This window comes from Notolepis coatsorum (assembly GCF_963971535.1).
Source record: "Notolepis coatsorum genome assembly, chromosome: 12".
Taxonomy (NCBI): Eukaryota; Metazoa; Chordata; class Actinopteri; order Aulopiformes; family Paralepididae; genus Notolepis; species Notolepis coatsorum.
Window position 1 is genome coordinate 13,309,347 of NC_140176.1, and position 72,089 is coordinate 13,381,435.

Sequence of the window (72,089 nt, forward strand, 5' to 3'; positions counted from 1 at the left end):
CGGCTACCATGTGTTGTCAAGTTATTGTTATAAGGAGCCCAGTCCAAGCTACAACAGTCTGCATTCCCTTAACAATTGTTTGTATTGAGCCGTATTGTATTGTACCCATTCTGCAATCTGTTAAATAAAGTTTACATCCATTCATTCTGCTAGCATTAACGTTACCAAGCTGCTAGCCACAATGCTATACTGTTATAATGGCATATCCCAATCACGTTAGCACGTAAGCTAACAAACTTCGCTGCTAGCCACAATGCTATACTGTTATACTGGCATATCCCAATCACGTTAGCACGTAAGCTAACAAAATCTGCGACGATCTTTTTGTGAGACTAAACTCCGCTCTTGGTGGTCAATTGTGTTGATGTTAGTTTTGTTTCATCAACAAATGAGAGGCAGAACACACAGTGAATGTATCCGTTTTGTTTATTGCACTTTTATTGCACTTTCTTTGCTGAAAAATAAATGCTACGTTGGCTAAATGGCTCACGCGAGGCATTTAAAGATGGTGGATTGTTGATTTTTAGCAGGAAGTGTATTGGCACATTCAACTTTTCTGATTGGTTGAAAATTGCCTTCATGTTTGAACTACATCGCCACCTACTGCCACCTACTGCTTTGGCATTGTAGTCCATGTATATACATCACTGTGCTCAGGAGGCAAAAACGATGTCTAACTTGCCTGCCATTACGTTGCGTTCTGAAAAGCGAAACTGACCCTGAAAACTAGGGATGTCCCGATCAAATTGTTTTGCTCCCGATCCGATCCCGATCATGTGATTTTGAGTATCTACCGATACCGATCTTTCCCGATCCGATCAAAAAAAATATATTAAAAAAAAAATAATAATAATTTTTCCTCCCATCCCAATTTCTCACATTACATTCACCCTGAATGTTGACATTATCCAGGTGAAAAGTTAACTTCATTCAAGCGAGGCATTGCAACCGGAGTAATCTAAAAACTCTGCCTCTAACCTGCTGCTTCATGAGAGCAATGGCGCCATCGTCTGTAAAAATCAGGTGACTGCAAGTTCTGCAACTAGTGGATGTCCCTCATCCTTGACATAAATCATTTGATGTATAATTAAATCAAAGGAAATGCGTTTGTTTTGGCAAAATTCTTCTGCTCTGTGTGACAATAAATAAATGAATGATGATATGCAATTTAAAACCAAAACTAAGGCCTCAATATGAGTTTAAGATGTGAACATGACAACACCAGTCAAAGGTTGTTACTCCTACCAAAAACACACAAGGAGGGGAGGGGCTTAGCTTTTACTTCTGGTTACTCCGTTACCTAGTGATAGAGAGAGTGGGAAGCTGATCAAGAGACAATGGAGGTATCAGGAAATTCAAATGACCTGCCCATTGTAGTTCTTTGAAATTTAGTGAAGGTAGAGCAGCGTCTCATTATGACATAATTTTCTCCCATCCCCCAATTTAGTCGTTATGCCAATTCCCTCCTGGTCGTTTTGCTGCCCTATACTGTCGGTCTGGGGAGGGTCTCTAGACTAACACATGCCTCCTCTGATACATGTGGACTCATGTAACAGGTACAACCTAGTACCTGCCACGACTACTTCGACCGTGCCTTGAGTGGGAGTCGAACCCCGGGCGTCCGCACCGGGGGAAGCAACACAAACCGCTACACCAAGAGAGGAACTCCTCTCTAAGCGCTGAGTTTGGATGCCTCTGGGGAGTGAGTTTTACTTCCATGTACCGTAGACACAATGTCGCGGTACATATCCGTTACACTCATACATAACTTAAACAATATAAACTATTTACAACACAATACACTAGGGGTGGACGGTATGGTCTAAAATTTATATCGCGGTATAATTTGAAGCATAGACGGTAACGGTATATATCACGGTATCGTTTTTGATAAAAAAAAATTTTTATTTTATATAATTTTCTTTTTTTATAAAATATATATATTATATAATTAGACTTGTACTGGTATTATCTGCGAGACATCGCCACCACGCAACAAGCTCCACTGTCTGTGTGTACTCTAGTAGCCTCGAGCTACGGCCAGGATTCTCCGGAGCTGCACCTGGACCTATACTCTAGTAGCCTCGAGCAGAGCTACGGCCAGGATTCTCCGGCGCTGCACCTGGACCCTATTGTATTGGTATTATAACGTTAGCAAGCCCTCAGCTCGAATACGCATCGAATCAGTGTTATAAGACATTGATATCATGAGCTATCTGTAGCTACTGCATATATAACGTTAATACAACGCCTCAGTGAATTATTTAGTTCAATGGGACATTTCGTTTTGAACGGTGAACGAACTTGCGTTAACGTGAGCTAACAGGTAGCATACACGTCTCTAGTACTAGACTTTGTGGAGCGTGTGTTGATGTCAGGAGCTATCGGTAGCTGGCCGACTAGATACCGTTCGGTTAGACAATGCCCCATCATGTATTAAACTAAAAGTGAATAGTTGACTGGGTCATTTTGTAACGGTAGCTAAGCTAACGTTAGCTCAGGGAGACGCCGACAGCTCCCGTGTCCCGTCCCACTAGACTACTAGACCCGTGTTTACATGCGTGCGGTAGGGGCTGGCACGCCCACTGCGCGAAGCCTCCTAAATAACTTTGTCCAGTTCGCACATATCTATTATCTATGACTAATTCTATCTATTTTTAGGGGCAAATGCGAGTGAAATAGTCGCGCTGTGGTTACATGACGTCATTGCTATTTTAGAGCTGCACTACCGGTTACACGGTATACTCAAAATCCATACCGTAGAGCAAATTCATACCGTTTATACCGTATACCGTTTATACCGTCCACCCCTACTAGGGGTGGACGGTATGGTCTAAAATTTATATCGCGGTATAATTTGAAGCATAGACGGTAACGGTATATATCACGGTATCGTTTTTGATAAAAAAAAATTTTTTATTTTATATAATTTTTTTTTTTTTTATAAAATATATATATTATATAATTAGACTTGTACTGGTATTATCTGCGAGACATCGCCACCACGCAACAAGCTCCACTGTCTGTGTGTACTCTAGTAGCCTCGAGCTACGGCCAGGATTCTCCGGAGCTGCACCTGGACCTATACTCTAGTAGCCTCGAGCAGAGCTACGGCCAGGATTCTCCGGCGCTGCACCTGGACCCTATTGTATTGGTATTATAACGTTAGCAAGCCCTCAGCTCGAATACGCATCGAATCAGTGTTATAAGACATTGATATCATGAGCTATCTGTAGCTACTGCATATATAACGTTAATACAACGCCTCAGTGAATTATTTAGTTCAATGGGACATTTCGTTTTGAACGGTGAACGAACTTGCGTTAACGTGAGCTAACAGGTAGCATACACGTCTCTAGTACTAGACTTTGTGGAGCGTGTGTTGATGTCAGGAGCTATCGGTAGCTGGCCGACTAGATACCGTTCGGTTAGACAATGCCCCATCATGTATTAAACTAAAAGTGAATAGTTGACTGGGTCATTTTGTAACGGTAGCTAAGCTAACGTTAGCTCAGGGAGACGCCGACAGCTCCCGTGTCCCGTCCCACTAGACTACTAGACCCGTGTTTACATGCGTGCGGTAGGGGCTGGCACGCCCACTGCGCGAAGCCTCCTAAATAACTTTGTCCAGTTCGCACATATCTATTATCTATGACTAATTCTATCTATTTTTAGGGGCAAATGCGAGTGAAATAGTCGCGCTGTGGTTACATGACGTCATTGCTATTTTAGAGCTGCACTACCGGTTACACGGTATACTCAAAATCCATACCGTAGAGCAAATTCATACCGTTTATACCGTATACCGTTTATACCGTCCACCCCTACAATACACCATACATACATTTATTAATTTATTCATTCATACACTTATTCAGCCACGCGGGGTATGGGAGGAGGTTGTGGGAGTCTGAGATCTTGAGTTTTCAGCCCGCTGTCGGTCAGCCCTGGCCAGAGCTCCGGCCTCGGCACGAGCGGCACGGTCCTCTGCCTCTGTTCTATGACATCTGTCATCCCCTGGGCGGTGAGCAGGCGGGCCTTGGTGGTGTTCCTCCTGACCTTTCCAGATCTTCACGTGAATTCAATCTGGGAAAGGAGTTGTCCCAGGTCCGCCGTGATCCTCCCTGCTGTTACAAGGGGGTGGGGGGTTGGGGGGTGAGTCCTGGACTGGAGCACGGGGGCTGGGTGGGGGGCTAGGAGCACGGGTGCTAGGAGCACAGGGCTGGGTGGGGGGCTAGGAGCACAGGGCTGGGTGGGCGGCTAGGAGCACGGGGCTTGGTGGGCGGCTAGGAGCACGGGGCTTGGTGGGGGGCTAGGAGCACGGGGCTGGGTGGGGGGCTAGGAGCACAGGGCTGGGTGGGGGGCTAGGAGCACAGGGCTGGTTGGGGGGCTAGGAGCACGGGGGCTGGGAGCACGGGGCTGGGTGGGGGGCTAGATCTGCTGTTCTGGTACCCTGAAGGACTTGTGCTTTTTCGGGGGGAAAATGCCGGGTTGGCCCGGGCGTTGCAGGGGTTGATGTTATGGAGGTGTTCGTGGTTATGTCACTGCGTATTATCCTTCACTGTTGCTTGGTCCATATTGTGTTGTACCTTGCGCTGTGCTAAAGGAGCCTGGTCCTTCTCCATTCTTTTTTCGCCCCTCTCTTCTCCTGCTTGGTGGGGCTGAGAGGGGGCTGTCGAGGTGGTTCTTGTACCCCTCTGGCATCCCTGTGTATGTCCCGGTCCGCCGGGCCCAGGTCCGGACTCGTTCTCATCAACCTGTTGGCCTGGGTTAACCCCTTCTTGAGAACTGAAACCCTTGTACTGCTGTATAGCCGGTGTATGCCCGCAGTTGTGTTTGAGTTTTTTCTTGGGGGGGTTATAGGAACAACCGCCTCCTGTTAAACTAAACATAGGGTGGTGGTTGGTTTCCAGGTGTGTTGGTAGCGGAGTCGACTCTCGGGTTAGGCCGGGCTTGACCCCGTCTGCCTGCGAGTGTGCCCCCGCACCTTTCATGACGTCTGCCAATCGTGTCAGCCTTCTCTGCCTCGGCCTCTCTAGAGGGTTGGTTTTTTTTTGTGGAGGCTGCGACATGGTGCACAGCATACCGAACGCCCCTTCCGCCGGGGTGCTGTTTTCAGCAGACCCCTTAGGCACCTGTCTAGTCCACAGTGCTCCAGGCACAGGTTGAGTCCTTTTGACCTGTTGCCTGGATTGAGGGATCAACCTCTTTGGGGGTTGTCTCCCCGGTGCGCTGCCTGGTCCCGCTGTGGGGGTGTAGCCTCTTTGAGTGCTTCAGGGCGGCGTGCTGTAGAGGGGAAGGGCCTGCTTTTGGATGGGCCCTGTCCGATACGCTGGCGATGTGGGGGGTGGTGTCACTAGTGACCGCCTGGTGGGGTCTCGATGCTGCGGCGTCGTTGGCCTCACCAGGCCCCCTTTTTCCGGGGGGTCCTGGCCCTTCCTGGGGCTGGGTCCTCCTTCGCGCTCCGCTCCTACGGCCTTGCCACGGGGTTGGGTTCTTGACCTTGACCCCGTGATATTAGGGATTGTAACAGGTTTTTTTCCCCTTCCCGTTCGTTCCCTAGTGGCATGTGGGTTGCGCGCCTGTGTATTCGTGGGTTCTTCTGTGGGAAGGTAAGTCCCATGATCTGCTCACCCTGTGTGTTTGAGTTGCTAAACCCTCTTCGCACAGTTGGATCCGATTCCCCCCCGTCCTCCACTAGGGGGGTCCGGGGGCTTGGGTCCTCCCCGGTTCTGATGGTTGTGGAGGGCCTCAGCGGGTACATTTGTCGAGCTTCCGCTCTGCTCAGCTCCTGTGTTCCACTACGAGCAGAGCGCAAGCTATTGCGATATATAACATACGGTTATCCTTATATGAGTAGCGAGCGCTCTGCTCGGACTCACTGAGGACCCCGTGGTCTTCGCCTTCGGTGGTGAAAGACTTGGGAAGGAGCTGTTAGTGTGGCCACATCCCCGCTTATGTAGAGGAGCGGATGGGGGTGTGGCCAGGCGGATGGGTGTGTACATGTGAAGAAATGTATTCAGTATTAGACTGATATGGGATAATGTTCCACTACGAGCAGAGCGCTCGCTATACTCATATAACTATGGTTATAGGATAACCGTATGTTACCATGGCAAGTATGTGAATAAACTAATAAAGCTACTTTTTAATTTACATGCACCCAGCCATATTTATTTTCACAAAAAAAAAGGGTTGGCGATGAGCGGGAAAGGTGGGTGTGGATGTTTTTTCTACCAAGGAGTGCTTTTAGTGCAAAAAATATGTTTGCAGTCGATTCAGAAACATGAAAAAAAAACAGTTTGACACCTCACAAGGTGCTTAAGGCAAACATTTACATTTAAAAATTTGTACAGATAAGGTTCCGGGTACTCCAACTTTCAGCAGCTGTCACAGGTTTTCCTATGGGAGTTGAATTAAAATATTTTTATATGTGTTATTAGACACCTTTACAAACACATTGGTGAAGACATTTCTTGGTAGGGAATTTATTCCAAGATTGGCCAAATATCTGATAATATTCCCTGACTAATAGGAATGAATGGTGGAATGTTGAAATTTTTTCAAAACTAGAGCGTAGCAGCTGCATCTTTTAGTTTTGGCTTCACTTTTTGTAAATGGCAACAGTGGCCTCAATTTTGAACGTAGATATAAAAATAAGTCATTTCTATCTCAACTTATGGTCATTTATTTGACAGTCACGCTCCACATACACACTGGACTCTCCATGCTTTTGCATGTTTCCAATTGCCACAGAGGCCACAATTGTCGACTGAATTACAGATAATAGCACATAACCCTTCAAGTACTCATATATCTAATAAATAATATACAAATATCTAAGCTTTATCTCTTATGGTTTTGCTTGTATTGTCCATTGAAATCCATTGAGGAAGGATGTGTTAGGATTTGGATAAATTAAGGTTGGCAGTGGGGTCAAATGCACATAAAAAAAAATACAAAAGAAATGAAAGGTAGAATCCATCTTTCAGAGGTTTATTCAAAAGTGAACAAGCAAAGCAACAAACAGGAAAAAGAATACATCGCAAGGAAAAAGTACATTGCAACGGGCAGAATCTACATTCTGCCAAGAACAGAAAGAAACAAGCTACTTATATACGTCACTGGTCAATTCTAAGCCAATGATATAGCTTCTTCAGAAAATGTAATCAGAGGAACAAGACTAATACAAGTCTAAACATGGTTATAGATTTAGAATAGCAGACATAAGAAACTGGGGAAAAACCTCCTCTCCTTCCCCTTCCTCCTCTTCATCTTCCTCCCCCTCCTCCTCCTCAGGTCTCTCCATCTACTCCCCGCGAAATAGCCACTGGTGGAAAAACCTCCTCCCCTTCTTCCTCCTCCTCCTCTTCCATTTCATCTTCCTCCTCCACCAGACTCAGCCACTGCCTCTTCGGAGGGGGCTCCGACCCCACATCTATCTCCTCTTGCTCCTCCTCTTCCTTCTCCTCTTCCTCCTCCTCCTCCTCCTCCTCCTCCTCCTCCTCCTCCTCCTCCTCCTCCTCCTCCTCTTCCTGCTCCATTGTCTCCTCCTGATCTGGCCACCCTGCCAGGAATCTCAACCATTACCTGAACCGGGCCGGGGCCATGAATTCCAAGTAGATGGAGACCAGACCTCACCTCTCCGGCCTGTCAGCCAGGGAAGGGTCGTCCTGGTGAGCATCGGAGATCAGCTCCAGGAGACCGCCTATGTCCAAGGGGTAGGACTGCACCACGTCCTACATCTCGGGGGTGGGGGGGATGATAGCCAGGTTTAGCTGGAAGACACACAACAGAGTGGACATCGTCTTACGTCTCTATTTTCCCACTACAGTGGGGTTGGACGGAACTCATCTTTGAGTGTCCCGATGGGCAGAGAGCACTCGGTTGGGGTTGTGTCTCTGAAAATGTCTCTGTGACTCTGATGGTCCAATGCGCCGCCACACAGCATCAACAACTAACTGTGTTTTTCAGGTCCAGTGTGCATGGAGCCACAATGAATACCACAAGGTCACGTCTGTCCCCTTTCCCCCCAAAGGGAGGCGTCCAAACTATGCCGACGGAGGCAAAAGGAGTTGCTGAAGCTGCTGGAGACCTAGAGGATGAGAGGAGAGCAGACTCCGCACGCAACCTGCATGGATGAATACATGTACATAGCACTATAAACTAGGGCCCCAAAGGACCCTCATAAGCAGAACAATTGCCTTAGTTTGTCCAGAGTTGGGTTTGAGGTGTGGGGAGAGGGGCGGGCAAGAATAAAAACATGTTTTTTTTTTTTACTGTGTTAGGGTAACTACCATGTTGGAAGAAAGATAATTCATAAACATTCCATGCAGGGCCTCTACTAATCTCCCGTTCCAAGCTAAGCCTAACTCATCAAAGACTCAGTCGCTTTACCTTCGCAATAGTCATGCACTATCCCTCTCTGCAACGGTTTATTTAGTTTGTAATCAATCAGTCTTACTCAGTCTCATTTTAACTACCATGCGAATGCTGACCTTGAAATTGACATCTAAAGTGAATGAAGTAAAAAGAAAAGAAAAAAAATACATTGTTCTTCCCTTTAAATTAGTGTGTAACTATTCCTTCTTCTTAGCATTCATCTTTGTCGGGAGATAGAGGGCGAGAGTCTGGGAGGGCTCTGGGGAGATTTGTTCCCAGGCCAGCAGGGCTCAGTGTGTGGAGGCAGAGGCAAGGGTCATGATCTCTGGACATTATTAGCCTACAATGCAGCCATATGTCTTGACTATGTGAAGCAACTGGCAGCTGCATCTGTGTGTTTCTCTTCAAGTTCATTGGTTTTGCACAGTTCCAGGCTGCTTCATTACTTAAGGCAACCATCTTGCGCCTAGCACCTTATCTCTTCCCTCCCTTTGATCCCTTTCGTCCCCCTCAAGACTCAAGAGCCAATGGCCACTACAACAGAGCCTTCGACAACCGAGGAGACAACCCCTGAACTGACTGCAACGCAACCTCCAGTACCATCTCACTTGCATCCCCACTTCCACCCACATGCCTATGCCTGGAATCCTTAGCTCTATTAATCCCTTTCGTCCCCCTCAGAGCCAATGACTACCACAACAGAGCCTTAAACCAGACAACCCCCAAAGAGGGCACATGGCACCCCCCAGTACAGTAGCTTTAATCCCCACTTCCACCCACATGGCCATGTCCACCCAACAACCACTACTAGTGGTTTCTGCAATTTGTTATGGAGAGAAATAAAAAGTGAAGACAGAAATTATGTTGTGTCTTGTAATTAATTTGGTGCTTTAAAGTTTAAACAAGTAGAGAAACAAGCGTTTGTGGCTTTACATTTACAAGTTAAAGGATATTTCACATTTGTAGAAATTACTATCTGCAATCTTGCAGTCATCTGTTCCACTTCCAGGTTTCAGGCTCCTTCACTTCCATGTCATACTTCTGAAGTAAACTATACTGCTGTAAAGATTTTTAATTCTGAGTCAAAGGTATTGGGTTTGTTTCATGTCTTTACAGATGTATGACCAGATTCCCGTGCATCTTTGCCTTACATAGAATGATGGTGTTTCTTGCTATCTTGCTGGAGGAACCATTGAAGAATGGTTGCCTGGGACGGTAGTGGTTGCTAGCTTATTTGTAGATGGAGTTTTGACTATTTCTAAAGTAACTTCTCTACTGAACTGTAGGACAATAGGAGCAGATTTTTTTTAACTAACATTACTTTACCAACTCAAGAACCAGTGGTGAAAATTATTCTAGGTGGGGCGGTGCCATATTCAATCAGTTTCAGTAACTACAGTATATAATCAGACCTGCAAACTGATAAGAGGTGAAAAGGTGACATGTTTACGAACCTGTAGGTTTGTGGGCATTGTCCCCCAGAAGAAAATCATTGTGATTTTAACATGTAAACGAAGCACTCGGAGGAGAAAATAAATGGAAAAGACAACCTGTACCCGTACAATTACATTTTCATATATAACGCAGAGGCTGAGAATTCTTGCTGCCGGTAGAACTGGAAGAGCTGTCGCGTGTCGCCCTAACCCTTTGAGAAGCTTTGTGGTCCGGGCTTGAACTTTCCATAAATGTGTCCATAAATCCATTTTGTTAGATCCAACACTGTCTGAATGTATCTTGTGATTATTATCAATTTCCGATGACAACTATTAGCGTTAGTTATTTCCTGGTTGATGTGATTCGGGACGTGATGTCTGCGCCAAGGTCTTTTATTTGTATTTTCTCCACCAAATTTCTCCTTTCAAATGGCTTTTGGAGAACAGATATTATTGAATTTGGGGGCAGCTGTAATCCTGTCTCTTGAGTCCCTGCGCTCATCATTGTCGTCATCACGTTAGTCCGCACCCCCTAACGCCCCGAACTCACTGCTCACGAACGAATTTCACGTGCGGCTCCCTCGTGAGATCGCGCGCCTGGTCAGGCACACTGGACCTACGACTTGAGCGTGCGGAAGCGCACCGAGGAAGGCATATTTACATTGGGACAGCTGTAAATGCCTAGTCTATATGCGAAGTCAGTCATTTTAGAATGATGATCAGTGTGACTGTACTCCTGAAAGAGCAGCGTGTAGCCCCAGCAGCAGCAAGAGCTTATTATTATTATTATTATTATTATTATTATTATTATTATTATTATTATTATTATTATTATTATTATTATTATTATTATTATTATTATTATTATTATGCAACATTGTAATAGTTATAGGTATAAACAAACATACAGACAAACATTCAAGGCGTTTATTTGCAGATACAGACACAGCTGGTTGAACAACATCTATATCTGTGGTAATAATGCAGATATTCAATTGTATTTCTGTGACAATGCGCGTGGCGCGCCGCCTCAAATAGGATCGAGGCGAAAAAATAGCTTGCCGCTCGCGAGCCACTCGGGAGGCGCGCTCCCGCTCGCGGCCAGTGTGCCTACTATCGTCCGTTAACATGGGAGCGGAAGTGAAGAGGCAGCCGCCCGTCCGTCCGTCCGTGTTCGTTCGTGAGCAGTGAGTTCGGGCCGTAACACACCAATGACTCTGCTTGGGGCGCTAAATTAATTAACAGACAGTATGTGTGTATGCGCGCACTGCGGGAGGTGGCCAGAAGCGCGCAACTAGCCAACTACTATATTAATACAGTTTGATCCATCGCAAAGCGCTCCAGCGCTTGAATACGGCCGGGGGATCCGCTCTATACAATGCAGACCCACGGCTTATTAGAGTTAATAATATTGTATATTGTTTACACTGCCTTTTTATTCTATTTTTACTTCTCCACTGTACTATAATTATGTGACCTGTACCTCTATGTCTTCTACTACCTGTACCTCCCCTCCCCCCGGCCCTCCCCATGCTGCTGATTTTATATTATTTTATGAATACAACGTTTAATGTTCGCTAAACGTAGAGAAACGTCAGACGTAATTCGAGATACGTCAGACGTACTTCGAGATACTTCCGTACTTTCCGCCAATCAGCGCATAGCCCTGTCACAGGACTAATAGTCCTGTGGCAGGGCGGAAGTACCAATCTGGACCGAGGCTCCGAGTCTGCAGCTGGACCCTATTGCACCTGGCAGCAACACGCTGCTGTAGCCGGACGCGCCTGCGCACTACCTTCCGTGATGTCCTGACTCCTGAGCTCACACGCGGTCGTGTTCTTCTAGCTGAAGTTCAACGTTGCACACATCTCAGGTAATTACAATTCATCTATATTTTATAGTTGACTTCAAACAGTAACGTTACCAGAATAGTTTAGAAACAAGTGAACACTTACAGCGGATTCATATATATTTGACGGGAGCGTGCAGCTAGGATAGCTTAATTGCTGCTGTTGGTGTTAATTCATGGTTTCCAAATGGTTATAGAAATTATTATTTCTTCGTTGATGGCAGCCGTTTTGACTCGTTTTATACCCCGCCAGTGTGTGAACTTATCAACGTATCGTACCTTAATTACCGTACCGTAATTTATATATATTATGATTCCCACCGCAAGCCTTAATTAAGGCCCGCACTTGCATGTTGTATTATGTGACTAGGCCAACGGTGACTTTCGTGAAGAGGGGACAAAAATTTATCGAAATTGACCCAGTTTTAACGTTTTTATCAAACATTTTGTTGACCCAACCGCACGTGGATATTTTGATATGGTTCATAACGCGACGGTGCGGGGCAGCACGTGTGTCATACGCGGTCAAACGACGTTTGGGCTTCGTCAGTCGTCACTGAGGCAGAAGTACGCGCATCCTATTATTATGCAAAGTCTAGGTGATAAGTTACAGTGGGTGACAATATTGTCACAAGGAAAGACGAAATTACCTACCTGGGTTCCATCCTAGAGGCATCTTTCCTGTGACAAAATGGCATCCAATGTAATAAAAAAAAGTCAACCAACGAACTAGATTCTTGTACCAGATCTCCTCTCTGGTAAACAAGAATACCCTGAAGACTCTGGCAGGAGCACTCATTCAAGGGTACTACGACTATGCGTGCACCTCATGGTACCAAAGCACCTCAAAGGCGCTTAAAACAAAATTACAAACATCACAAAACAAACTGGTCAGACTACTACTTGACCTGAACCCCAGAACCCACCTCACCCCTGCCCACTTTGACAACCTAGGATGGCTTAGAGTAGACGACAGAGTACAGCAACTTGCAATGGGCCTGGTCTACAAGATACACTATACGACCGGGGTGCCCATGTACATGTCAAAATACTTTCCAAAGGTCAGTGAATACCACAACCACTACACCAGAGGAAGCTCAACAAATCATGTTAAACCCAGATTCGGCTCAAACAAGGGACTAAACACGTTTCGCAATTATGCCACAACAATGTGGAACGCCCTACCCAAAGCTGTAAAGGAATGTGAATCCCTGCCCACATTCAAAACCGCTCTTAAAGAGCACCTACGGGAGGCTGCAATTCGAAACTGGCCACCGTAAATGCCCAAAACCCCCACCACCTCCTAATAGACAGTCTCCTCCCCACCGCATATTATTCCCTCCCCGCCGTATGTATATTTCTCTCCCACCCACCCACCCCCTCCTAATGTACAGTCCCCTCCCCATCATATGTATATACTCTGTCACGATCTAGGGGTAACAGTACTGTATATTGGAATACCGTTTATGTCACAAATGTATCGGTACTAAATACCTATATGTCCCTATGCCATAAATGTCATTGTGTATGTCATAAATGTCTATATGAATTGAAAATGGGGGACCCTGATGGAAACAAGACAAACGTCTTTCTCAGGTCTGCATCCCCTTAACAATTGTATGTATTGAGCCGTACTGTATTGTACCCATTCTGCAATCTGTTAAATAAAGTTTTCATTCATTCATTTTCATTCATTCATTCATAAGTGCCGGCCGGCCACACACAAATGACTCGTCGCGCCGTATACCCCGGCCGCCGGCACTTATCACCTGGACTTTGCATAATAATAGGATACCGACAACCAAATACAAGCCCTGTAGGTGCGGTGGGGGGTTGCTTGATCTCCTGACTGGAAGGATGAGACAACACAAGTTGTATCATCTGTTCTGTGCGCAACCGAGGGAACATGTATGCGCGTGCACGTGGCGTTTGGCCTTGGCCCATATTACGACACCACTGCTCACCGCTCATCTTCATTTGCGCATCTGGCAAATTATTTCCGGCCTTTCGGCATTCAGGGTTTCAATAATTATTTCCAGATTAATCAAAACAATGCAATAACATTTTCTTCTCTGAATGTTTACAATTGTAAATGTGGGTTCAGCCCCCTCCCCCTCCCCCCTCCCCTGTAGATGATCTGCATACCAGCTTGAGTGCGCCGGGGGACCAGCAGGTGGCGCACAGGCTGCAGGGAAGCGTGAATGATCTGATCAGGGATTACAGATCACTAGATACTAGTCTAAACGGGCTAGTTGATGCTGCTTGTGCTTTACGGTCTGCTGATGACCGAACAGTTCAAGGGAGGTTTGACGAGTTAATAGAAGTGTTTCACTTTCACACAACCCTATCCCTAATAAAGGAGGATAATTTAGTTTGCTTTAATCCCTGGACCCAAGACCAGCACGCTGTGTGCTTTGTCGACGTAGACCCAGGTTGTTGTGCACCAAGAACCACTCTGCGTGTCTTGATCTCCTCTGGTCCTGTCTTGCAGCACAACTTGTGAACAGAAATGTGAACTCCTCTCTCCTCTCCTTGCCTCCTGTAGCCGAGCCGGACCAGAATCTCCCTCCCTCTCCCCCTCCTCCTCTCCCTCCCTCTCCCCTCCTCCTCTCCCTCCCTCTCCCCTCCTCCTCTCCCTCTCCCCCTCTCCCCTTTCTCCTTCTCCCCCTCTCTCTCTCTCCCCCTCTCCTTCTCCCCCCCTCTCCCTCCCTCCCTCCCAGTCCGTGCCACTGCCACCACTGCAGGAGAGCTGGATAAAGAGCTAAAACAGCTGAAACCTCTGCTGAGGAGAAAAAGTTGAAGGTGGTGAGGCACTACGTGTTCTTTACATGCAGGAGCAGGAGGAGGAGACGAGTAACGTACGAGGCCAAGGTGTGTTGGCGTCTTTTTTTAAATAGTACTTTTCTTTCTTCTTCAATCTCTTATTATTCTCCAGTGTTTCCCATTAATTACCTAGACTGTGGCGGTCTAATTTGTCCCGCCACAGTTGTATAATGAACCGAAAATAATATTTTTATAAAGAGGGATTATAATTTCTTTCTTTTTTCTTTTTTAAATATAAAGTTTGCCGATTCTCCACTTGCACAACCTGAAGTAGGCACTTCCGGTAGGACTTCCGGGTTGCGAATGGTACTTCCTGTCCCATCGACTTACATTGTTTTCATCAACTTTTTTCCTGTTATTTAAACAACTTTGTCATCACAGAGAGGTAATGAAACGTTTGTAATATTATAGTATAGAATGTATTTAATAAGCAAACGTTTGTCAGCAGGGTTTTTGGGCTGTATTTCATGTAAAAACGTTACTGTTAGTTTACTTAGATCAGCTACTGAAGGCTAATGCTGGCTAACAGAGGCTAGTAGTCAAAACGGGATGGATTAGCTTTGAGCTAACAGGCTTTGTCCTTGATGTATTCATTCCATTCTAAACATAACATTAATTTACAAAACATTACCTGTCTATATAACGTTGAGGAACAAACTATGAAGTGTGTGTTTTGGTGAACATTGGACCGCAAAGCAGATTGCAGATGCATTGCAGCTAAGCTAAATAGTTAGCTGCACTTCTTTCTCAAACCGAATTAATCACTCTAATTAATCACTAACATACCTGCATATAATCCTCTTGCATATCTGTAGATACTATATGTATGTATGACTAGTGTAGAGAGAGAGAGGCTGTATTTCATGTAAAAACGTTACTGTTAGTTTACTTGGATCTAGATGTAGAGAGAGAGGCTAACCTAGCATTCTTTATGTGTGATTCTCAAAATAGACTGATTCTTTATGAAAATCTAATCCTTTCACATCTCGTTTTTGCATACAGGGACCTGCTGTGCATTCGTTCAACATCCCTGACCAGCAGGCAGCAGCATGGCTCTTTTTTTACACCAGATGCTTAGAAGAGCTACCGAGGATGAAAGTGACGGATGTCCACAGAATTGTAAAAGCGAGCAGTAAAGCATCGAACTCTTTGCTGGACAATCCTCTGTTCCTCCCCTCCCCCCTCTCTCCCCTCCCCCTTCTATAACATTTAATACACAATATCCAACATATAATACGATACTTTGTTTTATCATTAAAGAATATGCAATTTTTTTAATCTTTAATAAATGGCTAAATGAATAAATTGTTTGTTTCTTTGTTCATAGACCGTGTCGTACCACGCGGCCGACGGCGCCACCCCAGCCCAGCGGGGGTGTGCGTGCGTGCGTGCCGCCCGTGATGAGTGCGTGCGTCCGTGAGTTTTTGCGTGCTTGGGTTGCTTCATTGCGGGGGCTTGTGTGTATGCATGGTTATTTTAAGCATTGTACCTAAAGCATTTTTTAAATGATATTAAAATCTTGAATCTTGACTCTTGACTACCGGTATTTAACCCCGGTCTTCTGCGTGACAGGCGGGGACACTCGCCACTATACTAACGAGGACGCCCAGGTGCCACAGAGAGGAGGAGAACGAGGAGGAGGGATGGCATGGAGCAGGTATTAAGCATGGATTATATACCCGATAACATTGCATGTTTTAATCCTACTTCCCTGGTTTCTGGCTTTGGGAGAAAAGGCTCACGTTCACAAATGTTGATGAAACCTTCCTAGACCATGGAAAGAACATAATTGGAATTCTTGATTTTGGTGGTGTTCCCTTTTTAACACTTTCCGTGCCGGAGCTCGGTGCCCCGGAACCTCCTTGCGTGCCGCCCTTAACACTTTCAGAGCCCAAGCTTAATCTTGATTTACCGCTTGAATGCCCACCATCCACTTCAATGTTAGCGTTAATAACGCCTAATCTATGTTTTAAATTATGGCTATGTGTCTAATCTGCCCCTCGCTTATCAATGACTCGTTTTCCAGTCAACATTGTCGAAGCGGATTGTTTTTTTATCGGTTCATTTTCGTTTTATAGCATTTTGAAAAGCCCTTGGTAAAGGTGGAGCTCCTGTGTTGCTATGCGATTCCTAGAGTTCTCTATACGGCGGATCACTGTGATACCTCAGTCACGTCCCTGTTGGTAGTTGACAGACACATTCGCAAGACTGTCAAGCGTTGGCTACATCTGCCACCCTGTACTTCGAACGGACTGCTGTACAGCAGTGGCCCGAACGGAGGTCTGGGCATTCCGAAGTTGGGCCGAATGGTGCCTGCGATACAAGCCCGGAGAGTTTGGAGATTGAGCCGATCGGCGGACTCAATCATACGAGGAATCGCCCGTGAATCATTTTCGACGCGGGACTTTGAAAAACTTTGGCTGAGCGCAGGAGGTTCGCAGGAGAACATGCCGGAATGGGTGTATCCTGCCAGAGTCGGAGACGGGACTGAACCCAGCGCCGAGACGCCAGGAGAGAGGAGGCCAGTTCCGTGTAACTGGCGGCAGGAGGAATTCGACAAGTGGACAGGTCTGGCAGCGCAGGGGCTGGGAATTCGGATGTTCGAGGCTGATAGTAGTATAAGCAAGGTAGATTCCTGAGTATGCATAATAGTAAACAACAGTACGGCGGTTAGGTTTTTTTTATTTTTTTTTATTTGACACTGTATTAAGTGACTGCCCTCCCTCCTCCCCCTCCCTCCCTCCTCCCTCCCCCCACTGCAGCGGTTATCCGTGTACACTTGATCAAAGTGATGGAGCAGATGCAGCAGCGGAAAGGCGAGTTCAGGGTCCTTAAGCATGTCTTCAAATTGCTCAAAGTAGTTATATCACAAAGGGCCCGGGAGGACCAGCACCACCAACAGCACCAGCACAACTCGGACCAGCACCACCAGCACCACTATACGGTACGGCTCAATACACACAAGTGTTAAGGGGATGCAGACCAGAGAAAGACTTTCGTCTTGTTTACATCAGGGTAGGGCTGGGTGATATGACTAAAAACGTTATCGCGATAAAATTATAAAATTATTTTCATATAATTCGATATCGATAATTATCGTCAATATAATGTCTGTCAAGTTTAATTAACTTCTTATGCTGCTGCGAATGTCTCGAGTCGAGTTGATGTCGTCATCAGTCCGCGCACGTTAGCAGTTAGCCGACAAGCGGAATATCTCATGACAATGTAATAAATATGACACTAAAATACTCTCTTCCGCCACAATATATTGAAACCACCTCCACTGTATACCCCACACTACTATAAACGTGGCCTCAGAATTCACGCCACACACATACTCGGCACGTAAATATATAAAACATCGCCGTGCAAGCTAGTTATCCTAGCCAGCCTGTTGTTTCTAAGCGGTGTATTCCATGACAATGTGCTAAATATGACACTAAAATACTCTCTTCCGCCACAATATATTTAAACGACGTCCACTGTATACCCCACACTACTATAAACGTGGCCTCAGAATTCACGCCACACATACTCAGCACGTAAATATATAAAACATCGCCGTGCGAGCTAATTAGCCTAGCAAGCCTTGTTGTTGAGTGAGTCCTACCTCTGGGTCTCCTTCCGGGTCTCCTTCGCTCTCGGCCATCTCCTTCACTGATTGGTTGTTAGTGCGTGCTCATATCCAAGCTTGGAAAATCGATATATCGAAACTTTGCGACCACGTTTCATGTTTATTTCGAGGAAATAATTTATCGTGATAGTTATCGTTATCGTTTTATCGCCCAGCCCTACATCAGGGTCCCCCATTTTCAATTCATCAGGACATATATGACATACACGACATACAGATAGACAGTACTGCTACATCTATACATTTATGACATACCAGATTTGCAAATACAGTACTGTTTGTGATACAAAAAGAGTCCAGAAAAGAGTATATACATTTGACGTGAATGCATAAACTATATCTTAAATTATGGCTATGGCCATATTATGGCCGTCGCTTATCAATGACTTGTTTGCAGTCAACATTGTCGAAACGGATTGTTTTTTTAATCGGTTCATTTCCGTTTTAAACCATTTTGAAAAACGCTAGTTTTTTTAAAGTTCCAGAAACACTACACGCGTACAGTACAGCTCAATACATACAATTGTTAAGGGGATGCAGACCAGAGTAGACACATGGCCATAATTTAAGATATAGTTTATGCATTCGCAAATATGAGAGCTCTGTCATTGAAGTGGGTGGTGGCACGCAACAGCGTTCACCCTGATGTAAACAAAAAACAATCCGTTTCGACAATGTTGACTGCAAACAAGTCATTGATAAGCGACGGCCATATTAGACACATAGCCATAATTTAAGATATAGTTTATGCATTCGCAAATATGAGAGCTCTGGCACGCAACAGCGTTCACCCTGATAAACGAGACGAAAGTGAAAGTCTGTTGGCGAGTCACTCATAGCGAGGGTTTAGCGGGCGTAGCGAGGGGCGTGTGCTAGCGTGCGGCAGCGGCCAATCAGCGCAAAACGGGAACCCGGAAACACAACTTACAAGTTGTGTACAACAGGTCAGCAGGAAGAGCACAACTCTGGCAGCTAAGTAAGTAACATTGTTCGTCGAACAGTGTTGAACTTGAGTAAAAGAAGGTGAACATCTCCATAGACAAATTGGCCGAAGTCGGCTTTCCTTCCACTTAACACCCATGCAAAAAAAAGATACAACCCTCCCAGGTGAGATACCTATGGTAAAACATTTTAGATGCTTGGGTGTGGAAATATTTCCCACCATAAGACAAACGGTGAAGCACAATTACACAAAAATACAGAACAAAATCAAAGACGACCTGGACAGGTGGGCAAAACTTAAAAACTCAGTACAGGCAAGGGTATCAATAGTTAAGATGGATGTACTACCGAGAATCAACTTCATCAGTTCAATGCTACCGTTACCCCCTCCAGAGGGTTACTGGAAAAGATTACACTCCTCCACATACAAATTTATTTGGAATAACAAACCACCTTGCATAAAAAGATCCACCGCACAGAGAAATAAAGCAGACGGTGGCATGGCAGTTCCAGATTTTTTCCAATATTTTAAGGCATACACATTAAGACCATTGACAATATGGTTTGATCCCCAGGCATTGGTATCCTGGAGAAAATTGGAAGAAAACATAGTAGCCCCACATAGACTGAAGGACATAGCACACACTAAACTACCAATCAAGCACTGTGAGCGGAAATTTGGCCCCATAATTACCCATGCAATCCGGATATGGCGTGAAACACACAAAAAATATCCTAACCCACAAAAATGGCATAATCACACTCCCTTATTCAATAACAATGCACTCTTAATTGAAAAACGTCCTATAAGATTCCCTATATGGGAAGAGCAAGGCATACACTCATTAGGGGATATTTTTAACAACCAGGGTTTTTGTAGTTATGGAGAAATATGCACAAAGTTTAACCTCACCGGGTCCACATGGCTTTTTTACATACAGTTACAGCCAGTGGCGGACTGGGACTCAAATTCAGCCCGGGACATTCAGACGCACCAGCCCACACACCGGCCCACGCACCGGCCCACGCACCGGCCCCGAAACCGGCCCACACAACGGGCGTTATGAAACACTTGTCCAGTATTAAACAACCCAAGGCTGTGGCTAAGGAGTCAACATCAGGGAGACCAAATCTACACACCGCCCCTAGATGTGCACTCATGCACAGTACACACACACACACACACAGACACACACATACATATACCGCTACTTCCCGTCATTGGCATATGTTTTTTTTTACTAACATCTTAGTGCCTCATTAGCCTAGGGATTAAGGATACATGAAGTATTAACTACACCATAATAATATTGAGGTTTTGATCCATAGAAAGTAGGGATGTCCGATATTATCGGCCTACCGATATTATCGGCCGATATCGGCATTAAAATGTGATATCGAAAAATATCGGTATCGTTTTAAAGAAATAATATTTTATTTACATTTCTATAACCTTTATTTACCCAGGCAAGCAAGTAAGAACCAATTTTCATTTTATTTATTGTCAAAAGTATGCATAATGTTGTGTTAATTCCACAACAAGAGATATGTAATGTTAATTACCTGAAATTATTCCATTTCTTGGGGCGGGAAACCCTGCATATATCGGTATCGGTTGATATCGGTTGATATCGGTATCGGAAATTAAGAGTTGGACAATATCGGTATATCGGTATCAGTAAAAAAGCCAATATCGAGCATCCCTAATAGAAAGGTCTGTGCTACACAATTTCAGTTAGATTGGATTTATTGTCCTTTAATTTGGCACTCATGACATTAGTTGCTTGCCGTTTAATCAACATTGAAAGACCCCCCACTTCCTCCCAGACACCCATTCCAAGAGCCTGTTTTCTCTCTCTCTCTCTCTCTCTCTCTCTCTCTCTCTCTCTCTCTCTCTCTCTCTCTCTCTCTATGTATGTGTCTCTCTGTGTGTGTGTGTGTGTCTCTCTCTCTCTGTCTCTCCCTCTCTCTGTGTGTCTCTCTCTCTGTGTCTCTCTCTCTCTGTCTCTCTCTCTGTGTGTCTGTTTGTCTGTCTGTCTGTCTGTCTGGACTGGGCTCTCTCTCTCCCCTCAGGGTCAGCTGTGCTGGACTGGGCGCTCTCTCTTTCCTCAGAGTCAACTGCATAAGAAGAACATCAGCAATCAATAATAATGGCTTGAATTCATACAGCGTTTTTCAGCCTTTTGAAAACACCCAAAGTAGTAGTAGTAGTAGTAGTAGTAGTAGTAGTAGTAGTAGTAGTAGTAGTAGTAGTAGTTTATTCAGTCATCATCTCACACAATACAATATACCCTATCATTTAACAATATTTGATTTTACAGTGACTGAAAAGGTACAGACTGAAGCATAATGCTTATATATGCCTGTCCTATATTCTTAACAAAAATTAAAAAAAATTGCGGCTACGTGGCGTAGTGGGCAAGGCGCTCACCACAAATACTGGAGACGCTGGGCTCGCCTGTTCGAGCCCAGCGCTCCACATTGCTTTCAGTTTAGCTGGTCGTTCATACTAATACACATTGGCCGTATTAGGGGGTGGGAAACTGATGGGTGGGGATTGGGCGTTGTGGACAGCGACTCCTACAGGTCGGTTGGTGTGCCTGCGCAGTCGAATCAGGAAGTGTCGGGGGCAGCGTGAGCCTCCCACGCGTTACTCCTCGCCACTGAGAGATCGAGCTGCGCAGGTGAAAAGATGCGACTGCTGTTACCTCAAGTACCGGAGGGGACTTGTGCTATGTATGACTTAGTCCACATTGCAGCCGGCTTGTGGGAGGCAAGAAACAGCGTTCGTGACAGGGGAGGGTTGAATTGGATGATACGAAATTGGGATGGGAGAAAATGTAGAAAATGGGAGAAAAAGTGGATAAAAAAAACAAAAATTTAAAAAATTAAGACTCCAAAACAGTATTCTAAAAGAAAATAGCAAAAGAAAACAGTATTATTCACCCCTGTAGTTTTCAAAAATAGCTTTACAAATTTTTCTTAAAAACCAAAAGCGAATTACTAATTTTTTTTTTTTTTTAAACTTTGACCATTCCGCTGGTTCTTTTTGCGTTTATCGCTTTTTCTCTGGTCAAGAATGACCGACAGAAACAGGTTGAATGGGGGTACAGATGGGGGGAAGACACTCTGAGAAAGTTACGGCTTTGTCCGGGAATCGAACTTGCTACCCCAGATCCGTGACAAGCACGGTTGTCCCCGGCGGCGAAATAGCGATTGAGGTACGCGGTGAGCTACCCCGAATTACTCATTCTTAACTGTATATCAGCATTGTTCCACAAAGCGCTTCACAGAAACCATCAAGCATTCACACTCACACAGTCATACACTACTGGTGGTTGTGAGCAGCATCAGCAAACACAGCTGCCCTGTGGCAGACTGACGGAATCATGTCTGCTAATCAGCGCCAACCACCATCAACAACATTCATAAATACATTCAACATTAATGGAATAGGCTAACTACCAACTTAGCTGTAGCAGTTAGCTGTTATATGCAATCACATATGTTTAACTACGGGGTAGTAGTTGACCTAGTTGTTAGCTTAAGCTAGTTAGCTGTGGTTATTTACAAACATGTAGATGAGACTAATCGAGAACATGGCTAACTGTTGGGAATTCTAAGGTACATCTTATTTAAGCATGTAAAATGGCAACTAATCAATTCAATCAATTAGATTACCAATATTATATCAACATGAAAATTTGGAAGGGAACATAATAGTATTTTATTTTAGTATTTACTATTATAATATTAGTAGCCGATTAATTTGCAGCCCGTCCTAGGTTCTGATTGGCTCTCTAGGTTAGCACTTTAGCTTCTGATGCTGTGGTGGGCACTAGTCCTAACATTGCTAACTAAACTTTTAGTCAGAGAAAAAACGTCACAAGTCACAACTATTTACGTCCACGTGCTGTAAGGAATCAGGAATACGGAAAGCACATTGTCTTGTAATAGAATGACTGGAATCACTGCAAGAGCTAGTATAGGCTAGCTAGCCCTCATGAACCGGCAGACACCAACAGTAGAATATGCACTAGGCTACTGCATGCACCTGTCATGTTACTGTTGGTTCCTTCCACTTGAACTTCATCATCATTAGCAGCAGCAGCGGGTAAACATGTCTGTAATTTTAGAACATTGTTCTGCGTCTTTTACTAGCAATTTTATTTTTTTATTCTAGCTTTTTCAGCTCCACCCTTTCTTTTTTTGCATTCTCCATTTCTGCGCTTCTAGGCCTACTCGCGGTTGGGAGGAAACGTGAATCTCATTCACTGATGTCTCATGTCTCATTCAAGACTGGCTAACAAAAGCATGTCTTTCACTTAACACCAAGAAAACAGTGTGTATGATGTTCACAAAGTCACCAGTAGAGGTCACTCACTCTAATGTGTTTCTGGGAGAGGCGGAGCTGGACATTGTACATTAATTCAAGTATCTTGGGGTCACATTGGACTCTACTGTACATTGACCTTCAAAAAGTCATGTGAAGAAAGTGACAAACAGTCAAGTTTAACATCGAAAACTTCAGGCAGATCAGGCCCTGCCTGCCAGTTAATGCTGCAAGGATGTTTCTGCATTCAATGAATTTATCACACATCGAGTAGGCCTACTGTTTTATCAACTGGTCTCTTTTATATGTCACTACTCTTACACCAATATAATTACTCTACAAAAAAGCCATAAAAGTATTTGATAGGAAACCAATTTCATTTCATCACTGTAATGTTTTAGAAAAACATAACATGCTAAGTTTCGAGAATTTCCAAGTTTTCAAATATACTTGCTTCATGTACAAGGTTCTGCATGGACTTGCCCCTCCCCCATTGAATGAGTTCATCCAACAGAAAGCAGACACTGGCATTACCACCAGGGCCATCAGTAGAGGGGACTGTAAGGTGCCTTTTCGGTATACTACCATTGCAAAAACTGTGTTCTCTGTTAACTACTGGAATAGCCTTCCAGTTGTGATTAGAGAGTGCCCTACATACTCCATGTTCAAGACCCATCTTAAACTGCATCTTAAGGCAAACCAGAACTGTGATCATTTTTAATCTGATTTAGTTTATGCAACTTGTTTATTGTTTTATTGCCGGCCCACACACCGGCCCACATAATGGCCCACACACCGGCCCACATATGGCCCACACACTGGCCCACACACTACACCGGCCCACACACCGGCCTACATTAGTGGCCCACACACTGGCCCACACACTGGCCCACACACCGGCCCACACACTGGCCCACATACTGGCCCACACACCGGCCCACACACCGGCCCACATACTGGCCCACACACCGGCCCACACACTGGCCCACATTAGTGGCCCACACACCGACTCACACACTGGCCCACACACCGGCCCACAGACTGGCCCACATACTGGCCCACACACCGGCCCACACACCGGCCCACATACTGGCCCACACACCGGCCCACACACTGGCCCACACACTGGCCCACATTAGTGGCCCACACACCGACTCACACACTGGCCCACACACCGGCCCACACACTGGCCCACATTAGTGGCCCACACACCGACTCACACACTGGCCCACACACTGGCCCACACACTGGCCCACACATCGGCCCACATTAGTGGCCCACACACTGGCACACACACTGCCCAAAAAAAAAAAGAAGTAAAAAAGTAAAAAAAAAAAAAAAAAAAAAAAAAAATATATATATATATATATATATAATTTTTTTTTTTTTTTTTTTTTTGGACCAGCCCACTTTGGTCCCGGCCCATCGGGATTCGTCCCGAACGTCCCGATGGCCAGTCCGCCACTGGTTACAGCTATGTTTGAAGTCTCACGGTGTTCCATTAGACATACCAGTTGAACACCACAGATACCACAAATTCTTCTATGAAAGAGAGACATCGAGAGGTTTTGTATCAGGTTTTTATTATCAATTACTAACGTCCTCGTATGAAACCCTCCAACTAGACTCTGTCTGGAGGAGGGATATACCAGACCTGGAAAGTGACTTTGATTGGCAAGGAGCATGGGCAAATGTCCGTCTTACATCAAGGAACCCGGACCATCAACAAATCAATCTTAACTATATTCACAGGACATACTTGACTCCTATAAGACTGAACAGAATGGGTCTTAAACAAGACTCAAAATGCTCCCAATGTACAAATGGAGACGAAGGGACATTTATGCACATGTATTGGGACTGCCCACCAGTTAAGGCATTCTGGAAAGATGTGACCCATCAATTATCAAAACTCGTATCTTGGAATATACCAGTACACCCCTCTGTATTACTATTGAATGATGTTTTTGAGTTTGCAGTAAATCCACAGCTAAAGAGATTGGTTTTATCGGGTATCACAGTAGCTAAAAAAACTGATCGCATCACGCTGGTTTCAACCGGAAAAAATGTGCCGGAAGGTTTGGTTTCTTACATATCTCGATGTGATTTATCAAGAAATATCTACAGCAAGAATTCTGGGTCTCAACGAATCCAAAATGTCAATGTGGTTAGAAGTGGTGGAGAGAATAAAAGCTAGCTTATAATGGTAGTGTCTGGTTAGGAGTGAGGGATAATGGAGGTACTATCCAAGGAGGGGTCCGGGAGGGGGGGGGTTCGAGCTGGAGCATATGTGTGTAGGGTTTTAGATAATAGGTATTAGGGGTATATCCTGTATAAGGCATTGGTATAATTGGTAATTTCGTTGGATATACACTGTATACGGTAAAATATTATTATAGACTTTTTTTTGTTTTCTGTTTCTGTACTTGCATGTCATTTTAGCCACCTTAATTGTTAGTTTCATTATGCATTGTGTGTTGAGTACTGACTTTTAATAATTTTAGTTTTGCAATAATAAAAGACAAATAGAGCTGGCAGAGACCCTACAATGATGTATATAAGCTCCGGCAGAGAATACAATTGTATGTATTGAGCTGTACTTCACTGTACCCATTCTGCAATCTGTTAATAAAGTTTTCAATCAATCAGAGAGATGAATACACATTTTATAAAGTTGAATGTCTATCAATTCCACAGATCAACCCGCCGTGATGAAAATAACCCCATTTTGGCTTCATTCAGTGATCTGGGCTGGATGTTGCGGGAACTTGGAATGCCACGGGACCACGATGAACTCAACATTACCATCACCATGCTCGGCATCAGAGGAAATCATGAGCAATTGTTCCCCCTCATCGATGTGAGAGGAAGATATGTTTATCCAGAGCACCTTTAGCACCCCCCCCCCCCCCCCCCCTCTCCTCCAGTTCCACCGGATCCACGATGCAGTCTGCTGAAAGCGCTGCTACTGGACGTAGCAAGGGGCCTACCGGAGGAGGAGGAGGAGGAGGAGGAGGAGGAGGAGCTGATGGAGACAGAGGTGGGTTAAGGTTCCCACACTTTTTTATCATTGTTTAACACTTTCAGTGCCCAGCAGGGGGCGCACATTTAGTGCTTGAATGCCCACCATCCACTTCAATGTTAGCGTTAATATTGCCTAATCTATGTTTTAAATTATGGCTGTGTCTAATCTGCCCGTCGCAAGCGTCGCATTATCAATGACTCATTTCCAGTCAACATTGTTGAAGTGGATTGTTTTTTTATCGGCTCATTTCCGTTTTATAGCATTTTGAAAAGCCCTTGTTTTCAAGGGGGGAAAAAAAGAATCCGTGATATAAAAACAGCACAGAACAATTCACTGTACTCTTACATACTGTACCCCCTCTCTCTCTTTTACACACTCTGCCTCTCTCACACTCCATCTCTACATTCTCTCCTCTCCCTCTCCTCCCCCTATCTCTCCCCCTCCCTCCAGGGGTGGTGACTCTGTCCCTAGCAGCGGTGGAGGCGGTGTTTCCGTTGTGGGAACGCCTGGGCCAGGCGCTGCTAGGCCTGTTAAGTATTGCGGTCCCTCCCTCCCTCCTCCTCTCTCCTCCCTCCCTCCCTCCTCCAGATGAGGAAGCCATGCTCAGGGATGTCCTGGAAGAGGTGACAAAGCCGCAGCGGCGTCTGGACAGAGCGGTCTGCCCTCCCTCATCCCCCCCCCCCCCCCCCCCTCCCCCTGCAGATGAGCGTGCTGAGCGTGAAGAGCTGTTTCAACAACTGGAAGCTGCGGAGGAATGTGAGGCAATCAGAGAGATGAATACACATTTTATAAAGTTGAATATCTATTATCAATTCCACAGATCAACCCGCCGTGATGAAAAATTGGCTTCATTTGATGATCTGGGGTGGATGTTGTGGGAACTTGGAGAGCCACGGAACTCCAATCGATTATAATCACAAATCTCGGCATCACAGGCATCAGAGGATATCATGAGGAATTGTTCACCTTCAACCATGTGAGAGGACGTGTCGAGACGCACAAAATTAGGTTCCGCGTGGATGTGATGTTCAAGCGGAGGCTGCCAGATAAGGCTCTAAGGAAGCTATTGTGCTCGTCGCGACCTTGGGGCTCAACGACCTGCCAATGGTCAAGTTAATATAAGAGTGTTTCACTTTCACACAACCCTTCAGCAGTTCTGAGGGAATACCTGAGAAATGTGCGGCTGCGGTGGGAGGTGGTCAAGGTCCTGGCCCGTGTGGAGAACGATCTGCAACTGGACATCACAATGGGGCTTGGAGGAGGAGGAGCAGAAGGAGGAGCAGCAGGTAGATTCCTTAGTAGCAGAGTATGCATAATAGTAAACAACAGTACGAGGGTTAGGGTTTTTAAAGTGTTTTTTATTTGACACTATGAACAAGATCGACCGCCGCTTGAAGGAAATGGGCCGCAGCCTGCCAGATTTAGGCCTGAAGGCACTATTGGTGGCTGCACGTTAGGGCTGGGCGATATGGCCAAAAGCGTTATCGCGATAAAATTATAAAATTATTTTCATATAACTCGATATCGATAATTATCGTCGATATAATGTCTGTCAAGTTCAATTAACTTCTTATGCCCGGCGCCGATGGACGGGCTATTAATAGACTTGTTTTGCTGCTGCGACTGTCTCGAGTTGATGTCGTCATCAGTCCGCGCACGTTAGCAGTTAGCCAGAGCAAGCGGTGTATCCCATGACAATGTACTAAATATGACTCAAAATACTCTGTTCCGCCCCAATACATTGCAACAACGTCCTACAGGGACGCGGGAAGGGGGGTGCGGGGGGTGCTGCAGCACCCCCTCTCAATTATTGCAAAAAAAAAAAAAAATATATATATATATATATATATATATATATAATTTTTTTTTCTTTTTTTTATGGCAGTATTTGTATATACTGTAACTGTATAACTGTAACACTGTATATTATAAGTTTATCCTGCTCAAAGCACATCACCATTTTAATATTGTGTGTATTGAGCCATACTGTATTGTAGCCATTCTCCAATCTGTTAAATAAAGTTTTCATTCATTCATTCATTACACTACTGTATGTACACAATCATACGTGTAAAACCGAGTAGATTTTCGAGTGATGACAGACTGTCACAGACTGATTGAATGACAGGTGAAACAACTAATTGTATTCACCTCCCGTCTCCCGCCCTTCCCACGCGCCACGAACCACTGAGCTACTGTGATACAGTGCTTGCGCAGTCAGTCGATTTGAGCTAGTAGTCAGACTTTGCTAGCACAGAATGTCTCACTCGCAGAAAAGAAAAATATCAGATTTATTTTCGAAACGTCCCGCCGGTCCCAGTGACAGTCCCACTAAATCTGATAAACGTCAGAGACAGAGACGACAGGTTCAGCCTCAGCATCAGGTATTGAAGAGTTAACTGAGTCTGTTCCCCTATACCCCCCCTCGGGCGCCAGGGGCTTCCACTGAGGGGTGATGCAAATAGGGATGGGGTGTTATGGCAGCTCATGATGGAAAGAGTGCGCACCGAGTCTGATCCCGAGTTGAAGAATTGGCTCCAAAAGAGAGACAACTGGATGTCCAACAACATCCAAAACGAAATCTTACAGCTGCTTGCCCATGATAGTCAGCGACAAATTAGAGGCAAATCATCCAAAAGCCCAATCTTTGGCTTGAGCGCTGACGGAACCACTGATGTCACTCAATGGAAAAGAACAATTCTCGTGTAATATACAGTTAGCCGATGACAACTTGGAAGCTCAGAACTTCTTTTGGGGTTTTTACAATGCCCGGCCCAGACACAACAGCCGAGACGCTGTTTTTGTGTATAAAATACTTTTACGCCTCGACCTGCCCATGGAGAGGCTGATGGGATACTGTTTTGACGGGGCCAGCAACATGTCTGGGGGGTACAGGCTAGACCAGGGGTTCCCAAATTTTTCAGGCCGCGACCCAAAAAAAACGGTGTCAGAGAGCCGCGACCCCCACTATTATAGGAGGTAAAAAAAAATTATTTTAAATGGAAATGTATGGTTGAAACATGCAAACGTTCAAACGCACACACACTAATAAGCATTGGAGGCTTTTAACCAGGGCCGGACTGGGGAAATCATTCAGGCCAGGAAATATAGCCCCAGTCAGGCCACTTTTTAAGCAGGGGGTCTGGGGGTCCCCCACCAGGAATTTTTTTGTTACAAAGACTTAATTTCCTGCATTCTGGTGCAGGCATTTTTTTATTTGTACCCTTTAAATGCCAGTGTTTGTGATGGCATCACAACTTATTGTTAAAAAACAGGCTAGCATATGTATGATTAGCAACAACACAGATTTTTATGGATTTTCAGTTTTTTGTAATTGATAAATACAATATTTTATTCAACTTCAGCCCTGATCATAACACCACATATTCATTTTATACAGGGTGTCCGCGGATCCTTAAAAAGTCTTAAAAAGTCTTAAATTGGTTTATCAATAATTAAGGCCTTAGTTTGTCTTAAAATGTCTTAAATCCATTTTCAGAGGTCTTAAAAATGCCATAGAAAGGAAAGATAAAATGCCATGTCATGTTTTATTATGAAATCTGGGGAAGTACGGTTAACGGGAGATAAAGTCGGGAGTTTTTATTGACCGCGTTGTAGCATCACGCAGACCGGAATGGGGCGGAACCAACACGGGTCCTTATGTTGGCCGGGAACAATTTCAGTGGAGTCTAGCTAACGTTAGCAAGGCGAAGCGGAAGCGATAACGTTACGTTTAGTTTAGCATTTGCACTCGTTAATATGGGAAAGTGCCAATTTAACGAGAGCTGGCTCGACAATCCACTGTTTGCGCCATGGTTGGTCCCAGTCAAAGACCATTATTCTAACCCTTTAAATGCCAGTGTGTGTGATGGCATATTTGCAATATATCAAATGCAAAGTACATTTTTCTGGGGGGGATTATTACAGGCTAGCATGTGTCAATGATTAGCAGTTTTTCGTAAGGATCCCGCCTCCACCAATCACATGCGGCTCCCTTTGTGTGTGTGTGAGAGAGCAAGAGAGAGAGAGAGAGAGATAGTTCTCCAACTTGTGTGAGTTGCAGTGATCTCCTGGTTGTTCCCCACCTAGGTTATCTAATAGCGCCGTGCAAGCTAATTATCCTAGCCAGCCTTGTTTACTACTTGAGTCATACCTCTCTACGTCTCCTTCCGCTGTCGGCCATCTCCTTCACTGATTGGTTGTTAGTGCGTGTGCTCATATCCAAGCTTGGAAAATCGATATATCTAAACTTTGCGACCACGTTTCATGTTTATTTCGAGGAAATAATTTATCGCGATAGTTATCGTTATCGTTTTATCGCCCAGCCATACTGCACGTAAGACCCGTGCGATTCGACCTTTAAATGTTTTATGGGCCCATAATAGCGATTATTAATATTATTTTAGTTAAGTTTTGCCATAATCATGTCTTTTGCCCCCCCCCCCTCCCCTGTAGATAATCTGCGTACCAGCTTGAGTGCGCTGCGGGACCAGCAGTGGGAGGTGGCGCACACGCTGCACACGCTGCAGGGAAGGCTGGTGGCTGGTCCGGTTCCACATCCGACCCTGGTTTTGTTTATGTAGATGTAGTAATTTTCCTGCGCTATCTAATCTGCTCTGGGTTGTGATTCAAAACCTTTAACGCCTTGGAAATTACTTTAAACAAAGACTTGAGGTCTTTGTTTGACGACCAGCGGTGCAGCAGGAGGAATGAGGAGAAGAGGGTATATAACAGCAGCTGTTTAATCAAAGTTAAGAGTGTATACAAATTACAATTAAGAATGCTATAGTTGTGATCAAGACACTATGCCGTCTGTGACCCCAACCAGGCTAATATTACAGTAGAGTTGCTAAGTTGTTGATGAGCTCTGTTCCCTTGCTAGTGAACAAAGCAAAGTTCTGTTTTTCCCTCCAAAATGTTCTCTGTCCGTTTATTCTCCTCTGCTTCCGCCGCCGTCTGCTCCTGTGTGTAGAGATGGGTTGGTTCCTCCTCGGTGATTTGGTTTTCAGAGTTCTTCTCCTCGTCCCCACACCCCAGCTCTTATAGCAAAGGCCTCGAGTCTCTCGTGATGTCACCAGAGTGACATCACCAGACGTGTTTCCTCCAATCCCAGGCCTGCCTGATTTGAAATAGGGGGTTGGCTTTACACAGCCAACTCTATACTTTCCTTTGTTTCCCAGTCAAAGAACAGCCACCATCTAACAACCTACCGGGAGACTCGCAGAGAACGCCCCTCCCCCAACGTTTGTCAGTGTCACAGCCCTCTACTTCACAAGAGAAGACCGAGCGCAGTATACCGAGCTGCGTATGTGCCTAGAGACAATCATGTCTCTGCCACGTGAGTGACTGATCGTATGCTGGGCGTTGCTGGACCCCGCCCCCAGATGGAGGCGAGAGAGAGAGAGGAGGAGACGAGTGACCCGAGTACGAGGGCAAGGTGTGTTGGCGTCTTTTTTTAAATAGTACTTTTCTTTCTTCTTCAATCTCTTATTATTCTCCAGTGTTTCCCATTAATTACCTAGACTGTGGCGGTCTAATTTGTCCCGCCACAGTTGTATAATGAACCGAAAATAATATTTTTTATAAAGAGAGATTATAATTTCTTTATTCCTTTCTTTCTTTTTCTTTTTTAAATATAAAGTTTGCCAATAGGGATGTATCCGTAGTATCGGCAGTGGTTAGTCGTCGTAATGGTAATCCAGTATATATTTTTATATATGGCGACGTCTACAATTACCTCATTGAGTCTCCAGGTAGACTAGTGTTTATATCTAAGTGCAGTGGTCTACTCCCACCCCGGGGCCAACCCACGCCAATCCTCTGTCCCTCCCCTCTCCTTCCCCCCCCTCCCCTCTCTCCCCCCTTCTATAACATTTAATACACAATATCTAACATATAATACGGTACTTTGTTTTTATCATTAACACTTTGGCTGCCTAAGGTTAAATTCATGATATACCATAGATTGCCAGCGCTATTTGTCTATGGAGAAAGTCCCCTTCTTTGCAGGGCTATAACTTTTTAAATTCTATTGCTACATTGCCATTATTAGGGCCCATTCAAAGTCCTATATGTATTGTTCATTGTGTAGCAACGTTAAACTTTTTCATTCACATATTCATAGTAAAGTATGGTCTAATGCAGGGATCGGCAATAGGCGGCCCGCGGGCCGACATTGGCCCGCCAGCAATAATTTCTGGCCCGTCAGATTATTTTGAGAATATGATATTTATTTTACGCGCAGGAAATATTCACTCGGGACGCCAGGGTGTCTTTTATTGTGAAGCTGTATCTATCTACCGGTAGTCATCAATAGCACTATAGCCAATTGAAATGCTAGAAATGGTCACGTGGACTGGGATAACCAATGGAATAGTCCCTAACGAACTTTCACTTCCGCGTTCGAGATGGAGCGAGTAACAAAATGTGTTAAAAAACAAAACAAACATCTTTGGATAGGGAAATGCAACAGGGAAATATAATGCTTCTTTTAATAAACAGGAGCCATACTTAAAACACGGGTTTATTGCAACAGGTCGGTGATTCTTGCGTGCCGAGCCGACGTCCTCTCTGCATAATATGTGGCGACAACAACAACGAGGAAATGGTTGTTATTACAACTGTGTTCAAGTTGGCAGATAAAGTAGCTGCATTCAACGCCAATCTGGAATTGGAGGGCGGCGAGTGGATATGTGACATGTTTCAAACATTAGCAGGGATTTTGGAGGACTGAACAACAAACAAGGTATGGTCAGTCGTGTTTTCATGCATTCTGTCTTCTGATCTGTTCATCACCCGCCGCGGTGATCTGCAACAGCTGATCTGCTGTTCATGAATGAATGAATGAAAACTTTATTTAACAGATTGCAGAATGGGTACAATACAGTACGGCGCAATACACACAATTGTTAAGCTGATCTGCAACAGCTGAGAGCTGTTCATGAATGAATGAAAACTTTATTTAACAGATTGCAGAATGGGTACAATACAGTACGGCGCAATACACACAATTGTTAAGCTGATCTGCAACAGCTGAGAGCTGTTCATGAATGAATGGATGAGTGAGAACTTTGTTTGGCGGATTGCAGAGTGGGTGCAGTGCAGTGCGGCGCAGTGCACACGGTTGTTGGGGGGATGCAGACCAGAGAAAAACGTTTGTCTTTTTTCAATATCAGTATATTAAATTAGCCATTGTTTTTGATCCTGGCCCGCGAAGCAACGGCTTGGGGAAAATCTGGCCCGCGGCAAAACCTAATTGCCGACCCCTGGTCTAATGTATAAGTATGTTTTCATCTCTTTCTGCAGCTTTCTCCAGAACGTGATCTATAGCCCCAAATGCATTATATTGATGATGAAATACAGTTTGATGGCAATCAGCGCGATATAAAAAATTCCAACTAGACGTACTTCTAGAAGTTACTACACGTCATCTGATGACCGGATGGGCTAGGGGGCGTTTATAATTCCGTGGGCAGCGTTATACCATTCATCTAATGTGGGTCAAATGTTGATAATAGCAGTTAGTATCGAAGACGGTAACGTTACACGCTGAAACTCACCCCAGTCTCTGCGCGCCGTTGGGCGATCATCGTCGAGTAGAAATCTTATCATTATGGGATATTTTTACCCGGTCCATCTCCAGCTTGTATAATGGTATATACGTCCAAATCATGTTGTTTATCGAGTTATTGCCAATCGATCACCGTGTAGCGTGACGAGCCAGAGTCCCATGAACTATAGCGAGCGCCCGGAAGTACTACGGTCGTCATGACGACCTCTATTCAACATCCTCTTTGGCGATTGCGCCGATCGGCCACCAGATGGCGCTCCTGAACCGCCAGAGAGCTCAGTGAGTCCTGCTGGTGGATCTCAGGCCAGCGGAGGGGACATATGAATCCGATCGCAGATTTTTGAAATATTGATATAAGGACGACGTAACGCGTCCTCCGGCAACTTTAGCATGGCCAGCAAAGACGTCTAAAGACGGGTCCCGGCACTCAAAGTGTTAAAGAATATGCAATTTTTTTTTAATCTTAAATAAATGGCTAAATGAATAAATTGTCTGTTTCTTTGTTCATAGACCGTGTCGTACCACGCGGCCGACGGCGCCACCCCAGCCCAGCGGGTGTGTGCGTGCGTGCCGCCCGTGATGAGTGCGTGAGTTTTTGCGTGCGTGCTTGGGTTGCTTCATTGCGGGGGGTTGTGTGTATGCATGGTTATTTTAAGCATTGTACCTAAAGCATTTAGTATTTTTTCAATGATATTAAAATCTTTAATCTTGACTACCGGTATTTAACCCCGGTCTTCTGCGTGACAGGCGGGGACACTCGCCACTATACTAACGAGGACGCCCAGGTGCCACCGAGAGGAGGAGGAGGAGGAGGAGGGATGGCATGGAGCAGGTATTAAGTAGGGATTATATACCCGATAACATCGCATGTTTTAATCCTACTTCCCTGGTTTCTGGCGTTGGGAGAAAAGGCTCACGTTCACAAATGTTGATGAAACCTTCCTAGACCATGGAAAGAACATAATTGGAATTCTTGATTTTGGTGGTGTTCCCTTTTTAACACTTTCCGTGCCGGAGCTCGGTGCCCCGGAACCTCCTTGCGCGCCGCCCTTAACACTTTCAGAGCCCAAGCTTAATCTTGATTTACCACTTGAATGCCCACCGTCCACTTCAATGTTAGTGTTAATAACGCCTAATCTATGTTTTAAATTATGGCTATGTGTCTAATCTGCCCGTCGCTTATCAATGACTCGTTTTCCAGTCAACATTGTCGAAGCGGATTGTTTTTTTATCTGTTCATTTTCGTTTTATAGCATTTTGAAAAGCCCTCGTTTTCAAGGAAAATATAAATATTCCATGATCGCCCTTTTCTGGAATATTCTGGAATACACAAACGTCCTTTTTCGGCCTATTTATGAATCGTTTTCAAATAAACGCTAGATTATCGATAGTATATGTGTACGTATGCACGATATATAGGCGATCTGAAAAATCGATTCTCTGATTTCCTCAAAGCGATTGCCCACACACACACGGCGAACGCTGAGATCTCAGCGAATACAACTCTGATTATCCCAAGACTTGTAAAATAGATTCCTTACCTCTGATCAGATGTTCTCCAAAAAGATCATTCCAATTCCTGATTGCCATTCCAAAAATCGATCGCTTTTATTGATCCAACGCTACATACTGTATTCCACGCTGTTCTGAGGCTCCACAATGAATCCGATCAACTCGGGTTACATGCCTGAGAAGTAAAATGTGTCATCCATTTTCATTGAGTCCATTCCAAAAGGGTGCATTACCATCTGGGAGACGATAGGGGGCGGTTTTTTCACATCTGAGCTCCTACAGGGGCTGCGTACCAACGGGAGACTCGGTTGATGAAATATGAATTCAGATCGCTAATAAAAAAATAAAACTATAATTGTCGTCGTGGGCATATTTCATCAATCGAGCCTTAGGTTAGTGTTGCAGACTCTCTGAGCTCAATTGGGAAGATACCGCCTCCTATCGTCTCTCCCTGTGTAACTGCACCCCATTACTTTAGACTAGGGATGCTCGATATTGGCTTTTTTACCTATACCGATGAACAACGTGTGGCGCCTGAAGCGTCTGGTGGTCTACCTTAAGAACCAGATCGACCACCGCTTGAAGGAAATGGGCGGCAGCCTGACAGATTTAGGCCTGAAGGCGCTATAAGACCTGTGCGATTCGACCTTTTGTCCGTCCTGGTAGGTTGACAAGTTAACCCTTTAATCGCCAAGGACGACTTAACACGTCATTCTCCGCCATGCGTAATCTGCCAATGACGTCGTACAGCGTCTTTGAGATCAATATTTCAAAAATCTGTCATGGCAATCATATTTCACCCACGGAGACTTGAGATCTGTTGATCTCCTCTCAACTCTTCCAGCGGTTCAAGACCGCCATCTGGTGGCCGATCGGCGAATTGCCAAAACCGGAAGTGACGCGCCGGAAGTGATGCTCGCCCATATTTCGTCCGGGCACTCGCTATCGCTAGCGGGACTCCATCTTGATACACTGGACATCGATCGGTTGCAAATAACTCTATAAACATGATTTGGACGCATATAGTATTATACGACCTGGAAATGGATCGCATATATCAACATCCCATAATAGCGATCTTTCTGCTCCACGCTGATCACCCAACGGTCAGAGGAAGCCGCGGTGAGTTTCAGCGTGATTGATTATTATTATCCGTATAATCTGCTCTGATATATATATCGCCCATACTACATGAATCATTTAACGTGGGCCACGGACTTATAGCCCCCCCCCCCCCTCCGGTCACCAGCAGATGATGAGGCATGACGTTTAGGACCTTGTACAATTGAATTTTTTCATCTGACGTCAATCGGTATCAAACTACATTTGATGATCTAATATATGTATTTATGGCTATAACTCACATTCTATGAAATACTGCAGAAAACGATAAAAACATAAATACTCTAGACCGTATTTTTGTGTGAATGAAAAAGTAAAACGCTCCTACATCCTAAACGATAGATAATTGATGTTGAATGGACCATAGTAATGTCAATTTAGCAATACAATTTAAAAAGTTATAGCCCTGCAAAGAAGGTGAACATCTCCATAGACAAATAGAGCTGGCAGAGACCCTACAATGATGGATATAAGCTCCGGCAGAGAATACAATTGTATGTATTGAGCTGTACTTCACTGTATCCATTCTGCAATCTGTTAATAAAGTTTTCAATCAATCAGAGATGAATACACATTCTATAAAGTTGAATATCTATTATCAATTCCACAGATCAACCCGCCGTGATGAAAATAACCCCATTTTGGCTTCATTTGATGATCTGGGGTGGATGTTGCAGGAACTTGGAATGCCACAGGACCACGATGAACTCGAGAGCTAATACATGCAAATGAGCGCTGACCCTTGCGGGCATGCGTGCATTTATCAGACCCAAAACCCATGCGGTGTCCCGCCTCCGGGCCGGCGCCGGTCCCTCTGGTGACTCTGGATAACAGTTAGCCGATCGTTGGCCCTTGTGGCGTTGACGTCTCTTTCGAATGTCTGCCCTATCAACTTTCGATGGTACCTTACGTGTCTACCATGGTGACCACGGGTAACGGGGAATCAGGGTTCGGTTCCGGAGAGGCAGCATGAGAATCGGCTACCACATCCAAGGAAGTATACTCCAAGGGAGTTAGTGGGACCTAGCGCGCTTTCGCAAGGGTCGAGACTTAGGCTATGGTTAGACTAGTGTATTCCTGGCGTTTTTTTATACGTTTTTGACGACGTTTGATGTCCTATCTACACAGAAATGCGTTTTTTGGCGTTTTTTTTGTGGATACGGCTGAAACGCAAAATTGTGTTTGCGTTTGGAGATACGCAAAAAAAACGCTTCGACAACAGCGTGTAGTCAGCACGGAGCAGTTGTTGCGAAAACGCCCATGCGCAGTAGATACCATCTGCGTGCCTTTCCGGTGACAACAGTGTGTGTGTTTGGGACAGAGCTCCGTGTCCCAAATAGCTTCAGCTACCATGTGTTGTCAAGTTATTGTTATAAGGACCCCAGTCCAAGCTACAACAGTCTGCATTCCCTTAACAATTGTTTGTATTGAGCCGTATTGTATTGTACCCATATGCAATATGTTAAATAAAGTTTACATCCATTCATTCTGCTAGCATTACCGATTGCATGAGCAGCTGGCTAACGTGAGCTATCAGGATTCAGACCCTGTTAGCTCAGAGTTCCTCTTTCAACTTAACAAGCATTAAACAAAATGGCCCAGTCATCTATTCACCTTTGTTTAATACACACAGCGTTGTCTCTAATGTTATCTAACTACTGATAGCTCGCGATATCATCAGTTTTGGTGCTAAGTAGCGTGAGCTAACGTTAGCTTCTAGCCACAATGCTATATTGTTATAATGGCATACTCCATTGACGTTAGCATGCAGCTAACAATGCTACCGATCGTTTTTTAGACTAAACTATCCGCTCTTGGTGGTCACTTGTGTTGATGTTAGTTTTGTTTCATCAACAAATGACAGGCAGAACACACAGTGAATGTATCCGTTTTGTTTATTGCACTTTTATTAGGCTTTGCTGAAAAATTATTGCTGCATTGAGTAAGATGGTGGCGCGGCATAGGCGCCTGCCTTATTGACATTTTCTTTGCTGGAGCTTCCACCAGGAAGTGTATTGGCACATTCGTTCTGATTGGTTGAAATTGCCTTCATGTTTGCCACCTACTGCCACCTACTGCTTTGGCAGTGTACTACATCAGTGTGCTCGGCTGACAAAAACGGAAAAAAAACGAAAGTGTGACTCGAGGCGCATGACGTCGCGGTGATACGCGGCGATACAGATGAAGCGTTTAGTATTCCTGGGCGCTTTGCCGCGACGCGCGCACGGTTATATCACGTCGTTTTAATTAATTGGGAACCCAGGCTGCTGTTCTGTTTTATGCCGCCAGGAGGCGCAAAGTCGCCCGGCGCGGCGGCGGTCTATTGATTATTGACTTCCTCATTCAACACTGTGTATCCGCGTCTGTGATTTGCCTAAACGTTATTATTTTGGTAACGTCTTATTTCTGACTACAGTACAGTATGTATTACTATCTATTACTACCTACTATGGGCCAGCCGTGTATAGGTGTAACAGAGTTATAATAGTTCAATGGTTGTGATGGCGGAGTTACAGTAGCGACGCGTCCCCTTCCTTTGCATATCGTTTTATTTACTACTACCTACACTATGCTGCTATGTCTACTATCTACTACTACTTTGTATCACAAACAGTACTGTATTTGCAAAACTGATATGTCATAAATGTATAGATGTACACTAGCAGTACTGTCTACCTGTATGTCATGTATGTCATTATGAATTGAAAATGGGGGACCCTGATGTAAACAAGACGAAAGTAAAAATAAAACGTTCAAACCCAACGGTCAGAGGAAGCCGCGGTGAGTTTCAGCGTGATTGATTATTATTATCCGTATAATCTGCTCTGATATATATATCGCCCATACTACATGAATCATTTAACGTGGGCCACGGACTTATAGCCCCCCCCCCCCCTCCGGTCACCAGCAGATGATGAGGCATGACGTTTAGGACCTTGTACAATTGAATTTTTTCATCTGACGTCAATCGGTATCAAACTACATTTGATGATCTAATATATGTATTTATGGCTATAACTCACATTCTATGAAATACTGCAGAAAACGATAAAAACATAAATACTCTAGACCGTATTTTTGTGTGAATGAAAAAGTAAAACGCTCCTACATCCTAAACGATAGATAATTGATGTTGAATGGACCATAGTAATGTCAATTTAGCAATACAATTTAAAAAGTTATAGCCCTGCAAAGAAGGTGAACATCTCCATAGACAAATAGAGCTGGCAGAGACCCTACAATGATGGATATAAGCTCCGGCAGAGAATACAATTGTATGTATTGAGCTGTACTTCACTGTATCCATTCTGCAATCTGTTAATAAAGTTTTCAATCAATCAGAGATGAATACACATTCTATAAAGTTGAATATCTATTATCAATTCCACAGATCAACCCGCCGTGATGAAAATAACCCCATTTTGGCTTCATTTGATGATCTGGGGTGGATGTTGCAGGAACTTGGAATGCCACAGGACCACGATGAACTCGAGAGCTAATACATGCAAATGAGCGCTGACCCTTGCGGGCATGCGTGCATTTATCAGACCCAAAACCCATGCGGTGTCCCGCCTCCGGGCCGGCGCCGGTCCCTCTGGTGACTCTGGATAACAGTTAGCCGATCGTTGGCCCTTGTGGCGTTGACGTCTCTTTCGAATGTCTGCCCTATCAACTTTCGATGGTACCTTACGTGTCTACCATGGTGACCACGGGTAACGGGGAATCAGGGTTCGGTTCCGGAGAGGCAGCATGAGAATCGGCTACCACATCCAAGGAAGTATACTCCAAGGGAGTTAGTGGGACCTAGCGCGCTTTCGCAAGGGTCGAGACTTAGGCTATGGTTAGACTAGTGTATTCCTGGCGTTTTTTTATACGTTTTTGACGACGTTTGATGTCCTATCTACACAGAAATGCGTTTTTTGGCGTTTTTTTTGTGGATACGGCTGAAACGCAAAATTGTGTTTGCGTTTGGAGATACGCAAAAAAAACGCTTCGACAACAGCGTGTAGTCAGCACGGAGCAGTTGTTGCGAAAACGCCCATGCGCAGTAGATACCATCTGCGTGCCTTTCCGGTGACAACAGTGTGTGTGTTTGGGACAGAGCTCCGTGTCCCAAATAGCTTCAGCTACCATGTGTTGTCAAGTTATTGTTATAAGGACCCCAGTCCAAGCTACAACAGTCTGCATTCCCTTAACAATTGTTTGTATTGAGCCGTATTGTATTGTACCCATATGCAATATGTTAAATAAAGTTTACATCCATTCATTCTGCTAGCATTACCGATTGCATGAGCAGCTGGCTAACGTGAGCTATCAGGATTCAGACCCTGTTAGCTCAGAGTTCCTCTTTCAACTTAACAAGCATTAAACAAAATGGCCCAGTCATCTATTCACCTTTGTTTAATACACACAGCGTTGTCTCTAATGTTATCTAACTACTGATAGCTCGCGATATCATCAGTTTTGGTGCTAAGTAGCGTGAGCTAACGTTAGCTTCTAGCCACAATGCTATATTGTTATAATGGCATACTCCATTGACGTTAGCATGCAGCTAACAATGCTACCGATCGTTTTTTAGACTAAACTATCCGCTCTTGGTGGTCACTTGTGTTGATGTTAGTTTTGTTTCATCAACAAATGACAGGCAGAACACACAGTGAATGTATCCGTTTTGTTTATTGCACTTTTATTAGGCTTTGCTGAAAAATTATTGCTGCATTGAGTAAGATGGTGGCGCGGCATAGGCGCCTGCCTTATTGACATTTTCTTTGCTGGAGCTTCCACCAGGAAGTGTATTGGCACATTCGTTCTGATTGGTTGAAATTGCCTTCATGTTTGCCACCTACTGCCACCTACTGCTTTGGCAGTGTACTACATCAGTGTGCTCGGCTGACAAAAACGGAAAAAAAACGAAAGTGTGACTCGAGGCGCATGACGTCGCGGTGATACGCGGCGATACAGATGAAGCGTTTAGTATTCCTGGGCGCTTTGCCGCGACGCGCGCACGGTTATATCACGTCGTTTTAATTAATTGGGAACCCAGGCTGCTGTTCTGTTTTATGCCGCCAGGAGGCGCAAAGTCGCCCGGCGCGGCGGCGGTCTATTGATTATTGACTTCCTCATTCAACACTGTGTATCCGCGTCTGTGATTTGCCTAAACGTTATTATTTTGGTAACGTCTTATTTCTGACTACAGTACAGTATGTATTACTATCTATTACTACCTACTATGGGCCAGCCGTGTATAGGTGTAACAGAGTTATAATAGTTCAATGGTTGTGATGGCGGAGTTACAGTAGCGACGCGTCCCCTTCCTTTGCATATCGTTTTATTTACTACTACCTACACTATGCTGCTATGTCTACTATCTACTACTACTTTGTATCACAAACAGTACTGTATTTGCAAAACTGATATGTCATAAATGTATAGATGTACACTAGCAGTACTGTCTACCTGTATGTCATGTATGTCATTATGAATTGAAAATGGGGGACCCTGATGTAAACAAGACGAAAGTAAAAATAAAACGTTCAAACTGTTCCAACTTGTGTATTGTTTTCATAAAAGTTGACTAAGATTGTACTCTTGTATTTTGCACTGTACAGTATGTCACAGGTGAGCTTGCTAGCCATTTGATTGTTAACGTGATATAAAAAAAAAAATCAATAATTGATTGATTGATTGAAAAGTTTATTAACAGATTGCAGAATGGGTACAGTACAGTACAGCTCAATACATACAATTGTTAAGGGGATGCAGACCAGAGAAAGACTTTCGTCTTGTTTACATCAGGGTCCCCCATTTTCAATTCATCATAACATATATGACATACATGACATACAGATAGACAGTACTGCTACATCTATACATTTATGACATATCAGATTTGCAAATACAGTACTGTTTGTGATACAAAAGTGTCCAGAAAAAGAGTGTATATACATTTGGCGTAGAAACTGTACATTGGAGGAGGGGGGGGGGGGGGGGTGATCATACGGGTGATCATACAGAAAGCATCCTTGAAGCTGTCATTACAAACAAAGTTTTAGTTTTGAATCACTTCTCTTGTAACACAACTCCTGGTCTACAGTTCTCCTGGTACAGTGTGTAAACCCATCTTAGGTCCCGTCATCTATTAACAGTCTATACTGTAGTTGAGGGGAACCTGTGTCAGAAACAAAAACAAAATTACAAACATCTCAAAACAATCTGGTCAGACTACTGCTTGACCTTACTCCTAGAACCCACCTCACCCCTGCCCACTTTGACAACCTAGGATGGCTTAGAGTAGACACAACTTGCAATGGGCCTGGTCTACAAGATACACTACACGACCAAAGTACCCATGTACATGTCAAAATACTTCCCACTTTCAAAAACACTCTCAAAAAACACCTACGGGAGACTGCAATTCTAAACTGGCCCCTGTAAATGTCCTAACACAACCCCCCCCCCCCCCCCCCAATGTACAGTAAATGACCAAGTATAATAATAATAACTTTGTTTTATATAGCGCCTTTCAGAGGACCCAAGGTCGCTTTACATAGGGGGGGGGGGGGGGGAGATGACAAATTAACAAACATAGTGGACAGACACAACATATACATATAAAGTGAGAAAGTTAGGGGTTGAAGGCCAAGTTGAAGAGGTGGGTTTTGAGCAGTTTTTTAAATTAGTCCAGAGTTGGGGCGGTGCAGAGTTCTGCTGGGAGGGAGTCAATATTCCAATGTACAGTTTTGCTTGTTCAGTTGTACAGTGTCCCCCACCCACTCTTCCTACCCAACCTGTGAACCTGATGTAAACAAGACAATTTTTCTGTTTGATATCTCAATGTTTTGTAATAAAAAAAATATTCTGATTGGACAAGAGATAACAATTATTTGCATCTTTATTGTAACAAATGTATGAACAGTCAGCAATAGATGTCAAATGAGTACCAACAGAACATATGAAGTAGTGATGTACTGACTGTACACAGTACCAACCGAACAGCATACTGTATGAAGTAGTGATGTTTTAATGATTACTCTACATAAAGCAACTTTGATATTTCAATTCTTACATTTTCCATCTCCTTACCTGCACAACCATAAATTCTTTCTTTTCAAAATCCAGCTCCAAGGGTTTTTGGACCATGAGTTGAACTTGAGTTGCGCTTTCTGCAACGGTAAACACAGGAACTACGGCGAACACATCCTTGACGTCTCCAGCCAGGGTTAGCTTGATTTGTCCTCCCTGCACAATAAACATAATGATTCATACTTAATCACAAGTAACCACTCAGGTCTTGTTATGTGTCATACAGTTGGACAGTACAACAGGACAACATGGTCTCTGCTTTTTTCATTGAAGTGTTTTGAAACAGTGATAATAATTATATTATACAGTATATACTGTATATATATGTATCTATAATTGTTGGATATGTCTGCATATATCCCTCCCTATTCACATACCTGTATAATAAAATTTAATAATATGTACAGTATATATTATATCTATATCTGTATATATCCCATACCTACTCTCAATAGTTATACCACTGGCCAGCATGGCTTACCACCATATTCTTATATTCAGAGTTAATTATATTGTTTACACTGCTTATTTGTATCATTACAATAGTTGTATTGCCTATATTAATGTATTATACTATTACCATGCCCCTCTCCCATGTACCCCCCCCCCCCCCCCATGCTACTACTGTATGATGCCCGCATTTCCCCAAGCGGATCAATAAAGGAATATCTTATCTTATCTTAGTACATTACCTGTATCACTTTATATAATTATACTGTAAATACATGTTGCATATATTACCAGTAGCTTGTTATATATATCACATTTAATTACTTGTACATTGTATATTATTATTGCACTTAACTGTTACAGTCTGGTACACTCTGGTTAGATGCCAAACTTCTTTTTGTTGTACTGTACTTGTGCTGTATAATGACAATACATTTTAATCTAATCTAATCTAATAAACATCAAATTAGAGACTGTTTTTTTCTTTTCAATATCTCTGTTTTTGTTTATCTTTTTAAAGAATAAAAAAAAAAAAATCCTGTGACCTGGTCCGCATCTCTGACAGTGATGTCGAGGGGGATGGATCCTGATGAGTGCTCAATAATCTCTCCTGTGAAGGTGTCCTGCGGGACACATGTATCTTCGCACCTGTAGAATTCGGGTTTGTTGTCGTTTATGTCGAGAATTCTGATCTGTACCTCTGCAGTGGTGAAGGCATACACCCCATGGATGTTCAGATTAGCCTCAGTAGCCGAGAAGAGAAGAGAGGAGAGGAGAGGAGAGGAGAGGAGAGGAGAGGAGAGGAGAGGAGATAATTGATAACTTTACTGCTAGGCTCATATTTAATACTAGTACTACTATTACTACTACTACAACTGCTACACTACTACTGCTACTACTACTACTACTACTACTACTATGACAACTGCTACTGCTAAGACTAGTAGTAGTAATTTAAATCATTATTATTGGAAATAAATAAATAAAAGAGACATGTACCTTAACAATCACAACAACCTCAACAAAACTTCCGTTGCCAATGGTTTCACGGTCGATTTCGGACTTGACTGATATTTCTCCATTATCTTGGTTGATTTCAAAAAGGCATGTATTGTGTTCAATTACACTTGCTTGACTTGCTCACAATATAAACACACAGTAATACAGTAGATGATTTGTTTTATCCTATCCAAGGGATTCGTTTTGTGACATTAATTCACATTACCTGGCATTAGCAATAGAATGACAAACAGCAAGATGCATGTCATGATGTCAGCATGTATTGTGTTCAATTACACTTGCTTGACTTGCTCACAATATAAACACACAGTAATACAGTATGCTTTGTTTTATCAAGCGCGCACACACAGTGTTATATTAACAAACGCATTAATCAATAGTAACATATATCGCGCACGCACGCACACACACGACGCACACACGGTGTTATAACCAAATAACGCTCTGATTAACAAATAGTAATATATAGGTTTCTTTAGACTAGAATAAGTTAAATTAACTTACCGTCTCTGGAACGTTTAACGCTGGTCTGTAACGCTGTGACTGAGAAAAATGCATTTCAATAGTAATGTATATAAATTAAGAGCTTACTGATTGAGAGCTAAATCCACTGCCGACAGAAGAGACGCAATATTTACTTCCTAGTCCAGTAAAGTCCACGGCACTCTCTCTGCCTCTCTCTCATTTTGCCGAGGGCGGAGCTCGTCCAGCACGTTGTCACCAGCTGTATGAGAGCGCCCCCGCTGGTCATTGTTAACATTAACCACACCAAAACGACGTCATAACGGCAGGCAAACAGCTGTTCCAGGACTTTTCCCAGCTGTATCTGTACGTATAAGAAAACAATACGAAATGATACGAAAGGTGTAACCGCAGCCTTAAAGGAATTGACGGACGTGGGATGCTGTGCTTTCATCCTGACCCAAAACAGTGGAGCCTCGGTCACATCTGTGGACACAAGGCGAGGCACCAGTACCGTCTGGCGCGTTGATAAAGGTGCATATGTGATTATGAAGCAAAGCTGTCGAAAGGCGGCGGTAGTTTCGGTCACATTATGGACACAAGGCGACGGACATCAGCGGTGTTGGGCGCGGTGATAACAGTGCATGTGTGATATACGAAGCAAAGCTGATGAATGGCGACGTGGGTTAGGGTGGGAGTTGTGCGACTAAATTCACCCCTCCCCCTGCCCCTTCGAGGGCAGGGGTTCTGAGGATAGTGAGTGGCCCTTGATCTCAAGGGTCGAGACCTAAAGGAATTAATGGACGTGTACTACTATGTTAACCCCGGGGCGTGTGCCTCGGGTGCGAGCTCCCTGCCGTTTGGCAGGGGGCAAAATTCGGTACCGCTAGGGCGTAAAGAAAATTAATGAACCCCTCCCTCCTTTTAATTCTAGGTAGCGAATCGGACAAGCAGTATGCAGCGAATGGAGAGGGAGTCGCTCGGCATGGGGACGGCCCCACCCGAGCGGCAATATCAGAGGCGCCTGCCGGGGCTCACGAGTCCGATGGTGGTCCTGCGGAGGATCCCTGGGCTTCGCGGGTCTCCGAGTAGATTCATCTGGAGTGGACCCCCGGGCGTGCGCGGCTCCGAAGAGCGCACGGGTGGGAAGAGGGGTGAGGGGACCGATGTGGTACCCCTCGCCGTAACCCCTCTGCGAGGCGGTCGGAAGCGCCGTAGTGCCCTGGTCGGGAATACTAGTCCGAGACTGGTCCTGAAAAGGATTCTGGGTTCGGGGTGGTCCCCGGGCAGGCGCTATTGGTGCGGCTCGGGCGTGCGTAGGTCTGACGATCGCACGCCTGGGAATGTACACGATACCCCCATCACGGGAGGGGAGGATGGATTGGGAGGGGAGGCGGGGGGCAGCAGAGGGCTGTCCTCCGCCGGAATCCCCAATCGGCGTCCCAGCCATCCGAGGTGTAAGCGGAGTCTGGAGATGGGGTGAGGGCCCCAGCCCAGCGCGAAACGTGCCAGGTTGGAGGTGGAGCGGGGACAAGGCTGCAGGCCTGCTGTCCGAGCTGGATCAGATTCCAGTGTCGGTGCAACCCGTCCAGCATCAAACTTGCCTCAGCCTGCGGATCCGCCGAAGTACGACAGGTCTCAGGCACGGGAAGGTCTGTCTGTCTGTCTGTCTGTCTGTCTGTCTGTCTGTCTGTCGCTCGTTCATTGCATTGTACCTAAAGCATTCAGTATTTTTTCAATGATATTAAAATCTTGATCTTGACTACCGGTATTTAACCCCGGTCTTCTGCGTGACAGGCGGGGACACTCGCCACTATACTAACGAGGACGACCAGGTGCCACCGAGAGGAGGAGAACGAGGAGGAGGAGGAGGAGGGATGGCATGGAGCAGGTATTAAGCATGGATTATATACCCGATAACATCGCAAGTTTTAATCCTACTTCCCTGGTTTCTGGTTTTGGGAGAAAAGGCTCACGTTCACAAATGTTGATGAAACCTCCTCCCTAGACCATGGAAAGAACATAATTGGAATTCTTGATTTTGGTGGTGTTCCCTTTTTAAGGGGCTTTCACACCTGCCTTGTTTATGTAACTGGTCTAAAGGCCACCCTCTGTGTCGTCGTCGTGTAGTGGAAGTGATGACTCAAGTTGTGGCAATTCAGTGTTTTATTTCTCCTGGAAAGACATTCCACAGGCAAGAATAATATGGCATTATTTCTTGTCCACTAGGTGGCTCCAGTTCACAGGCCCTTTCAGCATTCCAGATAGTCTGAACATTTTGAATGATACATTGAAATATCACAATAATAATAAAATACACAATGAAATAATACAAATTAAATAATAAGACATCTCCAATTACCTGGAAAGACATTCCACAGGCAAGAATAATATGGCATTATTTCTTGTCCACTAGGTGGCTCCAGTTCACAGGCTGCAACGAGGGAAATCAATGTCAGGAAGAGGCCTACAACGCATTGCTCAGCCCATAACTACTAGTTGTCCACATGTGTCATACAAAAGATAGTCACCATAGTTAAACCCCATTACAAAAAGTGCAGAATTGTTCACATTAACACAGTTACCACTATATACAACTCCGGTTCATTGCCCGGCAACTTATTTACAATAGTGCGTTCTTTTAGACCTGATATATTTACAGACACTGAAAGCACGTCTTACCCCTTTCAGCATTCCAGATAGTCTGGTGCGAAAGGGGAAGTGCAAGGGGAAATACGTCACTTCGGCAGGAAGTGACGACGGCTTCAAAATAAAAGACTATTAGAGTAAAAATAATAATAAACAATTAAAATAAAACGTTAGGGAGGGATCTTTGTGGAATACAACATTAGTATATTTTATATACCTGCTACATACTCCCCCCCCCCCCCCCCCCCCCCCCCCTGAATTCCGCTAAAATCCCGAACCACAGGACACACTTAACTGGGACCTCCAACACTACGTCAGAACCTACAGACATGACACACACTAACAGGGACCTCCAACACACGTCAGAACCGGCACGGGTTTACATGAAGAAACGTATCTTCAGAATCAGCTAGAAGCTACCTGTCAAACAGGTTCAGAGAAAACAAAAGGGTGTACAGTCCTATGTTCCTCCTAGAATCGCTTGGTGCCTTATACACCAAACCTACCCGGCCCACTCGAATCCCATACCTCATCTGTGAACACATGTGGTAAATACGCCACTTACAGTGTCACAGTGCAAGATAAAGTGTACACAAACCAAACAAATATGCACTGACTACAGCAACTACAGTATACTGCCCATTGACCTAGACAACGTCGGTTTCTACGGTGTGAGCTAACTGCAGCCGCTACAGCACACTGCCCTGCAAAGGCTAACCGCAGTCACTATAGTATACTGCCCCTTGACCACACGGTGTGAGCTAACTGCAGCAACTACGGCAACCTGCCCTCCAACCTAAACACTTAGATACAAACACAGGACGCGGAAATCAAGGAGCGTGAGAAATGAGAAAAAATAATTGGCCTCTGCACAAAGCAGAGTTCCTGTGACATGACAGAGAGTTCCCGACTCTGTACTGTAGGGCACCAGCTCTGCACCAGAGCAGAGAGTTCCAGTGACATGACAACAAAATTCCAGGCTCTGCACGCTGCCATTTCACCACACCACCGCAACTGTTGTCAAACAGCTAACCAAATAACGATCAACAATCCCAATGATACTATTTACATGTATTAAATCACCATCAGAAAAAAATTATGAAGTCCCCTCTACGACATAGGGATCCATCTTCCTTCTCTCACTACAAAACGAGCTATCAGGAAAGAAGGGAAAAAAAATTATATATATATTCCACTAATCACAAAAAAAATGTCTCCAAATGCTTCAGCACCTTTAACAAAACCAGAAAAACAAAAACTGACCACCAGTTCTTTTCAACAACTCAACTTCCTTCTTTTTTCAAAAAGAACACGACGTCCTCTTTTCTAGAAAGAACACGATGTCCTCCTTTTTTTAGAAAGAACACGATGTCCTCTTCTCTCCTTCTTAGAAAGAACACAATGTCCTCTCCTCTCTTCTTCTTAGAAAGAACACAATGTCCTCTCAACCGTGACACAGTCACTTCGACACAAACCTCCCAAGGGAACTTTTTTTTTTTTCTTCTTCTTCCTCCGACCTCCGATGATCAAGCTGGCCTTGACCCTCATTGCAAAAAAATTTTTTTAGTGATCACAGCATCTTTCTTCTGTAGTTCTGTTCGACGACCTCCCGGTGACCAAGCTGGCGTTGGTTCTTGCGTATCCGGGTCACTGGCACCACTGTAACTGGTCTAAAGGCCACCCTCTGTGTCGTCGTCGTGTAGTGGAAGTGATGACTCAAGTTGTGGCAATTCAGTGTTTTATTTCTCCTGGAAAGACATTCCACAGGCAAGAATAATATGGCATTATTTCTTGTCCACTAGGTGGCTCCAGTTCACAGGCCCTTTCAGCATTCCAGATAGTCTGAACATTTTGAATGATACATTGAAATATCACAATAATAATAAAATACACAATGAAATAATACAAATTAAATAATAAGACATCTCCAATTACCTGGAAAGACATTCCACAGGCAAGAATAATATGGCATTATTTCTTGTCCACTAGGTGGCTCCAGTTCACAGGCTGCAACGAGGGAAATCAATGTCAGGAAGAGGCCTACAACGCATTGCTCAGCCCATAACTACTAGTTGTCCACATGTGTCATACAAAAGATAGTCACCATAGTTAAACCCCATTACAAAAAGTGCAGAATTGTTCACATTAACACAGTTACCACTATATACAACTCCGGTTCATTGCCCGGCAACTTATTTACAATAGTGCGTTCTTTTAGACCTGATATATTTACAGACACTGAAAGCACGTCTTACCCCTTTCAGCATTCCAGATAGTCTGGCGCGAAAGGGGAAGTGCAAGGGGAAATACGTCACTTCGGCAGGAAGTGACGACGGCTTCAAAATAAAAGACTATTAGAGTAAAAATAATAATAAACAATTAAAATAAAACGTTAGGGAGGGATCTTTGTGGAATACAACATTAGTATATTTTATATACCTGCTACATTTAGATCTAATCAAACCCAGCGTTAACAACGTAGGTTTGGTTTGTTTGGGAACTAGAGGGCACCCCACTCAAAATGTGATTCACACAAATGCATTGTTGAGCTCATCCATTACTTGTTAATTATACCTCTTGTTTACATCAGGGTCCCCCATTTTCAATTCATCATAACATACATGACATACAGATAGACAGTACTGCTACATCTATACATTTATGACATACCAGATTTACAAATACAGTACTGTTTGTGATACAATAAGTCTAAAAAAAGAGAGTATATACATTTGATGAAGAAACGACATCGAGGGGGGGGGGGGGAACTGTACATTGGAGGTGGTTGGTGGGGTGGGGGAGGGAGGGGAAACCATCTAATAACTTCATCCTTTTTTATTCATTTCCATAAAACCTCCACCTCCCGGCCTCGGCCCGCTTCTCTCTCGCTCTGTCTCTCTCTCGCGTGCGCTCTCGCTCTCTCTCTCTCCCTTCTCTTTCTCTCTCTCCCCCCCCTCTCTCTCCCTCTCTCTCTCCGACCAGAACGTTGCCCAAGAACTGCCAGGTGCTGCTGTTCTCCGCCACCTTGGAGGAGTCCGTGTGGAACTTGGCGCAGCGCACCGTGCCTGACCCCAACCTCATGGAGCTGCAGCGCAAGGAGGAGGCCCTGGACACCATCAAGCAGTACTACGTGCTGTGCAGCAGCAAGGAGAAGGTCCAGGCCCTGTGCAACATCTACGGTGCCATCACCATCGCCCAGGCCGTGGTCTTCTGCCACGTGAGTGTGACTGATCACCCCGCCCAGATGGAGGCGAGAGAGAGAGAGAGAGGGAGGAGGAGGAGGAGGTGGCGAGTAACAGAGTACGAGGGCAAGGTGTGTTGTCTTTTTTAAATAGTACTTTTCTTTCTTCTTCAATCTCTTATTATTCTCCAGTGTTTCCCATTAATTACCTAGACTGTGGCGGTCTAATTTGTCCCGCCACAGTTGTATAATGAAACGAAAATAATATTTTTTATAAAGAGAGATTGTAATTTCTTTATTCTTTCTTTCTTTTTTCTTTTTTAAATATAAAGTTTGCCAATAGGGATGTATCCGTAGTATCGGCAGTGGTTAGTAGTCGTAATAGTAATCCAGTATATATTTTTATTTATGGCGACGTCTACAATGACCTCATTGAGTCTCCAGGTAGACTAATGTTTATATTTAAGTGCAGTGGTCTATTCCCACCCCGCCGACACCACCCCGGGGCCAACCCACGCCAATCCTCTGTCCCTCCCCTCTCCTTTCCCCCCCCCCTCTCTCCCCCTTCTATAACATAGGGGTGGACGGTATGGTCTAAAATTTATATCACGGTATAATTTGAAGCATAGACTGTAACGGTATATATCACGGTATCATCGTTTTTGATTTTTTTTTTAATTTTATATAATTTTTTTTTTTTTTATAAAATATATATATTATATAATTAGACTTGTACTTGTATTATCTGCGAGACATCGCCACCACGCAACAAGCTCCACTGTCTGTGTGTACTCTAGTAGCCTCCAGCTACGGCCAGGATTCCCCGGAGCTGCACCTGGACCTATACTCGAGTAGCCTCGAGCAGAGCTATGGCCAGGATTCTCCGGCGCTGCACCTGGACCCTATTGTATTGGTATAACGTTAGCAAGCCCTCAGCTCGAATACGCATCGAATCAGTGTTTTTTTTTTTTTTATCCACTTTTTCTCCCATTTTTTCTATATTTTCTCCCATCCCAATTTCGTATCATCCAATTCAACCCTCCCCTGTCACGAACGCTGTTTCTTGCCTCCCACAAGCCGGCTGCAATGTGGTCTAAGTCATACATAGCACAAGTCCCCTCCGGTACTTGAGGTAACAGCAGTCGCATCTTTTCACCTGCGCAGCTCGATCTCTCAGTGTCGAGGAGTAACGCGTGGGAGGCTCACGCTGCCCCCGACACTTCCTGATTCCACTGCGCAGGCGCACCAACCGACTTGTAGGAGTCGCTTGTTCACAACGTTCGATCCCCACCCTTCAGTTTTCCCTCCCCGTAATACGGCCAATTAGGGCTGGGTGATATGGAAAAAAATCATATCGCGATAACTATATGATAATTTTATTTTATTTCTCGATATCGATAATTATCGAATTGTTATAAGTATAAAAAAAATTAATTGATGTATGTTTATTTTGCAGCAATTCTTTGTCATTGCCGCCATCTTTAGTGTTACATCCCCTCACACTCCAGTTCTCAGGCTGCAGCTGGTTTAAAAGCTAAAGTAAACCGGCTTCTCTGCTGGCTGTGGCTCCAGAGGAGTTGAACAGTTCTGGCTCTGCTAGTTTATTTTTGATCTTTTGGCGCTTTTTTGGTGGACAAACCACCGCACATGTGCACTGTGACTCGTGACTGGAGTCTAGTTCTGCTAGCACACATAGCCTACTGTGTAACCTTGTGTGGTGTGCCAGTGAAAGGGTTAACCTGCTGTTGTGTGGCAGTGAAAGGGTTAATCTTTGTTTGTTTGTTTATTTTATCGTTATATATGCCTATATTTGTGTACAGCACTTTGAGCTACATGACATGTATGAAAGGTGCTTTATAAATACTTACTTACTTACTTACTTACTTACTGTGTACAGACGGTTTCAAAATGTATTTTAAATTAGAAAGCAAACAAAATAAATGGACAAGAGAAAAATAAATCTGAATTTGGTCAGTATTGTCATTTGGACAAGCAAAGCCATTACTTTAAGTTGCAGGCAAGAAAGACAAGTCTGTCCACTGTCTCTGGTTTTAAAACTGCCCTGTTGCAGGTAAAAAAATTTTTTTTTAAAAAAAAATTAAAAAAAAAACGATTTTTCTTTAAATTTCGATATTCGATATCGATTATTAAAATATATCGCGATATTTATCGTTATATCGCCCAGCCCTACGGCCAATGTGTATTACTGCGGACGACCAGCTAAACTGAAAACAATGTGGAGAGCTGGATTCGAACACGCGAATCCTAGCGTCTCCACACTGGTGGCGAGTGCCTTGCCCACTACACCACCTAGCCGCCCCTACATCGAATCAGTGTTATAAGACATTGATATCACGAGCTATCTGTAGCTACTGCTAGCCGTATATATAACGTTAATACAACGCCTCAGTGAATTATTTAGTTCAATGGGACATTTCGTTTTGAACGGTGAACTAACTTGCGTTAACGTGAGCTAACAGGTAGCACACACGTCTCTCTCTACTAGACTTTGTGGAGCGTTTGTTGATGTCAGGAGCTATCGGTAGCTGGCCGACTAGATACCGTTCGGTTAGACAATGCCTCATCATGTATTAAACTAAAAGTGAATAGTTGACTGGGTCATTTTGTAACGGTAGCTAAGCTAACGTTAGCTCAGGGACAGCTCCCGACAGCTCCCGTGTCCCGTCCCACTAGACTACTAGACCCGTGTTTACATGCGTGCGGTAGGTGCTGGCACGCCCACTGCGCGAAGCCTCATAAATAACTTTTTCCAGTTCGCACATATCTATTATCTATGACTAATTCTATCTATTTTTAGGGGCAAATGCGAGTGAAATAGTCGCGCTGTGGTTACATGACGTCATTGCTATTTTAGAGCTGCACTACCGGTTACACGGTATAGTCAAAATCCATACCGTAGAGCAAATTCATACCGTTTATACCGTATACCGTTTATACCGTCCACCCCTACTATAACATTTAATACACAATATCTAACATATAATACGGTACTTTGTTTTATCATTAAAGAATATGCAATTTTTTTATCTTTAATAAATGAATAAATTGTCTTTCTTTGTTCATAGACAGTGTCGTACCACGCGGCCGATGCCCAGCGGGTGTGTGCGTGCGTCCGTGAGTTTTTGCGTGCTTGGGTTGCTTCATTGCGGGGGGGTTGTGTGTATGCATGGTTATTTTAAGCATTGTACCTAAAGCATTTAGTATTTTTTCAATGATATTAAAATCTTGAATCTTGACTACCGGTATTTAACCCTGGTCTTCTGCATGACAGGCGGGGACACTCGCCACTATACTAACTAGGACGCCCAGGTGCCACCGAGAGGAGGAGAACGAGGAGGAGGGATGGCATGGAGCAGGTATTAAGCATGGATTATATACCCGATAACATCGCATGTTTTAATCCTACTTCCCTGGTTTCTGGCTTTGGGAGAAAAGGCTCGCGTTCACAAATGTTGATGAAACCTTCCTAGACCATGGAAAGAACATAATTGGAATTCTTGATTTTGGTGATGTTCCCTTTTTAACACTTTCCGTGCCGGAGCTCGGTGCCCCGGAACCTCCTTGCGTGCCGCCCTTAACACTTTCAGAGCCCAAGCTTAATCTTGATTTACCGCTTGAATGCCCACCATCCACTTCAATGTTAGCGTTAATAACGCCTAATCTATGTTTTAAATTATGGCTATGTGTCTAATCTGCCCGTCGCTTATCAATGACTCGTTTTCCAGTCAACATTGTCGAAGCGGATTGTTTTTATCGGTTCATTTTTGTTTTATAGCATTTTGAAAAGCCCTCGTTTTCAAGGAAAATATAAATATTCCATGATGATCGCCCTTTTCTGGAATATTCTAGAATACACAAACGTTGTCATTTTTCGGCCTATTTATGAATCGTTTTCAAATAAACGCTAGATTATCGATAGTATATGTGTACGTATGCACGCTATATAGGCGATCTGAAAAATCGATTCTCTGATTTCCTCAAAGCGATCGCCCACACACACACACAGGGCGAACGCTGAGATCTCAGCGAATACAACTCTGATTATCCCAAGACTTGTAAAATAGATTCCTTACCTCAGATCAGATGATCTCCAAAAAGATCATTCCAATTCCTGATCGCCATTCCAAAAATCTATCGCTTTTATTGATCCAACGCTACATACTCTACATATGTATTCCACGCTGTTCTGAGGCTCCACAATAAATCCGATCGGCTCGGGTTACATGCCTGAGAAGTAAAATGTGGATTCCGGATTTATTTTTTCTCATCCATTTTCATTGAGTCCATTCCAAAAGGGTGCATTACCATCTGGGAGACGATAAGGGGCGGTTTTTTCACATCTGAGCTCCTACAGGGGCTGCATACCAACGGGAGACTCGGTTGATGAAATATGAATTCAGTTTGCTAATAAAAAAATTCAACGATAATTGTCGTTGTGGGCATATTTCATCAATCGAGCCTTAGGTTAGTGTTGCAGACTCTCCGAGCTCAATTGAGAAGATACCGCCCCCTATCATCTCTCCCTGTGTAACTGCACCCCATTACTTTAGACTGATGGGGGGGGGGGGGGGGGGGGGGGAAGCAGTTTCCTCATTTAACTTTTTCCGTCAAGCCAACTGAAGAATCCATTGTGATCGCCGGCCCGGAAAACGCATGGATTATGTATTTACAGTATGCAACGCTGAATCAATAAACGCAATCGATATTTGGAATGGCGATCAGGAATTGGAATAATCTTTTTGGATCACATCTGATCTGAGGTAAGGAATCTATTTTACCAGTCTTGGGATAATCAGAGCTTTTTTCACAGATATATCGGCGTTTGCCCTATGCGTGTGTGGCTGCGAGTGTGTGTGTGGCTGTGATCACTGATCAGGAAATGAGAGAATCGATATTTCAGCCCACTTCTATAGCGTGCATAAGTACACGTACTATCGATGATCTAGCGTTTATTTGAAAACTATTCATAAATGGGTCGAAAAATGACAACTTTTTGTGTATTCCAGTAAAGGGCGATTATCACGGAATCTATATATTTCCCTGAAACTTTCAAGAAAACGAGGGCTTTTCAAAATGCTATAAAACGGAAATGAACCGATTTAAAAAAAAAAAAAAAAAAAAAAAAAAAAAAAAATCCGTTTCGACAATGTTGACTGCAAACAAGTCATTGATAAACGACGGGCAGATTAGAGTGGGTGGTGGCATTTAACGGGGGTAAGGCGCACCGCATGGCTGGTAATCAAAGTGTTAATGCAGCTTCTAAGGGCGCGTTCACACCTACCCTGTTTGGTCCACTTTAAGTGGACCATGGTCCCTTTAGATCAATAGTCCGTTTGGTTTGTACAGGTGTGAACGCAAACCGAACTATATTGAGGACCAAACAACCGAACCATGGTCCTCTTGAAAAGTTGGGACTCGGTTCGTTTCAAAGTGGACCATGGTGCGTTTGCTGTTGGTGTGAACGCGCTCGAACTTTATATAGTACCTAATCTAGAGCAAATGAGTGACGGGCGCCTAGTGGCGGCGGTCGCGCGACCCAACTTCAGCGGCAAGTGACAGCTTGCGCGCGACCCAATTAAAATATGATATGTTCCAAACCGCCCCCTCAGGTCCTCTAGTGCGGACCTGCTCGAAGTGCCTACAATGAAATATAAAAAATATGGCGAAGCAGCCTTTTGTTTCTATGGGCCGACGGCGTGGAATAATCTCCCCTACATATAAAACAGGCAGCCTCTGTGGATAGCTTTAAAGCACAGCTCAAGACATATTTTTATACTCTTGCTTTTAGCTGATTTTAAAATGCCTGTTGTCATTTATGCTTTTTAGCTATTTTCTTAATCATGTTTTGCTGGTCTTAAAATCCTGCTTTTCTTTTCCTTACTTTTTTTCTTTTGCTTTATTGTAAAATGTTGTGTTTTTATTTCTTTGCTCTGTTAACACTTTGACTGCCGGGAACCGTCTTTAGACGTCTTTGCTGGCCATGCTAGTTTTTTTTTTTTGCATAATATTATACAAAATGATTTAATCTCTTCTATTTTTGTACAACAGGTCTTCTCAAACCCCAAGAACACTGTCCAAGGGTTAAAAAGATTTCATGGCAGACCAATTTCAGACCCGTATATCCAGCGTGTGAAATCCAACCTGGTGTTTGATCTTGTACAAATGCCCACTTTAAGGCTGAAGTCCGGTGGAACTGGCATCAAGGTAAGAGATGAATGTGAAACATCAACAACTGCATTCACGTAAAATAATAATATTGAGATTGATTTTTGAGATTAGTTTGAGTTGCCGGCCAATTGCCATGGCACATTGCATTTATGTTAGATCCACGGGAAGTTAAATATATTGTGTTATTTTGTGCTATGCCTATGTGACCGCTTTCCAATGCAAGTCATCTCTTTACCTTAAAGGTGCTGTAAGTGGTATTTATTTGTTAAAAGAAGTGATATAAAGGGAAGTGGAACATGGAACAGCCTTCCGGTCCCCTTAAGGGAATGTCCCACCCTGTCCGCGTGAATATTTTAGGCAACCAACTTGTGTTTAGCGTTTCTCTGATTGGCCAATACGCCCATGTGACCACGGCAGCGCGAGAGAGCGGCAGCGCGGAAATAGGCTGTCTATTGCCTCGCGCTGCAGCGCGGAAATAGGCTGTCTATTGCCATTCTCTAAGTCAAACTCTAACCTTAACCAGCTCCTTAACAGCGCCTAAACTTAACCCTTCTAACCTTAAGCAACTCCGAAACAATGCCTAACCTTAACCAACTCCGAAACAATGCTTAAAGTTATGCCTAAACTTAACGGTGAAAGAATGCGAATGCACGTTAACACTTTGAGTGCCGGGACCCGTCTTTAGACGTCTTTGCTGGCCATGCTAAAGTTGCCGGAGGAGGCGTTACGTCGTCCTTATATCAATATTTCAAAAATCTGCGATCGGATTCATATGTCCCCTCCGCTGGCCTGAGATCCACCAGCAGGACCCACTGAGCTCTCTGGCGGTTCAGGAGCGCCATCTGGTGGCCGATCGGCGCAATCGCCAAACAGGATGTTGAATAGAGGTTGTCATGACGACCGTAGTACTTCCGGGCGCTCGCTATGGGTCATGGGACTCTGGCTCGTCACGCTACACGGTGATCGATTGGCAATAACTCGATAAACAACATGATTTGGACGTATATACCATTATACAAGCTGGAGATGGACCGGGTACAAATATATCCCATAATGATAAGATTTCTACTCGGCGATGATCGCCCAACGGCGCGCGGAGACTGGGGTGAGTTTCAGCGTGTAACGTTACCGTCTTCGATACTAACTGCTATTATCAACATTTGACCCACATTAGATGATTGGTATAACGCTGCCCACGGAATTATAAACGCCCCCTCGCCCATCCGGTCAACATCAGATGACGTGTAGTAACTTCTAGAAGTACGTCTAGTTGGAATTTTTTATATCTCGCTGATTGCCATCAAACTGTGTTTCATCATCAATATAATGCATTTGGGGCTATATATCACGTTCTGGAGAAAGCTGCAGAAAGAGATGAAAACATACTTATACATTAGACCATACTTTACTATGAATATGTGAATGAAAAAGTTTAACGTTGCTACACAATGAACAATACATATAGGACTTTGAATGGGCCCTAATAATGGCAATGTAGCAATAGAATTTAAAAAGTTATAGCCCTGCAAAGAAGGGGACTTTCTCCATAGACAAATAGCGCTGGCAATCTATGGTATATCATGAATTTAACCTTAGGCAGCCAAAGTGTTAAGCACTTTGAGCTGCACTCCGTGTATGAAAGGTGCTATATAAATAAAGATTATTATTATTATTAAATGAATGACGAGGCGCGCGGACAGTCTTTCTTTCTCTACTCTCTAGTCGACTTGCGCCGTGCTCGTAATAGTATCTCTCTCATTACGCTGCCGGCAACTGTTTACGTTTGAGTGCTATAGTCCAATAGATGTGACTGTATGTCCTTTGTTTACAAATTAGATCCGCACCAAACGCAGACCAAAATCAAACAATGTATCATTTTCACATTTGGTCCACCAGAAAGTCCGGACTATCCCCGGACTTTCAGGTGTGATTTCAAGTGTTATTGAATGGCTACATTTGAAGACATTAACCCGATGCTTCTATTAAAAGATGAGAGCACTCCTTTGTAGAAAAGGGATTTAAAAGCAGGTTCTGATGGGAGACGAGGTGAAGAGAGGATAAAACTATTTGTCAGTTACACATTTTAAACAATTTAAGACCAAATTTGCCGGCAAGCTTAAACCCGCTCCGCGGTTCTTGCGGGCGGCGTGGTCTAATCGTGCGTGGGCCTCTGTAAACTTCAGGTTGTCTCGTGCTTCTCGAGGTCAGAGCAGCTCCAAGAACGAAGCTGTCACCATAGCAACGCAAATCATTGCGTTGGACTGTGCGGTCCCCCTGTCAGCGTTACCAAACCTTGGAGGTGCACACTCAGACCCTCCGCACTTTCAGTCATGACATATTGGCTGCCCTAGGCAGGATTTTATCTGGCGCTCCCTTGCATCACAGTTTATTCACTACCAATAATATACTGTAGAATATCCTGTTAACGTTTGAAAGCCCTTATAATGATCCGTCCATATAATGAATGAGCCATTGTAAAACAAAACACAACTTTTCCATGGGATTGTTATAAACGTTGGACCTGTACTATAGATAAGACTTCAGTATTTCGAAATAACTAGTAGTATTAGTAAAAAAAAAAAATTTTTTGTTGCCCCCTCTGGGTGGTGGTGCCCTTATTTCCATGCTGTGAATAACATGCAAACTGTCTTCAGCAGGTCCTGGCCTCCGTCTTCGAAGTGGCCGGCCTGCTGGCTGCGTTCCTGACCGCCGTCTTCACCGTATCCGGCCTGCTGGCCGCGTTGCTTCTCTGGGTCGGCAGGAGCTGCTACCGCGGCGTGAAGGTGCGCCGGGAGCAGGACCGGCTGAGGATTCAGAACCCCTGTCGCAGCCAGCCGTGCGGCTGCGTTATCCTGGACTGTGGGCACGTGTCGATATCAAGGCCTAGGTTGATTGGATCAACACCGGGGTTCGTTCAGACGTCTCTGAGGTTATCATCGGTAAATCTATATCGGGGAATGCAAATACCTTATTAGGTGAATTGGCCCTACCCTTAGGAGTCACGCTGGAGCTTTGAACCCGTCGGCGGACAACAAAAGAAATTCGAATCCCTCTTAAATACTCAAAAAGGACATCTTTTCAGAAATCGATAAAAATAGAAAAATTGCTATTTCTAGTGCTTTTACATGTAAGGTATAGGTCCCCCAACTTGCTAAACCTATTACGACTTGTAAATACGTTTAATTCTTGCTAGATGGTATGCTTGTAATAATCTCCATTTGCGATAAAAACTACATCGCGCGTCACATCCATGGACGCGCGCACACACCAACAGCGCATAGGTGTTAATCACTGAGTGATCTAATATGCATATTCTTCAGCGCGAGAGGGGGGGGGGGGTTGTGTTTCTCACTGTCTGTCGTTGATAATATAATCTGGTCCTGCATTATTATTATTATTATTATTATCATTCTCTCTCGAATACACGGGACCCGACAGAACGTTAATTTATGTATTAAAAGTAGTCTTATGCTTTTCATCCTCGCCTGTGTATATACCCACGTCGCGCTAAAACAACATAAACTACTGTATGGCAGACAGAGTGCGTGTGTGTACGAGTTATGAGTTATCTCGCAGTTCATTCAAGCGCGCATCACGGTCATGACAGCTCTCTAGAGTAGAACGGTGCGCTCACAGGGGCGTAGCTGGAGATTCTGGGCCCCATGAAAGAAACAATTTGTGGGCCCCCCAATCTATTAAAAAATGTGGGGCCCCCAATCTATAAAAAAATTTGGGGCATTTGCTGGGCCCTTGGAATCATCCTAACCCCCCCCCCCCCCCCCCCCCCAGCTACTCCCCTGCACACACACACACACACACACTCTCTCTCAATCTCTCAAACAGAGAAATCAAAAGAAATCAGTACATGTGTGTAAAAAAACGAATTAATAATATAATTATTATAAATGTCGCTCTCTCTCTCTCTCTCTTTCTCTTGAAATCTACAGTTACACATTGCTGTATTTAGTGAGGTAAATGAGTACAAGACATGTTTCACAGACACACATACACACACACACACATACAGACAGACACACACACACATTTACACATTTACACATTACATTTACATCTAGTCTAGTTTGCTTATTTTTTTTTGATATGGTACAGTACTGTAAATACAGACACAGACACACACACACAGAAACACACACACACAGGCTAAGCCTCCTGCTGGGTCCATTCACTGGAATGACTGGGCCTTTGCTCCAGGTGTGAAATGGTTCTAGTGACAATGATCACATTGAATTCTGGGAGTGTAGTTCTCTCATCAGATAGCTGAATGAACTTGGATCTACTTCAAGTCCTATACTGAAAAGGTGTTAGGATTTTACCAGAATGTTTGATAGGACATTGATTGAAAACTATAGTCTCAAATTTGACAATTGATGGCTTATTTTGAAGGTATGAATCTGTAATTTTATATTATGTAACAAAAAAAAAGGGGGAAATTCTCAGGAGGAGGAGCTCTTTAGGTTAGACTCCGCAGATTTTTCTGTTGGTGTGTTGGCTCAAAATGTTTAGCTAAAATTACCACATTTTTCTCCCCCTCCCTAGGTCTTGGGTTTATGGGGCCTTGCAGTTTAAATGTTCTGTCCAATGTTGCAGCATTTCCTTCGCTGTCCCCGCGGTCCAGTGGACATTATCGTTCTCTGTTTTAAACGGGTGTTCTGGCAATGGTGGTATATGGGACACTCTAGATCTAATGTGCCGGTTGATGCTTTGTAAATGAGTTTGTTCCTCCATTTTCAGGGATTTTGAAAAGTTTATTTGTGGTATCCAGATTTCCGCATAGGGGAATTTTGCCTTTGCTTCTCTAATTGTTCCTTGCAGCTGTTTGACCGCCGTTTCTCGAATTTTCTGCGTTCTGTTGTTGATGCCAAATGATAGGATAATCTTCTCTACCGTGACCCTTGTGGTAGCCTTAGTTATAATTGCTTGTGCATGTCTAAACGTGGCGCCTGGGTAACTGTCTATCTGTAGATCCCTCAAATTGAATTCTGGTGTTCTGGCCAGATTAGAGTCTCCTATGATAAGCCACTTTGAACGAACCCCTAATCCCCAGTCCACCATTTTTCTCAGTGTGTTCATATGTCTGGTAGGTCTGTTAACATGTGATATGTGCGTTGCTATTGCAGGGGAGGGAACTTGGGGATCCCTCTGAAGGAAAGCGTCAATGCTACTAGTGGATCTGCAGGTACGTGGAAGGAGGGTGTCAATGCTATTAGTGGGTCTGCAGGTACGTGGTATGGATGGTGCCAGTGCAGGAGAGGTAACTTGGGGACTCCTCTGAGTGAACGCACTAATACTAGTCTGTAGTTCAAGTTTCAAGTTTCTTTAATAGTTGTCATACAGAAGTACAGAATACTTTTATACAAAATGCTTCTAACTGTTACGCTCCAGAGACTGTGCAAGACAAGATAAGTATGAAATAAAATAACATAGTAAAATTAGAAGTAAAAAAAATGAGGTCACAGTGTTCAGTTTAGACATATGTACAATGTTCGATGCAGAATAGACGTAGTTACCATACAATATACAATACTGTGCAGTGTACTAATATACAATACTATATAGTGCAAGGCAGAAATGGGACGAGGTGCAATTTAGGTACAATTCACAGTAGGTGTACGAGTTGTAGTGCAAATCCTTTATCAATAAATATAAAGTGTAAAGTGTGTTTGTGTGATCTAAAGTGTGGAGAGTGGGTGCTGCAGTGTGTTGTTTGTTTGAGTGAGTGTGTGCGTGTGGGTGTGTGTGCTGTGTGCATTTGATGGTTGTTGCATAGTGTTTATTGTTTGTTTAGCAGCCTGATGGCCTGGGGATAGAAGCTTCTTCTGAGTCTTTCTGTGCTCGCCTTAAGACTCCGGTATCGCTTGCCTGACCGCAGCAGTTCAAAGAGGCAGTTGTTCGGGTGGCTCGAGTCCTTAATAATTCTCTTAGCCTTCCCCTTGCACCGCTTGTTGTAAATGTTCTGGAGGGTGGGAAGCCCCCCTCCAATTGTGCGTTCGGCTTAACGTGTCACTCTTTGTAGTCTGCTACGGTCTTGTGCAGTGCTATTCCCAAACCAGGAGGTGATGTTGCCGGTCAGGATGCTCTCTATTGTACATGAGTAGAAGTTCCTAAGGATCTTCTGACTGACTTGGAACTTCCTTAGGCGCCTGAGGAAGTAGAGGCGTTGTCGTGCCTTCTTCACAACACTGTCAATGTGTGTGGTCCATGTCAAGTCCTCGGATATGTGGGCTCCGAGGTACTTGAAACTGTTCACTCTCTCAACCGGTGCCCCGTCGATGCTGAGGGGGCTGTAGTCCTTGACCCCCGACCTCCTGAAGTCCACAATCATCTCTTTTGTTTTGCTGACGTTCAGGGAGAGGCAGTTCTCCTGACACCACTGTGACAGGTTCTCTACCTCTTCCAGGTAGGCCCTTTCGTCGTTGGCAGAGATCAGGCCCACCACTACTGTGTCATCAGCAAATTTGATGATGGTGTTGTTGTTCCGCTGTGCTACGCAGTCGTGTGTACAGGGAGTAGAGGAGGGGGCTCAGAACACAGCCCTGGGGGGCCCCTATGTTGAGCGTGATGGATGAGGAGGTGCAGTTGCCGGCTCTTACCACCTGGGGTCTGCCCGTCAGGAAGTCCAAGACCCACTGGCAGAGGTCATAGTTCAAGCCCAGGTCCCTGAGCTTGGCTATGAGTTTGGAGGGGACTATGGTATTGAATGCTGAGCTGTAGTCGATGAACAGCATTCTCACATAGTTCCCCTGCCTCTTGTCCAGGTGTGATGCTGCTGTGTGCAGCACATGGGCTATGGCGTCCTCCGTGGACCTGTTGGGGCGATATGCAAATTGCAGAGGGTCCAGGTTGATGGGGAGGGAGGAACAGATGTAGCCCTTCACTAGCTTCTCAAAGCACTTCATGGCTATGGAGGTGAGGGCTACAGGGCGGTAGTCGTTGAGGCAAGCGGGCGTAGATTTTTTGGGTACAGGGATGATGGTGGACTTCTTCAGACAGGTGGGGATGACAGCCTGTTCCAAGGACAGGTTGAAGATGTCAGTGAATACCGGGGCCAGTTGGTCGGCACAGACTTTTAGGACGCGGCCGGGGATGCCGTCCGGTCCTGCTGCCTTCCTGATATTCACTTTTTTAAAGATCCGTCTCACCTCATGCTCTGTTACCCTGAACACTGAGTCTCCATCAGCAGACCCCCCCCCCCCCCCCCATTGCCGTGGTTTGTAGGCTGGTGTTGTTATTCACAGCCTCAAACCTCGCATAGAAGGAATTGAGATCATTTGCTAAGGAGATGTCACTGTTCAGTTTGAGGGGGGTGCCTTTGTAGTCTGTCATTGTTCTGAGGCCCTGCCGCATGCCTCTAGAGTCAGCCTGTTCAAACTGAAGTTCAACTTTATCCCTGTAACGCCGTTTTGCTTCTATTACTGCTCTCCTGACGTTGTATCTTGCCATCTTGTGTTCTTCCATGTTGCCTGTCACCAGCCCGGTGTTGTATGCTGATGTGCACACTTTCAGAGCCTCACGGACGGATTTGTCTACCCAGGGCTTTTGATTTGGGTAGATTTTAATTTTGGTGGAGGGGATTGTTTCTTCTACCAGAGTACAGACATAGTCAATCACCGTTTCGGTGTATTTGTTAATATTGGCTGTGTTATCACGGAATACACTCCAGTCTGTGCATTCAAGTGCAGCTTGGAGTGACTCCTCTGACGTCACGGCCCAACGCTTAACCTCTTGCGAGACCACCGGCGTTCGCTTGAGACTTTGTTTGTACTTTGGCAAAAGAAAGATGGCGGCGTGATCGCTTTTACCGAATGGACTAAGGCTATGGTTAGACTAGTGTATTCCTGGCGTTTTTTTATACGTTTTTGACGACGTTTCATGTCCTATCTACACAGAAATGCGTTTTTTGGCGTTTTTTTGTGGATACGGCTGAAAGCAAAATTGTGTTTGCGTTTGGAGATACGCAAAAAAAACGCTTCGACAACAGCGTGTAGTCTGCATGAGCCGTTGTTGCGAAAACGCCCATGCGCAGTAGATACCATCTGCGTGCCCTTCCTGTGTACAGTGTGTGTTTGGGACAGAGCTCCGTGTCCCAAATAGCTTCAGCTACCATGTGTTGTCAAGTTATTGTTATAAGGACCCCAGTCCAAGCTACAACAGTCTGCATTCCCTTAACAATTGTTTGTATTGAGCCGTATTGTATTGTACCCATATGCAATATGTTAAATAAAGTTTACATCCATTCATTCTGCTAGCATTACCGATTGCATGAGCAGCTGGCTAACGTGAGCTATCAGGATTCAGACCCTGTTAGCTCAGAGTTCCTCTTTCAACTTAAGAAGCATTAAACAAAATGGCCCAGTCATCTATTCACCTTTGTTTAATACACACAGCGTTGTCTCTAATGTTATCTAACTACTGATAGCTCGCGATATCATCAGTTTTGATGCTGGCTAAGTAGCGTGAGCTAACGTTAGCTTCTAGCCACAATGCTATATTGTTATAATGGCATACTCCATTGACGTTAGCATGCAGCTAACAATGCTACAATGCTACCGATCGTTTTTTAGCCTAAACTATCCGCTCTTGGTGGTCACTTGTGTTGATGTTAGTTTTGTTTCATCAACAAATGACAGGCAGAACACACAGTGAATGTATCCGTTTTGTTTATTGCACTTTTATTAGGCTTTGCTGAAAAATTATTGCTGCATTGAGTAAAGCAAGATGGTGGCGCGGCATAGGCGCCTGCCTTATTGACATTTTCTTTTGCTGGAGCTTCCACCAGGAAGTGTATTGGCACATTTGTTCTGATTGGTTGAAATTGCCTTCATGTTTGCCACCTACTGCCACCTACTGCTTTGGCAGTGTACTACATCAGTGTGCTTGGCTGACAAAAACGAAAAAAAAAACTAAAGTGTGACTCGAGGCGCATGACGTCGCGGCGATATGCGGCGATACGTATAAGAAAACAATACGAAGATGATACGAAAGGTGTAACCTCAGCCTAAGAGAGGCCCACACATGCACGTGCACACACACACACGCACGCACGCACACACACACTGGGTAACAGCCAGTGATGTGTCCTGACATGTCACCTGAGTGGTCACATAGGTGTTGGTCTGTTTATTTTAGGGTTACACACTGCTTCTCATTTTACCCTGTCAGCGTTTTCATTGGGACTGTTCCAGTTTGATCACCAAAGCGTAAAGGGAAACACTGGTCACTGACATGATGGAGTCCAACATGTTATTTCCACAGCCTGGTCAAGTTAAACCAGAGAAGACTCCGACTTGTGACGTCATCAGGTATAAAGTCTGGAGCTGCTCCATAGACAATGAATGGGAGACTGATTTTGTGGATCCACTGAATGTTTGTCTTCTTTTTTTTTTTACCCAAATGAGCTTTATATACTATAGTAGTGTTCTCAGTTCAGAAACAGAATATGTACCTGTATACTGTTATATTTTAAAGGAGCCAAGACGGTGAACTGTAGAAATTCAGATAGTAGTTTATTTTCTGTAGCCACATAAAGTATCCTCAGTTTACAATCAAGTGTAACACAAGCTTCTGGCCAGAAAGTGAGAAAAAGCTCTCGTCAGACATACAATTAAATACACCAGCTTGGAATGACAAATGAAAACAAAGATGGGTTCAGGGGTTTAGTCGTGTCTGACACAAGACTGGAGAGTGGAGACAAGGACAAAAATGGTTTTCCCGGGAATATGTCGTATCTAAGTCGAGCTGTCCTGGGCCTTGAGTTGTTGTTTAAAGAACACTGTGTTCGAATGTTTGCCCTATTGCCTGAGTAGCTGTACACTAGTCAAACTCAGGGGCGTATCTAGACCCAGCACTTCAGTAGGGCACAGAAGGGCACCAACAACTACGAAGCGGGAGCGCGTAGCGCGACCGCGGAAAAAATTTGGCCGGTTTTGGCCGGTTTGTGGGCGAAAATGGGTGGATTTTGTAACTATTTTTTTTTAACTTTATTTCGGTTTTATGGTTAGGTTAGGGTTATGTTATTTAATTATTTTGGGGAGCCAGCCCCCCAAACTCCTGAAATGCATAGAAATCTATGAAATAAATAAAACAATCTGACATTTATATTAATTAAAAAGAGCTAGCCACCCAAACCCCTAAAATACATAGAAATCTATGCATTTTGGAACAGTTACTATATATATAGTCAATAAAGCATTTAGTCATACTTAAAGTTTAAAGTGCTTTACTTGCATTGAACATTGCATTGAACATTGAACATTGAGGAGACATCATTAGAAAGCACAATGTATGTTTCCATAGTTACGCAGATGACACACAATTGTACATCTCCGCTGAACCAAATGATCACACAGCTATAAACTTCATTTCCGCCTGTCTCTTAGCAATAAACAAATGGATGACGAACAACTTCCTAAAATTAAATGAGGGCAAAACTGAAATCCTACTAGTCGGTCCTATAACAAAAAGAGAAATGTTACAGAGCAATATGGGGCAACTTACTCCTTGGATCAAACCCGAAGTTACAAGTAAGTGATCATCTACTACTGGTCTATTGAAGGTTCCAAGCCACAGTCTAAAGAAAATCAGGGATGCAGCCTTTGCTAACTATGCACCAAAGTTATGGAACACACTACCTATGGACATTAGGGAAGCTAGATCTCTTAATATTTTCAGAAATAAGCTAAAAACGTACCTCTTCACCATAGCCTTCTAATACACCCCGCTGTTGATTGTACTGTAGCACTATTTTACTCTGGCCATTCTATTGCATAATTTTACTATCTATTCTACTATTCTATTATTGCACTGTATTATTGGTGTGCAAACCAGTCAACTTACAAAAAAGAGCCTGTTGGAGGATTTCAACAAGATAAATGCAGTGCAAAATATTTCACTATAATATTTCAAAGCGAAGTAAAAAATATTATAATAATTATTTGATCATGTTAAATGATCATTTGATCATGTTAAAAAAGGGAAAATAAAAAACATTTGTTAAAAAAAAAAAAAAAAAAAAAACTTTTTATTTATTTTTTCATCACTGGGGCACAGATGATCATCACTAGGGCACGTGCCCTAGTGATAGTGGTCTAAATACGCCTCTGGTTAAACTATATTAACTAGTCGAGGCTGTACAGAGAATATGTATTTAAACAGAGCTATGAACATGCCCAGTAAGCTGTACAAATTATATAATAGGATGACACATATATTTTCTATAAAAACAAGCAATTCAGAAAGTATACTAAATTTGTGTTGAAGTGAAACCACTTAAATTGTACTTAGTGTGACAAAATGAAAACAAAGATGGGTTTCGTATCTGACACAAGATTGATATGAAACAAAAGACAACAAAGAAAAAGACAAGATGACATATTCTGAACATATGACATGTCTAAATGTCCATAACAATACTCCTGGGAGGCCTCAGTGTCATATTTACCTAGGGAGCAGCATCAGATACCTGATCACATCACACATTTGAGTTCCAGCACTCTTGGGAGAGAGTTGTTCATATTCACTAATATTTACAAAAATTGGGCGTCGTAGGTCCCCTTTATTATTATTATAATTTCACTACCACACTACAGAAGGATAACCCTTTACTATCACACTACAGACGGTTAACCGTCTGTAGTGTGATAGTAAAGGGTTAACCTTCTGTAGTGTGGTAGTGAAAGGGTTAACCCTTTGTGTCGTGTGGCCGGAAAAGGGTTGACCTTCTGTATTGTCGTAGTGAAAGGGTTAACCGTTTGGTAGTGTGGCAGTGAAAGGGATAATAGTACGGCGTTAATACTAGTAACTACTGAAAACGCTGCTCTCTGCTGTGGTTTCCAATTCTAGGATTGCTTCACAAAGTCACCGAATGCCAACAACCTCAACAAGTCTGAGTGACACCGGTTCCTGACAGGCAGCGAGCGAGCAAACTGGAGACGAAATCGCGCGCGACACTGTCCTGATATGACGCGGCGCTTGTCCGAGTGTGTCTGTGTGTGTGTATTTACCTGGAAGCACACGGGGGAAGCAGCCTGCGATTCTCGACCAATAAAAAGTGTTTAGGGGCGGGACTCGGCCGCGTAATCGCTCAACTAGAGACACAGCGAGCGGATATTTGAGGGGGGAGCGACATCGCCGCTCAGTTCGCTGTCGCTCGCGGTAGGTCAGGATAGTCTGATTGAAACGAATACATTTTAATCATTTTCGCAATCACGCTCGCTCGCGTCGCTGCCTGTCAGGAAGGGGTGTGAGTCTCTAATCACAATAACCAAACGGAGCAGTCGTCTCTAATCCTCGTCGCCAGCACAGGGATCCGAGGAATGACCCGCTGATTGACTCCTCATTTCCCAATCAGTGGCTGCCTGCAGCCAAGCGTTAGCCTCTTATCTCTCCTCCCTCTGCTCTCACACCGACACGAGTGCTCCGACACGACGAGCTGTCTATCAAATATTAATGGTAGCGTTTGATGAGAGGCAAACACAGGAGGAGAGCAGCGGGGTGGCAACTTGTGTTCTTCCCTATGTTTCATTTAGCCTGTCTATTACTCTGAGAATCACGACAACAGGAAAAGGAGGGTTAAAGGACATTTATTGTTGGCCATTTTAGGGACAGTTACAGTAAAAGCGTAGGCAAGGAGGGCCAAGGACAGGACCAAAATTAAAATAATTAATTGTTAACACTTTCCGTGCCAGCCGTGCCAGTCCTAGATACCCCGTTGAGTGCCAACGCTCTATTCAATGACAGAGCGCTCACATTTGTGAACGCATAAACTATATCTTAAATTATGGCTATGTGTCTAATACGGCCGTCGCTTATCAATGACTTGTTTGCAGTCAACATTGTCGAAACGCATTGTTTTTTAATCGGTTCATTTCCGTTTTATACCATTTTGAAAAACGCACGTTTTTTGAAACGTTCACAAAGAAAAAAATAATTCTGCACAAATCACGCTTTACTGTAATACACAAAACACGTTGTAATTTTTTGGCCTATTTATGAATCGTTTTCAAATAAACGCTAGATTATCGATAGTATATGTGTACTTATGCACGCTATAGAAGCGGGCTGAAAAATCGATTATCTTATTTCCTGATCAGCACGCACACACTCACAGCCACACACACATATGGGACACGTTGATATATAGGTGAAAACGGCTCTGATTATCCCAAGACTGGTAAAATAGATTCCTTACCTCAGATCAGATGTTCTCCAAAAATATTATTCCAATTCCTGATCGCTATTCCAAATATCGATCGCGTTTATTGATCCAACGCTGGGTGATCGAAAGACATATTCCACGCTGTTCTGATGGTGGGCGATGACTGCAATAGGCTCGGATTACATGCCTGACAAGTAAAATGTGGAATCCGGACTCTTTTTTCCCCAACCATTTCATTCAGTCCAATCCAATGGGGTGCAATACCATCCGGAGAGACGATAGGGGCGGTATTTTCCCTGTTCGAGCTCAGACAGATCCCCACTGGTAACGTGAGGCTAGATTGATGAAAAATGAATGGAAATCGATAATAAAAAAAATAACGATTAAAAACTAGATTTCTCGTCGGTTGGCATGAACTAACGAGAATTCTCGTCGCTGGCACTCAAAGTGTTAAGGAATTCTAAAACCTTCTCCAGGACCCTGGGCAACTCCAGAACAAGCTATTGAACTCTCTTTTGTAAGGTTAATGGCTGACACAATACTGCTTATTTGTGTATTGTTTTGATTAGCCGCTTTTCCTCAATCAAAAAGAATGCCAGAGCAGTTCCTGTAGTGTAGTGGTTATCACGTTCGCCTCACACCCTTAAGGTCCCCGGTTCGAAACCGGGTGGGAACTAGCATTTCGTTTCCTACAAAAGAAACTAAAAAGAGAAATGTCAATTCAAGCAAGTGGGCTGAGTTCCAATTGTTTACAATGGACATTTCTTGCACGTTTGCACTACATTAGATATTTGTCATTTGTGTTCTTCCTTATGTTTCATTTAGCCTGTCTATTACTCTGAGAATCACGACAACAGAAAAAGGAGGATTAGGCGACGTGTCCACAGCCAGCTTTTTATGAGTTGCCAGCTCCTTTCTGTCATTAATTTCTATGCTAAAGACGCGACAGGCGCGCTCCTTTTCCCAGCGCCGCGCCTCGCGTTTTAGCGCTCTCGGCGGCTAGCGTTTTTGGGCGGAGCGCTCCCAGCGCATAAAGTTGAAAATAGTTCAACTTTTGGAGAGGAGCGCCGCTCATCAAGGTCACTTTTTTCGACCGAACAATCAAAATCGAGCAAGTGGCGGAGCCGTGGGAGTCACGAGACGCTCTGGAAACGCTCTGAGCATGCATAGTTTTGATTTTCAAAGCGGTCCGTCTTGAAAAAAACATCAACTGTGGACACGTCGCCTTAAAGGACATTTATTGTTGGACATTTTAT

At 44.1% G+C, this 72,089-nt stretch overlaps 1 long non-coding RNA gene across 1 annotated transcript; it reads left to right on the plus strand.

The window, feature by feature from the left end:
- Positions 1 to 15,487: 15,487 nt before the first annotated feature.
- On the plus strand, positions 15,488 to 26,378 carry LOC311237700. Its single transcript, XR_014620303.1, has 5 exons — positions 15,488 to 15,606; positions 15,815 to 15,903; positions 16,060 to 16,144; positions 17,250 to 17,431; positions 26,094 to 26,378. It is a non-coding gene; the product is annotated as an uncharacterized lncRNA (long non-coding RNA).
- The last annotated feature ends 45,711 nt before the right edge of the window (positions 26,379 to 72,089 follow it).